Genomic DNA, 58,959 nt, shown 5'->3' with positions numbered 1-58,959 from the left:
AAGATTCGTCAAAATATGTAAATGAAATTGCTGTGAAACCTAAACAATAGGCTAAAAAACGGAAAATACTTTGAAATCTTGGATGACTGGAAAATAAACGTAAAGTAAGGACTGCAAGTGGCATGAACTTTTTTTTTAAAGGGACAATGGATAGAGCAGATATCCGGAAAACGGAACATTCCACCTTTCATTCCCTCAAGTAAACCCAAATTCCATTGCATTTTTATTTGGCCGCGTTTGTGAGCCTCAGTTCAGTTCATGCCTTTCAGTCACAAGGGGTGGACATCGGCGTCGACAGTCAAAATAAATAATTTTCATCGCCAAAGCATGATCACAAGGTGACTGATTTTTGGTGACTCTTTCTCATTTCTTCATGATCTTGACTTGTGCATGCTAACGCCAGAGGGGTGAACAATGTCGGCCATCACATCGTCCAATGTTTCTGATGCACAAATTGATCCTTTGTCTGTGGGGATGGTTAGTAGATAAACATTTCGTTAAGAAAGTTCGGCGAGGAGAATCAAAACAGGGAGTGTTCTCGTACTTGGAATCTGCGCTTTCCACTGCATCAGGTGTTCGCCCTTAAAAGTAACTTGCGACGGTAGGATTTGAACCCACCTAGCATTATGGGCCTTTCTTTGTTTGCACTGCCTTTTAAGCCCCTAGACAACACTCTCACCATTTATCAAAACAGTATGGAGATTTTTTTGGAGGGCTCTTGCTAAAGCCAAAAATAGTCATGAAAATATTAAATGTGACAGATATGCAAATAAACCTAGTGTAAGATATTAAACGGATAATGCATATTTTGATCGTCTCTAATTAGTAGCAATGGGATGGTCCATATTCCTTAACTCACGCACATTACTTGTAGTGATGTTGAGCTTACCTTTGCTTCGTCGACGATGAGTTCACTAATTCATTGCGAGGCGTAGGTTCTTATCCAATCACCACTTGCTTCCGAAACAACACGAGTACTGCATGAGAACAGCTCTTGTGTACTTTCTCCAAGTTGCATGATCTTCGGAGTAAATATGCCAGTCTTGGCTTTTCCAGGGGCCTCTTCGTTGACGATCCCCGGCCAACTGCAAATGGCTCTCTCTTCTCGAGGTAAATCGAAAGAGAACCGAGAGCTCTCCTTGAGCCAGCCTGGGTCCGGCCTTTTGGAAAAGGACAGACTTACGCCAGTTACACGTGTAGAGTTGCCTTCCTTCGTCGAGAGCCTAGCCTGGATGGCCATGTTTCACTTAGGTCGGGCAATGGAGTAATCTGAATAAGTTCAGCTGGAGTAAAGAAGTGCACCTTGAATTACCCGGCACTAATCTATCTAAGTAGCAGCTCTGTAGTGTAAACCCGACAACACCGACCTTTTGAAAGGCTGGCCATGTTTCCAAGCTATGCATAGTATGTACACAAAGAGGAGAGTGTCCGGAGGGGGAGAGGAGACCCAACTGTACTGAAGCTTTCCAGAGATGTAATTATGAGGAAATGGTGGTGAGGTAGATATACACTGATGGTAGAGGTTTGTGCTGAGAGAGATTGCTTCCTCTGTGATTGATTGATCTTGTCAGTCGCTAGATTTGTCGCGGGTGTGCCAGGATCCTAATACTGTGCAAGAAAGTCAGGAAGAATGAGAAAACAACAGGCATGCGTGCATGCGAACTTGCAAATAGTAGATCGTGAATTCCAAATGTCATCAAATTTCGCACTCTTTTCTCTTTGTTCAATTGACAATTCACTAATGAAGGACTGAAAGGAACTTCAATGACATGGAAACGACCACAATAAAGACTAAAGCTGCGAAAATGTTGGCTATCTTTTGATAGGGAAACTTTACTGAGAAACTCTTTTTTTACCTGATTTTGCAAATGGGCAATGCCTACTTTTGTGACGGGAAACAAAACAAATTAATTTAACGTTTCTTTATACATCTCAATATCTGCATTCATCAGTTATCATTGCCTTGCCAAAAGAAACCGGCTTCTTACAGCTTGATAGATGCACTAGGGGTTTAACGATGACACGTAGAGTGAGCTAAGAACGTACCAAAGTTATCGGAGAATACAGGAAGCAATTTGTCCCACCCAAGGTTTTAGGGCTGATTCTAGGGACCGTCGAGACGTTTGAAATCACCTTTAGGTTCTCGGCAATCCTTACTAGTGGAAACAATGAAGTCATTTCTTCGTTTTTCAGCCTCCTTCATTCTTGAATCCTGATTGTGAGGGAACATCAGATCCTAACGAGTTAGACGGCGTGGCGTCAAATGTATTTATTGTAAAAAAATAATGTGTGGACATTGTGGTCCATTTTTTACCTCATTTATGGAGGGTACTTTGGAGCTAAAACGCATTAAAATAGGACAATTAATTCTCATAAAACCAGTTAACCAGTATTGGTTAGATAGATCATATGCTAATTTGGATTTAAGTCCTCCAAAATTCCATTACGAAGGTTTCTGAAAGTCATAGCTTTTCCTGTTTTATTTTACTACATTTGTATGGTATTTCATTATACAAAAGGAAGGCCCTCTGCGACGGTCGCTTTCTCCATGCAGCCCATAACACTTGCACAGGATGCTGATTGTTTAGTAACCTAGTTTTCATATTGCCTTATTGGTTAGTTATGATTTGTTGGGAGTCAAACTCGCTCAGTGAACTCGTATTTGTCATAGTATGTTGCATCTCTTATAAGTGTTTGTTTGTAATTCATTACTGAAGCCTCGATCCAGTGCCTGGCCCTGTGGCAACACTTTATGGTATCAACCTCGGACAAATGATGGTTCTAGTACTCCTTAGTAATGTATGTCATGAGGGCACCAATATTGGGGTATATGAGGTAAAGTTCCAAACATTCAACAAAATTGCCGTTGATGCATTATTGGACAATTTTGGCCTGATAGGCTGAGAAAGATCTTTTCTCCTATGTTGGGTGGATTCCTGACAACGAAGGTTGAAATTTCATACGAAGAATTCCTCCTAATCTTCCAACGACGTTGAATCTATCTGACAGTGTTTCACCTCAGAGACAACGAGAAAGCCGAAAATTTTATCAAACTTTACTTGTGCATTGCCGAAACCCATCATTCGGATCCTATTTGGCTCTAACTCGATGGGCCTGGGTTTTGGCATTTTTATTGGCGGAAAATTGTACGTATTCATGAACCCTTGGAATATGGGCGGGGACGCTGGGATCGAGGATAAATAGTTCTCCATAAAGTAAAAGTTATGCTTTCTCAAACCACACAGTATGAATGCGCTTGCACTTTTGTGGTAATCAACTCATTCATTCTGGGCACTGTTATCTGTTGCACTTTGCGATGCCATAACTTTTAATCCAATCCTTCAATCGAGTTGAAAATTGACATATGTAATTGTGGCAACACCGGACCGGTCTCACTTGAAGAAAAATGCAATCTACCGAGCGTCTCAAATTGGAGGTGTTTGTTCTCATCCAAAGCGTCCCAGTCCAGATTCAAGGGGTTCATAACTTCCTTCACTCCACTATTTTTGAGACAAAGTGGGCGTGATGTTGTGAACTTTGCCCTAATAAATTCGCTCCTGATGTGACGTTTCTTGAAAATTAAGCCAAAAAATTGTCATGTGCTACGCATCAGATGTGAATTTGGGGCAAGGACAAGAAAACTCTTAAGAGTGTGCCCAAGGAAAGATTAAGCCACCATACATAAGTTACAGATGGAGCTTAGGTTGTTTTCATATTGTCCGTGTACCCTAACGCTTATAAAAGTCGCCAGCCCTAGGGAAATCTTCGGGACGACCTTCATTAAAAATGTATCAAAATATTCCCTAAATGTCTGCTTAATAATTCATGGCGTGATGACCCTCAGAGTAGGATATTACTTAATGGTCTCGCCCAATCGTGGTTGAAACAACTCGAAATTTTTATTTGTGGTCATCTGTATTTGTCGGTGGAACTTTCAAGACACTTTTTTCATTTTAGATTAATAACAAGCTTCTATTTGCAAGCTACATCTTAATACGTGAGTGTTTGAGTCTACGGACAATCGGTGACATTGTTATAAAGTATGGACTCTATCAATATCAGTCTTCAAATTTAATTCACAAACGAGTACTAACACAAAAGTCACGTTATTGTGTGTGTGCGACGAACGGTATATCACAATTATGAGTCATTTTACAGAAATCATTATCAATGGGTTTGATGCGGTGATAGGTATCAGACGTGGTCTTGCAAGGAAAATGTTGGACTTGCCACCAGGATCGGATCCACTTATTGGTGATCCATTTGGAACCGGCAAGAACTGGACAACCTCCGTGAAAAGTTAGAAAATCGACTCTGCCATTGTAGTCGTTGTTGTACCTGAAAGATCATGGGTTATTCACACTGCTATTCTTTTTATGCAAAGAGGACACCAATAGCCTTACCAAAATGCCAAGTTGCCTCTCTTGGGCCAAATTGTCACCTTGGCGTTTGGGAAAACCGTGGCTCCACCAGCTCTGACGTCAGACAAATATCCCATTGCCGTCCCAATTCTATCTCCACCGAATGCTTTGAGGTTATCAAACCTCTCCTTGGAGATGCCAAACTCCCCTGAACTGTCTGTATGGTGATTATAAACCCCTCCAATCCCATAATTGGCCACCTAGAAACAAACACACATTCAGTCATCATACTCGCACGGTATATCGGGTATGTGTAGGTAATGATTATGAACACCCACCTGATACATTTCCCCTCCTTCCTCGGCCAAGACGTGGAACCGAGTGGCGATTTGAAGTCGACGACTCACTTTCAAGGCCATTGCAGAGCTATCGGTGCCATTCAGCTTAGTGGTGTTATGTCGATCATCCAACCAAGCTTGGGAACTGGTTCGCTTCACACTCACACCATCGTGCTCTCCTTTCTTGGTCAAGTGCATAGAGCGTATCAAACGACGGTTCACATTGCTTCGATAGTCCTCCATTTCTTTGTCGTACATGAAGTCATGGAACACCGCGATATATGGAAGCAGGGACTTCTGCTCCAATTTGAATGGACCCAATCTGAGATAGGGATCTTTGTAATGCAGATAATGACAGGTCAAGTTCTGAAGCTGGGCCGGGCTCTTCTTCTCCTCACCTCGACACAGAGCATTGAATTTTTCCCACAGATTTTGGTCCAAACCGTCAGCTTTGTCTCCGGGTTGATAGCGCTTATTCTTGATCTTCTTGTATTTCTTCTTCTTTCGGAGCTTCTCGTCGAAAGGAACGAGAAAAGTGCGCCATGAGCGATTGCGGGGCCCTTTCTTCTCTAGTACAACGTCGTGCTTATTTTGCATTGTTCTGAGCATTCCCTGGAAGTTTTGGATGATTTGTTCGGATGCATTGGATCTTTTGGCCATCCAGATTGCTGCATCTATCCATTCGGTGGCTCGATCGTAGAAACCCCGATTGAATGAAAGCTTGCCCAAGAGTTCCAAATCGAATGCGGAGAGTTGCTTTTGTCCCTCGATCATCTCACCGGTTTGGGGATCACGGATCCGTCCCAAAGCAAACTCTTTCATATCCAAGTCGTAGGTCTCTTGGAGTAGAAAAATTCCATTGGTGGCTCCTTCCAGGTCCGAGACTTTGGGGACGTGTTCAATGAGCTCTTCAATCTCCTTGGTTTGATTTATGAATGATTCACTAAAGAGTCCATCTCTCAATTTGGGCCACTCGATTCCGGTACGTTTCAATAACACGTAGGCATTGATGGGATTGCTCACATATTCAGCCGCATCTTCTTCGCTCTCTGTGCTGTTGTGCTCATGGTTGTTGATGAGCTGGTCCATGGCATGGATTTGTCGATCCAATCGTGCGACATACGCCTCAATACTATGTCGCATTTGCTCCTCTTGCTTAAATAGATTGGCTAAAGCCTCGTTCGAGGTGAATAAGTCTCTTTCTGGAGTTTCGGCAATTCTTTCGGAATACTCGGTTGAAACCAGAGCCGGTAGACACATGATTGTGGTCCAAATGAGCCATGGAATTAACTCAGGCCCAAGTCTCATGGCCATTGTTCCAGAAGTCTGATCCAGGATCTGGAAAAAAATGGAGTAGAACATTTTAGATTTCAGTCCAACAATTGACAATGGCTTTTCGGGATTTCTGTTTTATTATTGATTCATTTTTGGGACAGGGAATCTGCCAGTTTGAGTATATCTTCGTATTCTTTATCCATGGCGTCATTGAAGAGGATCTGTTTCAATTTCGGCCACTCCAAGCTGGTTCGCTTGATGAGCATGTAGGTATTGATTGGATTGCTAACATATTCATGAGCATCTTCCTCCGTGAAATTGTAGTCTTTGTAGTATGTGTCAATGAAGTTGTCCAAGAACTTAATCTGTCTTTCGACAGCCTTGGCGTGAACCTTCATTTTAGCGTCGAGGAGCTGTTGGTCGGTTTGTCGAGGAATTTCATTTTCCGAAAGCCCCAAAACGGATGCAATGGCCACAATGCTCAGGATGCACAGCAGCTTCACTATCACGACGTTTGTCCGGGAGTTCATCTCATGAATCTGAAAATATGACAAGAATCAGACCTTAGAAGCCATTTTCGGTAATAATGTTCCAAAGCATATCTACTATTTAGCACTTGATGATCAATCAACATGACATTTTGGTTTGGTTTCATTGTTCTACCCGTGCTCATACAAAAGCTGCCCCATTGTCTAACCACCTCTGAAGCACAGGATAACGAGCTTCCGACTCACTAAGTGGACACGTCAACTTTTGAAATTGGTCGTTGGAATAGATCCACTTATTCGTGATCCATTTGGATCCTACCAACACAGGACAGCCTCCGTGAATGGTGAGCTCATCCCGTTTTCCTGTGGTGTGAAGATTGATCCAAAAGATGGCACTACCCTTCTCGGGTTTGGCCGAAACACCTAATAGCGGAAACACCGTATGACCTCCGGCCTCGACATCCGTCAAGTAGGCCATGAAAGTGGCCAAGCGATCGCCCACGGCGTTATTGTGTTTAAATTGAGTCTTCTCCCTGTGTGGGTTAATTTGGCCGTCAAAAAATCCCAAACCGTCCAAGTGGATTTGATACTGCCCGCCCAGGCCGTAGTTGGCAATTTGAAACGACTCTCCGGAGAACGGTCTCTCAGTTTCCAAGCCAGTTGCATATTTGATTCTTCGGGCCACATTGGCCCCTGGGACGTCCAAATCCACGGCATATTTCATGGGCTCAAATGGCAGGGGCGGAGGACTAAGATCGTTGTTTTGGGGGATGGTTGACGCTGAGGCCTCGGTAATATTGAATGTGAACCACCGCTCGGCTAACCATGCCTGTTTACTGGTTCGAGTTTGGACCCGTGCTTGAGTATCAGCCAAACCCGTGACGGACCGAGCGAGATTAGGTTTGGCATAGTCCTTGTAATGGTCCATTTCCGCGTCGTGCATGAAGTTGTGGAACATGGAAACAAATGGCGTCTCATTGAGGACCTCCACTTTGAATGGGCCCAGACGGAAGTACGGGTCCTGATGGTGAATGAAGGCGCATCTTAAACGGCGGTCATGTTCAGGGGTTCGCCATTCTCTCACCCCGTTGCTGCACATGTCAAAGGACATGGCTTTTTTCACTTGGGAGGGAATTTCTGCATGAAATAGCTTTTGTTGAAGGATTTTCTCTCGAATGTAATTGACGTTTTGCTTCACTTTTTTGTATTTCTTCTTCTTCTTGAGCTTCTTATCGAAAGGAACGGGGAAGCATCGGTGAGTAGCTCCGAATTGTCCGCGTTGATCGAGGAGCTTGTCGTGATAGATTGTGCCCTCTCTGACTTTCTGGGCCAAGATTTTACTGAATACCACGTCCGTCGAGTTCCGTTGTTTTTGTTCCGCAATTTGGAACCACCTGATTCCATTGTCCCACCAGCCCGAATTCGTGGCTCCAATGCCAATTTCCATCATATCACGGGGGTTCAATCTGAAATCACTCTGGTATTTTTGACCATCATATGTAATGAAACCATCGGCCAGATCTGAGGAGTTCAACTGATAAGTCTCTTGTAGCAGACTGAGACTGATCACAATCTCCTCAAAGTTGGAGGCTGTGGGGAAAACCTTCGAGTTGTTGGACAGTTTGGTTTGGAGCTCCATCAGAGTTTGGTCAGCGAGCAAGTTTGCCATGTCATGGTCCAAGAAATGTGGCCCCAATCGTTTCACCATGCCAAAAGAATTGAGCGGATTAGCGACAAATGCTTCTTTGTCGGGAACATCTTTCAAAGGTCCCTCGGGATAAGCCAGGTCCACGTATTTGCGAATGGCCTTGGCATGGTTCTCCAATGCTTCGACATACGTCACAATGTCTCTTGAGAATTGGATTTCGATCTCGAAGAGCCTCTCAGTGTCAGAAATCGAAGAGAACAAATCGGCATTGTCTCCAAAAACACTGGACTGGATTGCGACGATTATTATAAGCAAATGCCAAAGATTCTTCCCATGAAAACGATTCTTTAAGTTATCTCTCTGCAAATGCATGGCTGACTCACAAAGCACTAAAACCATAGGATTGAATGATTGCCGGAATTTATGCCTAGTACAAAATTTCCCGGTTTCACCTGATCAAACCGCGACGGTGTACTTACGCACAGTACAGTGCGTGTGTCTCCTTGTTTCTTCTTTCCTCATTGGCAGCCACGTCTTCCTTACCTATAGAGATACGTGAATGAACGAACTTGAGTAGTATAATAGAAAATAGTACATCTTTGTATCAAGCTTTAATGGAAGAACCGCTTGGGCTTTATTTGATCTTGAAACTTTGAGGGCTAGATAGAGAGTCGAATGAGATTGGTTAAGATGAATTAACGGAAATGTCACGGTATTTTATGCGTCCAAGCTATTTAAGGGTGGGGAATTTCCTAATTAGATCCTTAAATACCAGCAGGGCATTAGTCGTTCCTCAATAAAAGGAATGAATTACATTTACAGTTACTTTGGTCAAAAATAGCAATTCGTTACACAACTGTTAGTCGACAAACAAAAATGTAATGGCGTTACTCGTTACAATTACTTTTACTCAAATTTTAGATTACCAATTTGATTTTGTGATTTTTGCCCCATCAAGACCATTCTTCCGTAAAAAAATGTGTTTTTGACTCAATGAGTCCTAATATGGATCATCTGAAGATTTCGTGTCAACATTTTTTATTAATGAACCTTGGCATTTAATCGTGGCATAATTGTTCAAAATGTATTGCAGCATAATGCTTTGAGGAGTCAACATGGGGACCCTGGATGGGATAATGATTGTTGAAGGTTTGAAACACTGACGCATGATGGAAAACCAGTATTAGACATTGTGAAGTCGGTAAAGCTTCCTTGTAAGAAGTCTATGCCTTAAGTCGTGGAAATGAGGAGGCTCTAGAAATTTGATGCATCTTAGTCAAGATAAGGAGAGATTTTCCTTTCTTGACGATAGTATTGAATCAGCTCTTCAGTCCAACGGAATTTGATTGAGAAGATGTAAACATTAAAGTAGCAAGTACAATATGAGATATAAAAACCAAGGACACCCTCAGAGTAGTTAAGAGCAAGATTTTTAACTCTAACTTTCCTTGATCGTAATATGCTAGATGGAATTAGCAATAAATGGCAATTTCTGTCGAGCCTTAAGGTCCCTCAGTAGTCACGAGATTAACAAAGATTTAAAGGCCATTCTGGAAGCTTAAAAAGGAACGAGTAACGAGTAATTATTTTAGTTTTTTGGGTCGTTACAATTACACAAATTTAGAATGTAGTGCAATTACAGTTCTTTTTTCCAAAAAAAGAATGAGTTACTGTAATTTCGTTACTTGAAATTTCGTTACGAATGCCGTGTTAAATACAAGGGTCTGTTCACTAAGTGATGCCAAAAAAATCTGAAGTAAAACTCATCCCCGTTATTTGAAACCCTAGTCGAGGATTTATACCCATTTCAGAAATTTGAGTATAAGTTTTGCCACAATGAAGATCAAGAATGGCGAGTAAAGGTTCGGGCTCGTATACCAGGAAATTGGTATATGAATTACGTTGCGCTCCAAACCGATCTTTTTTCTTTATAAATGTACTTTTGTCCCAAATTTTGGTAATGATTTCGTTTGATGCAAGTAAGATTGTAATTTTATAAAAATGCCTAAGATTTTATAGAAGTAAGAAGTACAGAGACTTTGATTATATATGATGATGGACAAAAATGGTCCGCTCAACAAAAGTACTTGCTTTCATGAAATCATATCTTTTAAATATTTTCACCATTTCACTTGGTAAAATCAAAGAGAGGAAGACATTAAGGTAGGTAGGGAAAGGTTGATGATTAAACTCTTGATTCTTGTATGTTGGAGTATGAAGTGGTCTCGATTGAATGGCCAAACTGAGAATAAAACAGGATGGGAATAGGTCGTACGAGAAACGTTCCATCCTACTAGGGAGGTTTCAGAGACAGAAAATTTTTAGGCGAAGCGTTCCAATTACTCTTTTCATTTGGCGGAAGTGGCTCTCCCTACTCTATTTAGGCGCGGGCAAACAAAAATAGAATCGAGAAAAGAAGTTCTAATGTGCCAAAATTTATTAAGGCCTAATTCGATGACCAAAACGATTTTTATCCATTGTGACCGAATGAATACATCACAAACTTTTCTGAGAGACCCTTAATATTTTGTAACATCAACTTGAACTAAGAAAAGGATAGTTATTTGTCGCTTTGTTAAAAACTCGTTTAATTATTGAAGGTGAAATCAGGAATCAAAATTCAAATCAAAATCAAAGAGGACGTAAGTTATCGGATGGAAATATCAAATCAATAATTAAATTTGGAACCACTTCCTTTTTTCATTGACAATCGACCTTTAGGATTAATCAACGGTACTACCAACTTACGTGTAGCAACTAGAGATGTGATGGATCAATCATTTTAGAACTAGGCTGGACTAAGAGACATGTCGGTCGACCATTGTGGCTGAGGCTGAACTGGATTGACAGTTTTCGAATCACGAGTTGGGCTGGGCTAAAAAAATCAGGTTTCAGGCTGAACTGGGTTTGTTGATGATAAAAATTTTAATCAAAGGCGATCAATTAACGTCACTTTGCAACCGTTACTAAAGCTCGTCTGCGATATGTCGCTAAAACTATCGATTACTGTGAAATCTACGTATGTGCAGTGATTTCGGTACATTTGTTGTTATTGTACTGCTTAGCTCCATGCATTATACATACGCAGCGCTAGTTTTACCATGCTCATTTTGCTCCTTGTCGCCAATGACTAAAAATAGATCATAAGATGAATTTGAACTTACATAAGAAACTCGTTTTTTCTTTGATCAGTATACGTGACTAATCTTTCTGTAATGCAAGAACTGAAGACGTATTCGCAGGCCACCAACGTTTAATTTAAGTAATCCACCAGGTATATTTTAAATCATCATATCCTTCTTTTTAGTGCAAAATAACTCTTTTTTCATGTGCGATTAAAAATACAATTAAGTCAATCAACAATACCTTTGGTACACTTATGTTTGAGGACATTTGATCAAGAGGCTGAAGAAGACCTTATATTTTTCATTTACCATCTTCCTGAATTTTTTCTTAATTCACGATTTTCCGACTTTTGTCTTACGCATGGAAACGAAAAAAGTAAAGTCGAAAAAAATCCTGAAAATACCTTTGGAACCTACCTCATGTCCCACCTCTTCAACTTTATTTTTCTCCTTCAACATTGATGCTCGAGTTCACAAACAAATCGATATCATCTCATTTAACGATAGGACGATTAAATTTAAACAGTTTGGGCCAATCCAGGTGGCGCGTTGTCATACAGATTTGCCAAATTAATACAATAGGAAATGGTTCTAACACTACAGAGTGTCTCAAAAGAACTTAGGTCTAGAACGCCATTGAAAAACATCTGCGGGGCCTAAATAACTCGAGGTGTAAAAGCAGCTTTTACTCTTCTTCACTCATTCGATGATGATGATGATTTGGCCGACGATTTGCGGCTACTCTTCTTTTCTTGGCGTTCTACAGGCGCATATTTCTTCGAGGTTGTCTCAGACTTTTCGGAAGCTTCCAAAATCGGCGTTTCATCCGTCCCTTTAGTAGATTTCGAGCTCCACTCTTTATTGGACTCAGTCTCACGTTTTGATCTTCGATGCTTCCTCTTGTCTTTTGAATGTGGCCTCGATCCATTCTCATAGGCAGCCTCCTTTCCGTTCTGACGCTTGGGCGAGGAAATTCGACTCGACGTCAAGGAGGGCGTGTAAGAGGGCATCACGATTTGAGACTTGAGATTTTTTTGCTTGTTTCGATCGTACGAGTTCAGGGATACTACCTCGGAGGCGATCTGGTTCATGCTGGCTCGCCTCATGACCTCGAGGCCTTCATTAGGGTCGGTTCGTTGCTCATGGTGGGACGTGTGAGGTCGAATATGGGTGCTTTCTTTTCCGCCCAATTTTCGATGATACATGCGGTGAAGGCGTTGTCGTTTCTTCTCTAATTTGGTGGGTGGGAGGTTCAAGGACTCGAGATCGGATTTGGTGCTACTAGTGGATCCCTCTACCGTGGAACCCGAGCTAGAATGGCTCCTGGAATTGGATCAGAAAGTGTGAAACATGGGTAGAATTTAACTCGCCTCGATTAATTCAGGAGTTCATTATTCTCTCCAATTCCATCTGCAATGCGTCAAGACAGGCGAAGGCAATATGGCAACAGCTTACTGTACCGGTACCTTTGACCATTGGCTACATCATGATATATATTGCTGGGTACTGGAAATTGGGAACCACTTACCCCGGTTGCGAATGGAGTTTCCATTCCAGTTTGGTGTGTTTGAAACCTGACTTTTTGCGAATGTTGCGATACTTCCAGCCTTCTTCCCAAACGCGAAGGCGAATCCCCTTGGGCATTGGACGATAATTCAACTGATATTGAGATGCCATGGCCAAAGCTTGATGCTGATGGTTGTGCCGATCTTGTCTCATTATCTTCTCCTTCAAGGAAAGTTGTCGCAACTTTTCCAAAATTGCCTGATCCGAGCATAAATCACTGGACTCGGTCTGGTTCTCGGTCTTCATAGTGATGTGAAAATTTGAATTTGTATCACGCCAATGAGAGCGACAGATGTTTAGTTGGTTGGCACACTCGTGAGTCTGTTCCCATTCTGACAGGTCGTCGTCGTCGTCGCAAGGAAAACGGATCCAGCAGCCTTTTTTATTCGCCAAGGACACGCTCAGAGAGATGTTTGCTTGGAGGGCAGGCTTTGGTAATTGCTCGGAGGATAGCAGGTGCAAATGGTCCCTTAGGCGAGGTTTTCAGTGGCTTAAAGGTACCTTTTGTTCCGGGTAAGTGCAAACCTCAGTCACACAATGGATGGTGTTTTGAAAGAACCCAGTGGCAACCAGCAATCTCTACCGAGAAGTATGCAGGTAGGTTCAGCACATTCAGAGGATTTCCAATTCCACCCAGAGTGGAGCTGAAGGGCCATCCAAGGGAAGATGATGATGCATTGATTAGACAGTTCTGCGTACATGACGAGGAGAAAGAATCAGTTGCGCTGTTATGGCACTTTTTCTCTTCCGCCTTGCCTACGCAGAAATAAATCCTTGGATAAGATTGGCTCTCAAGGGAGCACAAGATCGCCTTGCTGAAATCTGTCTCCATTCTAGTTTCTACCACTGCCAACCAAGAACTTTGCATTGACTTCTCTTCCTTTACGTGCACAATCCCAATGAAACCTGCGCTTATAATTGTTCTGACTTTCATCAAGTTTCCAGTGGATTGCCCAAAAATGAAGAAGTTAGGGATACAAACTTGGGAAAAATCTTAATAAATTTTCTGTGTCCAATGATTGAAATTTCATGCGAACCAAAACTTGGACACTCTTAAATCTTACATTTTGTATTTACTGTACACGCCATTATGAAATTACTTCTTTTCTCCTCCGGCGCAGACAGACGTTTCTTTGGGCCAAAACGTCCATTAGAATGTGTGAACAGCTTTCAAACGTGTGGTTGGATGAATTGGACGTTTAAGTCCAGAGATAGGATAACTAAGCTACGAGATCTCGCACTCTGCATTTGGTGATACAAGTCGATAGATGTTTTCAAGTTGACATCATCAATGTTAGAACATATCGCCTTCTACCTCTTTTGTTATGAATTAGGCTATTATTTATTTAGGTAGCCACACCAAGCTCAATACAATTTCTGATGAGATTGATCCCATTTTGATATGACTTTTCTTGAGTTTCATCCGAAATCTGTCACCACCCTTTTGAACGTTTTTGTACAGAGCATCGAGATTGACTTTGAGCTTCAAAGTAACCAACTCATTGTAGAGGTAGTATGCTCATGGGTTTTCGGTTGGAGGCAAGCCTGGAGAGTTGCTAAACCATATGACTATCATCTAAAACGAAGAAAAGTTCCAATCCTCCTTGCTACAGGCCAACAGCTATGGCTTTGACATGTAAAGTCATTTGCATACCAAGCCTAGACATCAAACAAGGTCTAATATTATTTTAATAGTATTCTGGTGTAAATAGAATCTTAGTCATATAAAACTGATGACTGATCTTGGTTGATATGTCAGGCGGCTACTTTTCATTAGTTTGATCAATCTGTTAAATTGAATCCTTACGTATATAACCCTTACATATGTGCTAAGCTAGGCAATGGTGTCCACATCAGAAGTTAGTCAGAAAAAGGTATAGCAAAATTGCTGGATGTCTTTGACTTGTTTGCCTGTGTTCAGGCTGTTGCATTGTTTGTCTCTTTGAACCGTTTATGTGTTACTTTATTTTAGCAATCAACCTCATCTTTATCAGATATTAGTGCAGCATTAGGAGAGTCACACACATATGAATAGTTGCTATGTTTAACCGATTACGGAAAACCCTTTTATTCTATTCCATAGAATGGAAAACCCTAGAACTTGAGACACGTATTCCAATCTATGTTCTTAAACCACGGTGAAACATATCAAAACTATTGAATTATCAAGTACGGCAAAAGTATCCTCAAAATAAAGGTTATTGTTATAATATTATTGCATCATAACATTGGTTCTTGAACAAATGGTTTATTTAGTAAAAAAAGTTTGTATTCAAGGGCTAGACAGATCTGCCCATTCCAATTCGTCGATGGATCATACATCAAATCAAGTGAAGATCAAGCACATTTTTCAATATTTCATCCGGTACTCCTGGATCTAAAGCTCCAATGGCATTAAATGAACCTCAGGAAAAGGAAATTAAATTTCTTCATTAAATTAGCTTACCTTTGCATCTGCAGTTCCAATTTTATGATCTCACTGTGTATAATCTAGTCTTTGACATTAACAACTTGTTTTGAAGGCTAGATCAAAAAGCAAAGTTTGCCCTAGATGAGGGCGTCAAATCTGTCGTTACAAAAGCAATGAAATTTGTTTGAAAACAGAACAATCAGAGCTAGAGGAATTCATTGATTCTGAAATTGGTTAGCCTAGCGTGTTAATTTGTTTTTGGCCACGCTGTTCATTCGAGGCAGGTGTTGTTTGTTGTTTTCCGAAGAAGCAGACCATAGATGAAGCAGACAAACCCTAGAGCATAGATAACTTCATATATAGATCGATCAAGGGCGCTGCGATCGCATGTTTTCGTCTCAGCTGTCGCTGGTGGAAAAAATGTTTCATTCGTAGTCAAGCTACTTAGGACAACTGTGGTGCAAATTTGAATCGTTGACGGCTCGTCCAAATTCAGAGTAGAAACCCCTAATAAGACTCGTTGTCAAGCAATTGCTCTCGTCCAGCACGCTTCATAAAACGGGTTTGAGTGAGTTGCCTGACCACATTTTTAAGAACGAAATTTTGAAGAGGTTAAAATGGGGCTCAAGTTAAAGTTTTCATCCATGTGGTGGAAACACTTAATTGAAACGCATGGAACAAGCCTGGGTTCAGGCTGACATCCAGAGGTGTCGGAATTACCTTGTTTACGTATAGGCGCAATCATGTCGCCCACATTCAAGCACATTGTTGGGAGATTAAAACGAAATTCCAAATGCCTCATCATTGCGTTGCAATTTCGGATACATTTTGTTACACTTTCGAGATTTTCGAGATGCGATGCTAAACAAGGGCAATCAATAGAGTACATGATTTGCTCTACTAATGTCCAAATCTTTTTTTGACATGTTACGTGTATTATGCCCTAAAAAGCATGTTTTTTATTATTCTACCACTCTTTCTACCTGTATATTTGTAAGATTCAAAAGAAATTAAGACTAAAGAGGAATAACAAACGTTTCATGATAATAATTCAACTTGCCTGAAGCGAGATTTACCGAAATATTTTGTGCCATTTCCACCAGCGTCAGCTGACCTGAAAACATGCTCATGCGGTACAGCTCCTGTTGAACTTAAGCATTCTAGTTATGGTTTTCTATGCCCTAGAGATAGACAGACAGACAGACGACAACTTGACTAACTTCAATTCACTGTCGGTGTCGTCACAGATCGTCGAAGTACAACAAGCAAGTAAGTAGGCAGTTGTTGAAGGCGACCAGCCTTTAGCCCTTGCTTCCTCCCTTCTTTCGTGGGCTTGGGACATTGACCACCACCCCTTCTAACCCATCAACCTAACCTAAGCCACCAACAAAGCCCCTTGTTTCCCGGTGTTTGTTCGTTCATTTCTCCTCATTTGGCTCGTCATTTCCATCTCCCCACTGCTCATTTTTTAGCTGCAATCATTCCGCTGCGATATCGATTACAATCTCCATCATGGACGCGGTCGATGGACCCACGAACGTATCCACTATAGCCATGGCCTCCGCTCGGTCGTCTGACGTGCCACCCAATACCCATGGGGATCACGGCTCGAATGGATTTATGGTCAAAAGCCCGTCGTCGGACCCGTCCTTGGACTCGCCGAGTGTGTCATCGCCCACGGAAAGCGCTTCCAATCCTACCACCACGCCCGAGAATGAGGAGGACCATCATGAGAAGAGAGGACCCGAGGATGAGGAGGAAGAAGAGGATGCGACGGATGCGAAGGGCACCAACATCCTTGGTTATCTTCAACATCTGACCCAGGAGAAGGTGCAAGAGGTGGCCATGGACTTCACGACCCTCACCCTCAAAGATAGCCCGCAATACGATATCTCCGAGGGCAAACGCTTGGCTATTGTTTTCAATCAAGAGCGCTTCTTATATGATCTGTCAGATCGGCGAGGCACCGAGCAAGATTGTCAGAGCATTTTGCAAACCTTTGATAAGTTGGGATTCGACGTACAGATCTACGACGATCTCAAGTTGTTCCAAATCGAGCGGGTCATCCAGAAGCTCCAAGCTCCGGATCAACCCGAGTTGGCTTGTTTGGTCATCTTCATCCTCACCCACGGAGAGGACAATGGCGTGCTCCATTCCCATGATAAACCCTATCGATTGGACAAGTCCATCATCAATGAGCTCTTGCCCAGCAATTGCCCGGCCCTCAAGAGCAAGCCCAAATTGATCTTCGTCCAAGCCTGCCAAGGCAAGCAAACCGATCCGGGGGTAGAGGTCCGGGTTCGATCCCGACACACGTCCACGGACGGATCTAGCTCAAGCAATTACCGCATTCCACACCACTCAGATCTGTTGATATTCCAAGCGGCCTACCATGGACATTACTCGTTTCGGAGCAAAAGCGGAAGCTGGTTCATTCAAGCTCTCTGCCACGCCCTGGATCAGAGCTCGGATATGGATAACATTCATTCGATTCTCATTAAGGTGAAACGATTCGTGTCTCTCTACAAGGAATCGAATGTACCTGGTCACGACGAACTGGATCGGAAACGACAAATCCCTCTCGTCCAAGACACGCTAATCCGGGAGCTCTACCTCAAACAGCGAGGGCCCAACAGGGACTACCAACTAAACGGTTAGGCAATTCTACTCGGACACTCTTGATTAACATCACAAGTAGTAATGGTAGGGTTTTGTTTTTTCGAGAAAACTTAAAATCAAATACTGAACTGCAGGGAGGAGAAAGATGTTTGAAGAAAAAAATGATTGCCACTGAGCCCAAAAGCGAATGAGTTTACGTGTGCAAATGCCTAACCCTGTCTGTCTTGCAGGTTGCTTGCCAACTCATCCAACATCACTTGCCGTCCCTGGCGAGCCCGTGGGCATCGTGGTAGCCATTGGCGACTCCTCACCGTCCAATGTGGCCTCAACTCCTAAAAAAACGAAGAAAAGTCCAAAAGACAAAAATTGTCAGTTAAGTTAAGTTTTGCTCAATGTCTTTCGCGCCTGACAACGAACGAACGAACATCGAATGTTAGTTACCCATGAAAAGTTACCCAGAATATTCTTCCGATTGTGATTAGACGTCTCAAGGTCTCTTGACACCTGCTTGTGATTCTCACGTTACTTAAGGTCATGTCCCTATGAAATGAGCATTCTCTACATTGCTTCATCTTATCCAGGCCTGGCACTCAAGTCTGCCTTGCTTACGCTTTTCTAGCATTGCATTATTAAGAATTCAGATAATCTTTTTACACGAATGAATCCATGACCGATACCATATATAACATTCTCAATACAACGGGGCCAACCAAGGTGCTCGTTCCCACTATAAAATATGAAATACAAGTGCAAGGCCTAAACGCCACTTAAGATTACAAGGATTATGTACTTTTATTAGTAGCACCCACACTGATTAATAAAGAGTTGCGGTTAAGTTATTGAAGTTTTTGCGCACAATACGCAATGGCATTTTTCAAAACCATTTTTTCACCCTGCCGGAGAATGACACACGACTTTAGAGTGGCGGGCAAATCCACGTTCTGTAAAGCTTTTTCGTCCTCTTCGAGGCTAGTCGGATAGCTCTTCAGCAACAAGTCACATCTCGTTTTCATGTATTGGAACACTTTGTTATCGAGGTCGGGATCTGCCTCGGGATTCAAAAGGTCCCTGATTTTGTCCTCGTGGGACCAGAGGTCAATTTCATCCTGGCTTTGAAGGCACATGACCCTTAAGAAGGCCAGCAGGAGTTGATCGAAAGGCTGGTCTGCGTCTTTTCCGATCACAAATTGTCCCTGGGGCGAGATCACGAGTCGGGACAACATATCGTACTTGTCTTGGGCCAAGGGATCGTTCTTGCTGATTCCCAAGCGGATTTGGAGGGAGTTGAATCGATTGTCCGGAAACACGAACCCATTGTGAACCAACAGGTCGTGATTGTTGCGCTCTCCGTAGAAAATGCGGAAAGGCTCGCCCGATTTGAAGTTTCGAAACGCCATGCACTTCACGACATCCCCTTCAGTATCGAAATCGGTCGAGATGGTCCCATTCTCGTGATTGGCCATGTCCCAAAACGGAACCAACGCATTGACCACCTTTTGCGGATCTTCGCCGGATGGAATCTGAACAGAAAGGATTTTTAAACTATTCGTCACGTCACTCTACAAAACCTTTTCTACGGGTGGCTTCACACTCACTTGGTTTTGCCGGGTCATGACCGTGGACACCGCCCAGCGGTATTCATCAAAAGTGAAGTAATCCTTGAGCATGGTGGATTGGAACTTCTTGTAGAAGTAGGCGTACTGTCGAGCTACAAACTTGTACTGCTTCAAGGCGTCCAGATAGGCGGGCGAGCCTTTCAGGGCGTTGAACTCTTCCTCGGTATAATAAAGTACCGTGTGATAGCTGGGCGGCAGGGTGTTGATGTAGGGCTCCCAGAACGAGGCGGGTGAGGTCTTTTCCAACAACAGATGCAGGGCCAAAGTGACATTGTTCATGGTCTGAAGCATGGCGTCCTTCTCAATGAGTCGACCCATCTCGGATTGGCGAGCCGTGTCCACGGACATGATCACTTTCCTGGGGATGGCGATGACCAGCTCGCTCTGGGCGATATCGCGGGTGGCTCGCAGGCCCAGGGCCCGGATCTTGAGGTGTTCCTCCCACAACTGCTTGGGCGTGACGGCATCGTGTCCGAAATTCGAGGCCAATTCGAAGAGCTTATCCACCAATTGATTCAGTTCGTGGCGTTTGTTGGGCGCAATGGGCCGAATGAGCGAACCCAAGATGTCCAAAGGGTCGGAGGGCGGGCCCCCGGTGGCCGCCTTCTTCGTGTGCTTCTGCCCTCGTTTCCCCATATTCAAAGTGTCTGAGCTACAAGAAAATTCCAAACTAAAAGGCGAGAGATGAGAAGTGAGTCCAGGAAGGATGGGGTCAATGTAAATCGAGCAAAATATCCGGTCCGTCCGGTGGTGGACTTTCTTCTGGGATCCTGGCTCGCAAGGGTAAACGGCAAGTTTTCGTCCAGAATAGTTCGTTCCGTTATGGTCCCAGGGAGGAATCGGGGCGGGCGTGTGAGCTTGTGAGGCTACCAACGAAGAGCTTAGTTCATATGAACGAGACACATGTGCGTGTTTCTCTATGTCTGACTACTGTCTTTGAACGACTTGGATTCTCTCTCTTTTTTCTCGTACTTTTGGCCCTGTGTTATTAGGCTTGCCTTCAACAGGGTGCCGGTGGCGCCGCTGGGCTATTCAGCCTGGGGATCATCACGGAGGCCAGGGGCCAAGGGGCCATAGGGCCCCCAGGATCTCCATGGAGATGGGGCTAGCTAGCTCAGATACTATGCATGGCGTTGGGTTGGGGTTCAATTTATTCAATTCGGACCAGGGCCTAGAGGGTGGGGGGGTTAGCATTTTTAATAGGTTCGATAATCGAATTTGGGCGGTCGCGGCGTCCGCATGCTGTTGATGGCGACATCGGTCCGATCGGTGCGATGCAGACCGAACAAGAGCTTGGACTCGATGGTATTCAGGGCGGACTCGGTCAAGACCAACGTGCTGTGGTAGAACATGGAATGCACGTTCAAGCCGTACACGGGCATCAGATTGAAATGATTGATCTTCTCCGTCGCGGCCGTGATATTGGCCGGCATGATATCGTCCGTGTCCACAAACAACGTGGACAAGGACCAACTGCAAGTGGGAGTAAGCATTCATTAGTCAGCTTCGGCCACGCCCACCCAAAGGGCTGGGTGGCCCATGCACATGAAACCCGACCAGATCCCGACCGACCGACCGATTATCGATGGCAGGCCCGCAGGACCCTGATCTAGCTGACCTACCCTTGATTCTCGATGAAGTCCTCGATATATTCGGGGTCGGGACTGGGGATGTGGAGATCGCGTACGATGTGCACGTCATCCTGGGCGAATTTGACGGAGAGCGCGTGAATCAAGCCGTTCAAGCGGTTCATGTAGGGCAACATGTAGAAATGGGAGCGGGGATTCTGCGCCCCGTGACACCGACCCCCGTCCACCCACAACGGCGAGCGGATGGTCCGATGGCGAGCCCGACCCGTGCCTTTCTGCGGCCACGGCCGACCAATGCCCGGCGGCATTTGCTTGGGATTGCGCTCGTGGGTGTACCACACGTCCTTGTACCAGAGTTGCCATTCCACATTGTGGAAGAGGTTGTCCAATCGGGGACGAGCCGCCCAAATCTCGGGATGTAAGGCCAACAAGCGGTCCGTGCGCGGTTCAGACGCATCCAGGGTCTCGAGCCAAGCATAGCGGGTCACGCCGGCGAGCGACTCAGGCGGGTACTGGCGGAAGATGGTCTCACGCGAAGGTGGCACCGGGGGTCGGATGCGGGAGGATTCGTTGTCCAGGTCCTCGTCGTGGAACACGAAACGGCGAGACGGCCGCTCGGAACTGGCGGCCGTGCCTGGTTCGGCGGGGATCTGATCCAAATCCGAGACTACCGTCTCGTTGGACGCGGCGGCATCCGGCGCTTTGAAAGAGGCGTAGCGAGGGACTGCCAGTAGTCTGAGGACATTCCTTGGGGTCTGACACGCCCGCCGACATATTTGGAACATGATGATTATCTGAGTGAGTGAGTGGCTCTCCTCTTCCTTCAGGAGTGATTCCCGTCTTGTTTATGTCAGTCAGTCAGTCAGTCAGTCATGCTTTCATGTACGTGATACTCAAGGAAACAGACAAACCCTTATTTGTAACGTCACACGGCCCAACGAAAACGGGTAGAGGCATGGTAGATTGCTAAATAAACTGCTCTTGCCTGGCCTTGAACGTAATTTCTATTCCGGACATTATGTGACCCGGGACACTAATTATAAATAAGATTTTAATACAATTAGCCAAAAACAACACAAACGCATTATAATTCAATAAAAAGAAGTTGGCCCAATCGGCCTTGTATTTGGTAGAGCCTGAGTGACAAAGCGCCTTCTGACGTGCAGAACGTAAAATATATTTCGTGTAGCGTAAGGGGGCTATAAAACCAACTTTCAAACAAATCTAACCAAGCTGAATAGAAACAAACAAATAATTTCCGGTAACAATAAAAGTTGATCTTTCAGAGGAGACATCACTTTACTGGTAAGAAAGACGGAGGACAACTAATGTGATCGCTTGAAGAGCCCATACTTTGAAATGCTCATGCAGACATGAGCCTGTTGCAATGCAAAATAGACACGTAAAAGACAACGTACAACCAATTTTTCAAATTTTCCTTGAGCTTGTTTCCGTGGTTAAACCTGGGTTAAAAAGCAAGTACTTTTATAATTGCTCTTTTTAGTGTAAAGTATTGGGGCTATTGTTGCATTTTCAGGAAAAGCTTGAGCTTTTGCCAACTAAGGCAAGCAGCAACAATGTGTCAATGGGAGAGCTCCTGTATTGGGACAAAATGAGAAAATTGCAACTATACAGTATTCAAAGGAGTTATGAAAGGGAGCTTTTAGTACAAATATTTAAAAGTTTTCATGATATTAATCCTTAACCAGGTTTTAGGGTCAATTGTAGTGACTGTAAAGGATTGATATGTTTTTTAGCCCGCCACAATCCAGGCTTATCAAAGCAATGAAGCATCTTTTTCTATCACAGGTTTCTTCAATGTTCCGATAAGAAACATTGCAATGTTTCTTAGCTGTTTGACCCTTTGTTCCTGACCATTTAAAAGCATTCCTATTTTTTTAGATATGCCACTTTAAACCATGCAAAAGCAAGTCATGAATGATTATTATTTTGATTCTGCAACGCAATTTAGGACAATATGAAAATAATTTAACTATTGCAAAAGCTCAGATGATGTGGCTCTAGTTTTCAAACGTACAGTGCTTAAAATACCATATCAAATCTCTAAAGAATCACCCATACCCGAGCACATCTTGACATTTTCAGTCACACATGCATTTAACTTCATTGCTTTATGTGATTATGGCTCACATTAAAAACTTAAATGCAAGGAGATGTGTTTGAAGCTAAAATTTTCAAAGACCTTGTCAAAAGAAGTTAGAGCAACATTAACACGTACTTAGTTATCACCTCAATGTAAATAACATTAGGATCTATCATACCATTACTGAGTTAAATGGGATTAATTGCGCCTTTAAATCTCAACTAAAATGCTCAGACAGATAATATGTAATCTACCATAAACTAAACAAAATACATTATTCTTTTCCTTCTAGTGGACGTTCAAAATGACTCAAAAGGGGTTGTAATATTATTTAAAACATTTCTGAAATAAATGTTTTTGAGAATATAGTTCAGAAATAGTCATGAGTTCATCTTACAATTTACCTCTTGTAACCATGTGAAACGACATTTTAGCTTTAATTTGGAGGAATGTGAGGGCACTTATTGTTGAAAAAGTGAATATTTTACCTAGTCGCAATTCATAATAAATGCTCACGAAACCACGTCGGGGTATCTCATTGGATCTAGAATATAAGTTGGACATTTTCGAACTAGAAAACTAGAATCGATCAAATAGTATAACCATCTAATCATTTAGATCCCATTGACGATTGTTAGACCGTATCGTAATTTCTAATCAAATGTGTGCTCCTCATTTCCATTGACGGGTTTAAAAAAGTATTTACCTTTGTTTCATCCATGTAGGTTTTCAATCTGAGCTAAAAATGATTTTTTAAGTTTTTTAGTTGCAACTTGACAAGGCATTTTAACCCACGTGCTTTGCTTTCGTAATCCAGCACTGAGGACGAAATACAAACCCAAATACGAAGGATTTAGTTTTCAAGCAAAAAGACATAAACTCCATCTCTCGTGATAGCGCAAAAAGAGAAAAAAAGCACGATTTGCTCAATTTATACTTTATCATTAATGTTCAAATTACATCAATGACTTGGGGCAAATGACCAAGTCCTGATAGACGGACTTCAACGTGGTGCAACCGGACAAGGCCATGGCAGAATCGAGCTCGCCTTTGATGAGCCGCAAGGTTTGTTCCACTCCGGATTGACCGCTATGAGCCAAACCCCAGATCACGGGTCGTCCCAAGAACACCATTTTCGCGCCCAAGGCCAAAGCTTTGAGCACATCCGTGCCCTGAGTGACGCCTCCGTCCAAATACAACTCACATCGATCACCCACAGCCTCCTTAATCGAGCTCAACACATCGATGGTGGCCAAGACTCCGTCCAATTGACGGGCTCCGTGATTGGAGACGATGATGGCTGAAGCGCCATATTGAATCCCCGTGAGCGCGTCATCGGCTCGTAAAATGCCCTTGAGTATGATGGGCAATTGCGAAAAGGATTTCAGCCAAGCTACGTCTTGCCAAGACAGACTTTGATCGAACAGCGAGGCCACATAATTATTGATGCCGGAGCCGCCGCCGCTTTGTCCGGCCTTGGTTTCCAAATCCCCTAAGCCGACAAAATTTGCCATCCGAAGATGAGACGGCAATTCAAACTGGTTGCGAACATCGGCCAAGCGGCGCCCAAAGTAAGGCGCGTCCACGGTCAAAACCAAGGCCTTGAAACCCGCCTTTTCGGCCCGCAAGACCAACTTCTTAGTCACCTATAAGAAACCCGAACGTAAGTAGGAAAAATGTCCTCACAACACTAAGTGCTGCTCTAAGTACTTCTCGGTCTTTGTAGATGTAGAGCTGGAACCATTTGGTGGCTTGAGGAGCCGCTTGTGCCACCTCTTCGATTGAACTCGTGGACAATGTGCTCATGATAAAAATGGTCCCCAGCTCTTGGGCGGCTCTCGCTGAGGCGCACTCCCCATCGGGATGAGCCATTCTTTGCATGGCGGTAGGCGCGATTCCGATGGGAAACTCCACTCGTTTGCCCATGATCCGAGTGGAAAGATCTCTTTTCGATACGTCCACTAACATCTTCGGGGAAATGCGATACCTACCTCGGTTCAGAATGGACGTGAGAGACATTTCAATTCAATGGGTCATTTGGATTCCCGAACCTTTGATAAGCTCGTCGATTGTCCTTGAGCGTTTGCATGTGATCCGCACCACTTCGATAGTAATCCAAGGCGTTTCGCGGCAGGATTTGGTAGGCATGATCCTCGAAGTCCGCCAAGCACGTCATTGAAGGCTTCGAGGGCTTAGACTCCATGTTGATGGTGACGAGCACCTCTTACCGAATGATCGAATTATACGCCATCCTTCGCTCTTATCTCTCCAAGCATCTCTCTGGTACCTATTATGCATACTCCAAACTGGTTCTGGTCGATTCATACGAGGCCATCAATGGGGTTGTTAAGATTAAGATGCGTGATGCTACACAATGTATGAGGAGGTATTCAGGATTGTTTTATTTTGGCTTGAATGTTTGCAGTTCAGTTCAGTTCAAAAATCTTCACACATCCTTGACTATTGGCGCCAATGATGTTGTCCGAGCCGTTTCGCCAACATAAGGCCGAGACAAACTCGTTGGATTCGTCCACAAATTGGTCGTTTCGACCGAATAAAGTCCGGGCGGCATCAAACTTGAACGAGAACAGAGGCTTCGAGAGGCCCTTGTAGAAGAGGAAGAACGAGTTGTTCTCCGATCCGCAGGCAAAGTAATCCTCGTTACTGGTGAGGCCGACAAAGTTCTTTTCGTTGATGTGACCTTGATATGATTGGATGCAGTTGTTCGAGTCCACATTCCACAGTTTCATTTGACTGTCCGTAGAAGCACTCAGAAGTTCATTGGCACTCAAGAATCGGACGTACGAGACGGCCTTGCGGTGGCCATGAAATATCACAAGAGGAGATTTGAGGTTTCGAAGGTCGTAGTAATTGACACAGTGATCGGCCGAGCCAAAGGCCAAGTGAAAACAACTGGTGGGATTGAATTTGACTGAACACACGTTGGCTTTGGCCTCTAAGCTGGCAATGGAATGGTTCACCGAGGTTGACCACAGTTTCACTCGAGCATCGTCCGACGCCGAAGCAAACAGTTTCGTGTCCACGGCGTTGAAGTCCACACTCCAGCAGCGTTTCTCGTGTTCCATGTAGGCCTTGATTTTTTGGGTAGTCCGAGCGTCCCAAAGAATCACGGTCCCATCGTAGTCCGAGGACAGAAGCTGGTTCTTGTGGAACGAGTTCCAAGAGACGCAACTGATCTTGGAATGGCTGACCATCTCGGTCCGCGGGTAATGAATGTCCACCATGTCGCGAATGACGTCATTGTAGTCGTACACCTTGATTCGCTTGGTCACGCCCGCAATGGCAAAGAATTCAGCGTCCTTGTCGAACTCGATGGAGGACACGATGCTGGCGTTGCTATATATATCGCTCGTGTAATTCAGGTTGGCCATCACCCGAATCCCCGAGTACTTGGTGAACTTGGATAACGAGGTAGAGAACTGGTCCAAACCGACTGGTGAGGTGGAGCGGCGAGCATCGGCCAAGGGTTCACGGGACTTACAACGACGCGTCTCGAAGTAACAATCCACGAGGTTGGGATAGTGCTGGTGCATGCTCAACAATTGAGCCGAGGAGGGTGATTCACGCCGGATCGAGGAGTCCGTCCACGCCTGGGGATCCACGCCCAACGACTGGGCTTGGGCTAGCGTGCTCTCCAAATCTTGGGCCACCATGTCCAAATCTCGCTGGGCTTTGGTGAGGGCTTCGTGCTTCTCTTTCTTCAACAACTCGAGAAACTCTTTGAGCAGGATCACCTTGGACGTGACCTCGCGCTCAGCCACGGCCTTGCCTTGTTGACCCAGCCACGTCTGGAGCTCCTCAATGTCCTTGCCCGACAAATTGGCGTGGTTCAAGTAATCCACGCATTGAGGTAGCCCGTGCACGGGCAGCAAGGCCAAGGACGAGGACGAAGGCGAGCCGGTGGTGGGCGTAGATCCCGCTCCATTGGCCGCTCGGTTCTGGGCGGCGGTGGTGAGCAAGGTGGCCAAGCCGCTCTTTTGCCAATTGAGCACCTGCTCGGCCAAGGCGTTCAAGGCGAAATTGGGCGTGACCTCCGTGGCGGAATTGATGACTTGAAAGCATTTGGGACACTTTGACGACGTGTGCTCGAGGGTCTCGATCAGACAGTCCTGGCAGAAGCTGTGGCCGCATTTCGTCACCACGGCCTCTTTGAACACTTCGAAGCAAATGGGGCAGAGGTAATTGCCCGGACTGGCTCCGCTACTCATCAAAAGCTTGCGGGCTGAGGCCGCAGCCTCGTTGGGCGCCACCGAGGCATCTTCCCGGCCTCGTCGCTTCTGACCTCGAGCCGGCTTGTCGTCCGCCATTGGACCGTATCTACGTCTAATAGACCTCCCTCTTTCTCAGTTACACACACACACTAACTCCACCATCCAAAATCCAAAGGTATGCGATTGGATCGTATTAACCCGATGGACCGCCTCTCGTGCGGGCATGCGGGCAACAACACTGACCAGCCACCCCGGAGCAGCGAATACCTAGTCCAGCATGGAGGGCCCTCCGAGGGTAGACATTCACGTTCTCGCTGGACAAGGAATAGAGGCGAGTGGCTGGGGTTGTACGTGGCCAGGAGGAGGTCGGGAGTCTAAGGCGATGCATGGAGGGCCATTACCTGTCATGGAACGCGGCGAAAGTTGACCTGGTTTTGAGACCAATCCCACCAACAGGAGGGCCACTACCCCACTACCCCACTAGCGCTACTAGCTCTAGAGTCTTTTTTCTCGTACCAGATCGGACGAGGGGCGCGAAAAAACAATAAAATCACGCAACTTCAACTATGCAGCCTCCAATTTGTAGCCTCGTTGTCACTTTTTTAAAGTCTTTGTGTCTACTTACAATATCGACACCTCTCCAACTGGCCCCGTCGAATCCGAATACGTTAGATTAGATTCACTAAAGTATTAGTCGTTTATACATCTGACTTGAAAACGCCACGCACGACCCTCAGTATTTTCGCCAAAATTAATTTGAGTTCAAAATGCCGCAACATTTAATTAACCATTGCCTTCTAGGAAAGTGGACTATGAATGCCTTTCCAATCATACAGGCTGCTCTTGGTCAGAGCAACTCTGGGCCAATTTTCGATTTATAGAAATGAAAGAGGAAACCTGGATCTCCTCAATCAAAAGAAAAATATCTTGAGCTCATTTATTTGTAGACTGTTTTTTTTTTTCAAAGGACCACTATCAAAAGCTGATGTAGGTGATCGAGAGCAGGTCAAAAATAAAAATTTCATATTGTAACTACTGTGCATGCCTTTGATCTCATCTCTTGAGCATGATTTTGGTCCCAAATATGACAAAATTCATCAAAATCATTAGAGTTTTTACAGAGTTTTCGAATAAAGTAAATGGTTTTGGAAATACATAATTTTCATCCCCATCCGTGTCCGTGTCCGCATTCAGTCCATGACTTAATAAAAATATGCTAAAAATGTGCTGGGACGCCTGAGAGTAAATATGGAAATTGCGAAATCAAGGAAGAAAATTTCGTATTCCTCGTGGGCACTTTTACAAACCATTTAAAGTATTTTGTCCCTTGGTTGAATGCAAGTTCTGTTTGCTTTGTTTGCCAACTTACCAATGGATCTCGTACGGAAATTACCAATGGATCTGGTGGGCAAGTTCCCTGTCAACGCATAAAATCCGACAGTTTGAGGTTGCGTGATTTTATTGTTATCTTGCGGTGATAAACAGATCTGGTACGAGAAAAAAACTCTAGAATCCAAGCACCCAAACAAATCTGGAATCCCCCGACCAGGGTTCCAGTTATTCAATTATGAATGGGGATTATGGTGTGCCATCCAAGAAATGGTGGTTGAAAGTGATCCATATAGGTATCGGGATGTGAAGGGAGATTATTGTTAGCATTAGCGCCGGCGTTTCAAGAGAACAAACAAGACCAAAAATGTGATGGAACACTTGGTATTCTCATGGTGCGATAGGCTTAGAAAAGATGGGTTTGGTCACCTAGTCAACAAAGGCTTCAATTGATGACAATAATCGACGCAACTCTAGGAGCTCAACGGACAAAACCTTTGATAAATCACTCTTTACAGCCTAGCTTTTGGGATCTGTTTTTGGGTCAAGAGGATAATCAACACCAAATTGGTAGGATTATTACGAACATAGATGACAGGTTTCTCACTTGGATTGCCATCTCATATCTCTCACCTCTATGGTTGTCTCACCCTTGACAAGACCGTTTGGATTGATAAAATGTGACACTATTATTGTAATTAAATGCATCAAAAAGTCTTGAACATTTGGAAGGGGAATACGCTTCCAATATACTATGGCTACTAACCTTCGAAGGTCCAGTCCATGCTAGATTTCACAAGCTAAAACTTTTGACTTTTTGACTTGCTTAACAAAATAGCAAGTTCTCCTCATCGGCACGCCATAAATAACTGATTACAATTCAGATAAATGCCAATCCATTTATTTGACTAACCCAGTGACCAGGCTGTGTCCGTTTTGGAAAGGCTAACCTTTGAATACACAAGATGGACCATTTTTGTATGACTGACATGATAAGAATGCCATGTGCGTATCAAGAAAACATTCAAACTTCCTGCTTCAAGGATGACTGATTTCAAGGATGCTGTGGCTCTCAGAGAAAACATTAGGATATATTCGATCAACGCCCTCGCTAAACTTTTTCAAAACAACTATTCTTGCAGCAACAAGGGTCCAAAATATTCATTTTCATAGCGATCGGGAGCTTTTTGCGATCCGGAGACTAATCGGAAATGTACATCAATCATGGCTAAGCCAAGGTAAACACGTGAATGTCACATCTTGGATGATTGAGGTGTAGTTGCCCTCCCTTTGGCTCATGGTCATACCAAGGCAATCCTAATCCTAGTTTGGCTAACATTGCATGTAAGCCAAAACTTCACACAGAGCCCAAAACCATTGAAGAGCTAAAACTGCTTTGGGGAGCAAATCTGTTATCAGAAATGAATAGAAGAAGGCCAATGCCTAATCCCTCTTGAAACCATGAGCTGTTTCAGTGTTGGAATATTGATTTCAATGAACATTGAACATTTTCAGTTTGCTCATGATCACGCTTTCGAACTAAGTCAACAAGTGGGAATACGATTTTGTAAAAGACAAGCTCCAAGGGATAAACAGTTCATTTAGCCAAACCAGCTAGCTTAGACGAATTGAATGTGAGAAAAAGATACGTTATTTTCAATGGTTATTTTGGGATATTTTGTTATTAACATATAAATTAGTCGCCGGTGAGCTCAGAATTTACATGAGGACCTTTCATACACCTTCCTGTGTCTACAAATGCATGCCATCCATCTCGTTCACGTTCAATAAATATAGGCATAATGATAAAACATATGTACACCAAAAAATAGAGTACAAAGGTCAAATTATCTATATGTTTGCCAATGTTTGCATTTGTTATGGCGCCATCTAATGGTGAGATTTGAAGAAAACAATACTGTTCCACGATGGATTGTCGTTATAAACTGAGTATCATTCGGTTTGATGAGCCAGATCCTGACAATTGTAGGCATTTTCCCTCAGACCTGGTGATAACTCATCAGATTGAAAAATATCTTAAACTTGTAGCTTATTACCGTCTTTCAATGCGATATGCTCTCGCCCACCATCTCTTTGTATTTTCATGTCATTGCATCACAGGCAGGGTTAACCAAATTCGATGGCGAAGTAGTATTGAATAGCATCTCTCACCATAACAACGCCAGGAAGCCTGACTCCAATGAATATTGGTTCAATCCCCTCGTCCATTGTTGATGATATCGGGAATGATTCTTTGCCTTGCATCCACCTTCATCTTGTAAATATGGCAAAGTCAGCGGCCAGCATCTGGGAAATACGGCATAGTAAATTAGCCGATTATAAAGGTTATCATGAAATGCCTAGCTGTGGCTTATTGTGCTGGCAGAGTTATCAAAATGTAGAGTCTCCTTTGTTTATCAAAAGGCAATTACAACCTAGTTGTGATAAATCAAATACAATACTTATCGACTGTTTCCTTTTCCTCAACCATGAGCTCGGAGTATGTTATGATATCATGGAAAGCAACTTGGACCACGCACAATGCCCTATACGTCCGCCCCTAAGTGGTACGACTATAATGCCACACTTCGTGGGATGGAAAAAACGCACTCACCAATAAGCCGATAAAAGTGTGTGCTGTTCCATTAGCAAATCAGTGATCAACGGATTTCTCCAGGATGAAGATCAAGCATATCATGAGAGTGGCCTTGATTCGTCTAATGGTGCTCAGTAGCATTGTCAATCAAGTTGTAGTTGGGAAGTTAACCAGCCTTGGGGAGCGATTGCCTTTGATTCACGTGGAACATATTCGGTTTTGTGTTTGGGTCCAGCATCATTATGCCGAAGATATCGCTCATCTCCTGTGGGATTCCATTCCCAGGATCATCTCCGACCGGCAAATGCCATCAAGGTGTGCCATTGGACTGATCAATGCCAAAAATGACAAGGCCCTCCAAATCTCCAAGAGACTCATTTTTGATCCATCAAAGACCTTGATCTTTTTGACGCGTGACCTGGAACAAGTTCCTTCTTTCGTGTTCGAGAGGAATATTCACTCGATATTTATCAAAGCACAAAATCAATCCTCCTTTACGTTTGCTTCGCCATTGCATCGTGACCTGGCTCCCTACAATCCAGCACGCATCAAGTCCCTAAAGATGACCCGATTCGTGAACAAGAAAATAAAGGCCGTCACTTTTGACTTGCCACCTCAGTCCATGCTGAACTTTGACACTGGGGTCCATCGAGGGTTCGAGTATCGGATAGCTGCGGGTGTAAGCAGCGCGGTTGGCCTCTCTTTGGAAGTGTATGCACCTGAAGATGGAGCATGGTGGGGACACGAAACCCCTCCCGGTAGCGGAAATTATACCGGTCTCTTGGGCGAGTTTGTGACAGGATCCGCCGATATAGGCTGGGCCAATCTGTTCTATGATCATCAACGGACGCGGTATATGTCCTTCACCGATTGGTACTTGAGCGATCAAGCGTGCTTTCTGGTGCCTAAACCGAAACCCTATCCCAAAATTCTGGCACTTGTTTGGCCTTTTGACCGATTCACATGGCTTTGTACCATCTTTTCCGTGGTGATCATTTCCATCGTGGTTTTTGTGTGCCTTAAATCGAATTCAGTTTGTGAAGCCTCGGCGAGGAATTCCAGCTGGGGGATGCTTATTCTGTCGATTGTTTTTAAACAATCAGATTTAACCGTGGCCAGGATTCAACACTTGGGCATTCGATTGCTCACGATGACCTTGATTGTGGGGATGTTGCTATTGGGTACCAGTTATGGTGCTGGTTTGATCTCGTTTCTTTCTATCAATGTTCATCCGGAATTTCCTCGCACTCTTGATGCCTTGAACAACTACATAACCACGCGGAATTTGGAGGTTTCGTTTTGTTGTGATAGCATGATTGATGCCATTCGAGACCGACAGGATTCTAACGTTATCAAGCAAAAGGGGAAGAAAGAATACAATTATTCCGATCCCTACCGAAATGTTAGCAAAGGGACGCACGTGATTCCCCAAAGTAGACAAATGTTGAACTTTGGAATCCGAACAGGACTCTCAAATAAGTAAGATGACCCTCCATTCTTTCGCTTTATTTCGCACTTGACATTGTTTAAAAAAGATTCCCTTCAATCCTAAAATTGTCACGCACCCCGAAGGTAAGGCAACTTGTGCGACACCATAACTAAAAGGCTTCAATCTTTCATATTCGCCATTTCCCAAAAGGTTCATGAATAGTGATTGATGTAACTTTAGTTGGGACTCCGCCGTGGATATCGACGACGGCAGCTTTTTAAATGCCACCAGCTTGACTTACAGTATCTTCCGGTCCAATACTTGATATTCTAAGTATAGGGATATAATTTGAAAATTGAAAATCGTTTTGAAGCCGGCCAAACAGGACATCAAACTGAATTTAGAAATCTGAACTAAACATTGAGAAAATTTATATAAAACTTGATTCAATGACTACGGTGGATGTATTTGGTATTCAAGAGGGATTAAAAAGTGAGTTTGAAATTGATATTCTTTTCTTACTGGTGATATTAAAGATACTTAAGAAATTAGCTAGGCAATTGTTTGAAAAAGTACGTGGCTGATCACTCTAGATTCCCTGAAATAGCTCGTTTTAGTTTTGACCTTGTAAAGTTGACTAGCCATCTTTTGAACTTTTGAAGTGACCATTCAGCCTCTTCACGGAGGGTCCTTTTTTTCACAATGTATCACCTACCACTGATTGACTGTGGACCATCTCTTTTGTCTGTCCTTTACGTGGCGTCATAATCTCATCAATTTTCGGATTTTTCCTTTACTTATATGTGAAGCAATTGAAGATCGCTCAATTCCCGTAAACGACATCACTCACAGCAGTAATGTAAAGGAAAGGCTTTTTTTGGTTTGGTTTGGTTTTTCACGGGCTTATCTAACCGTTATAGGGAATGTAATCCCCAGTACTATTAAAATGAAAGGTTATAATTCGTCTATTTATTTACATGGTGGGACTTTTAATAAGTTTAAATCTAGAGATAGCAGCACGATCACGATACCGTTTTGGACAATCAATCCTGTCCGAAGGTTTATAGTTGTCATTCGAACAAGTATAATGGGTCACTTACATGTAAATGGGTCAAAATTATATTCAATCAAATTCATCTGAAGTGTGACCGCCGTTTATTGTTCAAACCTAACCATTCATTACACTACTATTAACCTATTACAAGTATCATGGCGCAATTTTTGTCAAAACTGTCCACTCAATGGGCACTGAGCGTATATAAACTTGGCTGACTTTTAAACACTTTTGGACATTTTTGGCCACTTTTGAACGCTTTCGTTCAAAGGCCTGATCTGTCTGATTCCTGAAATTATCCACACCAATCACAATGTGATTTCTATACGAGTCGACGGTGCTGCCACATGCTGTGCATGCTATACATGCTTCACCAGTTTGGGCTTTATTTAGTTAAGCAAGTTTGCAAAAGGCCAAAAATATTTTACTAAGATCATTTCTCAACACCTGTACAATGTGTCTCAAAATTGAGTTCCTCCTCTTTTCTTTGTTCTAAAACTGTCAGGATAGGTCCCATGCGTTAAGCTATTATTTACTTAGGTAGTCACATTAACATGAATACAGTTTCTGTTGCAATTGGTCACTCAATCATAAAATCGATGACTGATCTAGGTTGATATGTAAGGTGGCTACTTTTCATTAGTTTGTTCAAAGGTGTTAAATTGAGTTCTTTGCAAAAGAGCTGATATTGAAGACGTGTATATTCAAGAGAGGAGCACAATTTCTGGACACACTGTATGCTGATACTGTACATTTTCAAAAAACATCCATGAGCTTTGTCCCAACCCAGAGGTTTAGGCTCAATAAAAGTGACTACAGTTGACTCTAAACCCTGGGTTGGGACAAAGCTCAAGACAGTTATTGAAAACTTACATTATCATTTACCTTTCGCACTTTATTTTTGCTATGAATTGATGCCCATCAATCAATTAATGCTCAAGTCATGAATCTATCCTCTCAATGCTGCTTATTTTTCTTCTTTAACATAGATTGGGTCAAACGAATGTCTTCATTTTGGACGAATGTTTTCTCTCGTTACCCATTGCCCTTGGATTGAAGAAAAGAAGTCCCATCAAGCCAATGTTGGACTTTAAGCTGAAACAACTAAGCGAGGCCGGACTCCTGCGAAAATGGATCCAAGATGAAATCAGTTCGTTTGGAAAGCTGGACAAACGATCTGTGAATGGAGCCAGAGCGTTGGAATCATTAACTTTGTTCGATATGCAGGGACCTTTCATTGTCTACGGATTTGCCATCGGGATTTCCGGGGTCATTTTTCTTTTTGAAATCGTATTCAAACATAGAGTAAAATCTTGACTTCGCAGATGAAGTTGGCTAGTGTCACTATTTTGGATGGATCAATTTTCGAATGTTTTATGCAATTGAACACGTCTCTTGAACTTATCGTTTTTTTCAACAACATATGAATTATATTATCATCGTCTAAGTAAGTTCAAGCTAAGGGATTTGCTGGAGTATGGTCGGTGGTCTGAGTCAGAATGATTGAAGGCTGCAGACATATGCTGCAAATAGGCATGATGTACAGTAGGCTAGTACAGAACCGGTAAATTGTGTTTTCTTCACAAACGCGTGATGTATGTAGGGCTTAAATTCAGTGTACTCGACGGGAAATCATAGTCAATTCATTTTGGTCAAGGATACAAAAGCACTTTCATGTAGCTCATTCAAACTTTCAGCGTGGCGTTGATTAAGTTACAAACACATTTGATGTAATAAACGCTCTCTGTGGAATGATAAACCAACTTGTAAGTGGACTTATGTTCATATGTAGAATGTTCAACTGTTTCTGTGCATAACAACTGGACGCATTGGAATTCGCCCATCCCCTCTGATATTTCCCTATGCAATTCGTACCCATATAAAATCAAGGGAATGGCCTGGCGGAAGGAAGTTGTTTTGGGTTTTTGCCTCAAGTTTGCTGGCCATGCATGCTTGCTATGTACGTATGTAGCGAGAACCCACCCAGTCGGCTGGACAAAACCTACAATGCTGTTTGTACCACGGGGCTAGTACACTGAATATGGGGTGGCTGACTTGTTCCCCACTGTGTGGTGTTAGTGCCAATCAATGTGCATCGGCTCAGGGGTCAAATGGATCTCTCTTCTTTAGAACGTGGAGCACGGCCAATCCGAGAGAACCGTCTTGATGGAGCGATAAGCAATAATGGTGTCATAAAGTCATAAATAAGTGCTCGTGAAGAGCTTCGATTTCTTCATGGTTGTGCCAGCTCAAACTGAGTAATTATGACTCCCCCTCTCTGGTCAGTCTCTAAAATGGAAATCACTCTGGAGTCTGTCTATTTGGAGGCTGAACTTGATGCTGGACGAATGAGTTGTTATCTAAAACCAACAATGTTGTGTTTGATGTAATCCTTTGGACGAATGATTTGAATGATTCTAATTCATTGTTTTCTTAAAGGAGGAATATGAGCAGTAAACTTTTAAAAGAAAAACATTTAAATGCACGGTAATGTACTCCATACACAAGGAATAACATTTGTGCCAAAATTGTTCAAATGATCCAATGTCACGTTAGGTCTCGCAATAGCAATCTTTTTTAGATAAACGTCTCACAACAAGAATGGAACTATTATCAATTCCCCCCCGGGTCCTTGTTGATCCAAAACTGAGCACCGACACAGCATGTTAATGGATTCAGGTAAATCAAAATATCTTTCAAAGGTACCCATGTTTAAGAACTTTGAAAAACTGATGCTCTCCATCCGCGCAGCTTGTCCTCATTTAAATGAAGCGGGATGCACTGCATGCATTCGTCGAATAGTACATTAGCACACAGGACTTGAGGCATAAGCCACCAAGTGAAAACTCTTCTCTTCCAAGTTCCTGAGTTACAAGACGAGACCAAGTGAGTCTTTTCCTCGCCCCATTCACTGAGCAGAGTTCCAAATCAATCCCGAGCTCTGTGTTCGTGGTAATCCTCTCATGTTGGGGGACCATAATCCTTCAGACATGTTTTTCGCACGTCGAGGGATCAAAACACGAAGCCACAAATTTGGAAACATCCGAGCACAGCCAATAGTTCAAACATTGGCGATTGTTCAAAACAGGGGCACAAAATGCTCCTTCCTCAATTGACCATTAAAGAACATCAATTTAAAAACACCACGAAACTTTGCATGTCTTTGTCCGATTTCAAATATCTTGATCGGGGTCAAGGAGCGCGGCTATCATGTTGGCTCCTCCTTCTTCGAGAGAGGCGGAGAGAGCTAACGGTGAATTGAGGCGTAGAGAACCGGCGACAAGATTAACGATTCTTAGCGAGAACGAAATGTGTCGGGATCGAGGGAATCGAAGAGCTCTTCACTGCATTATCCAATGCGGGAATTTGATTTCGAGCGTGTTTTTCTCCTCTTACCACGCAAGCTCTTCTCCAACGAGATGAAAGCAGGCAAGTGTGACACAACAAAGAGGATGGGTTCTTGAATCCGCAGTTGCGACTTACATGATTGTCGAGTGGCAGTTCAAAATCGGAGGTTTCATCCATTTTGAAGCAAGTTTTGTAACCTTTTTGTTTGTTTTCTTTGTGGATAGAGAGAACGAAAGAAAGAAGGAACGATCGGTTGAGTGAGGTTTGTTCCACTAAATTCTCGTTCACTTGGCGAAACAAAGAAGTCGTGCAGGTTTGGGGTTTAAAGGGGGGAACAATCATCATCATCATCGATTGTTTGTTTTCCTTCTCGGATTTCACCAAGGTGTTGAGTCCAAGCCACCGGGCACAAGCCAACAACGGCTAATCATCTTCTCACACATTGCTCATCGAGTACCTTCCAGGAGGCAGAAGGTAGTACGCGATCCCCCGTGATTTGGGGGGGGTGAGATGCTCTCTTCGGACAGTTCCTCAGTGAATTATGTGTCACCGTGTCAGGCGGCCGTGGCATCCATTTTTACGGCACAGCAAGTGGCCTTGGCTCAAGCTGCATCTTCGGCACAATATCATGGGCCCGAAATAAACATTGTACCTCATCACCACCATCATCATCATCATCACAACAACAACCATTCTCCTTGCAACTCACAGGTAGGGAAACATTTCTGGTGCTTTCTTATGTTTGTGCGACATTGTGATGATGGAACAAGTAACAGTCGAAGGGATTATAACACGTTGGTTATCTGCTACAACTGTTAGTTTGAACTCTAGCTGAGGTTAATTGATTGTTGGTAGATTAGTTGATGAGGCAATTGTTTATTGGCAAACTGATCACCGCTTTGGTATCAATAATAGCCTGTGGATCTTTTCATTTAAAGCGGACTAATGAGGTGGGTATTTTTAAAGATATATTACTATAAATATTACTATAAAGCCAAACAATTTCACAGGCCATGCTCAAATTTGGCAGGAATTTTGTCCCTGGTAAAATCTGGGTCGAATTAAAAGTTCTTTAATGAAGAACAGTAATTTAACCGTTTTTAGAATATGCAAATCAGACGACTTCCGTGAATCTAGTTCAAGGCCAAACAATCCATATGTCAGTTATCAATTAAAATTTTTTTAAACCCAAAGGAAATTTAAAAAAGTAAGTTTAATTTTTTTGTTGTTTTGAGATGTTTGATGAAGCCGCATTTTTGACATGAAATCTCAAGTTTAGGGTTCAAAGGGCAATCAGACAAATGTTCAAAATGTGATCTTTGTTGGAACAAAATTAATAGCCCACAGTTTAGCTACGTTTGCAAAATGACCCTTATTGCACCATCTCCTCATAGTCTCAATCTCTCTTCAAGAGCTTAAGTTATTAAGGCAATTGCGGACGCCAAAATTCATGCAAATTCAAGGTTTGAAAATAAACTCCCTGAATAGCATTTCAACACTGAAAAACCTGCAAACATATGAAAAAGAAAGCGGGACGTCATTAGCCGAACTAGTCGGCGGGATTCTTTAGGACTTGAAGGTGCTCTCCAACCCACTTTAAGCCTCTAAGTCGTCAAGTCACTATAATTGACCCTAAACCCGGATTGGAATCACGCTGCAGGATGCTTTACAACATCAGATACCTTTGTACCTGATTTGAACCTTTCTTGACTCATCCAAAATGAAAGTTTTTCGATCCCACTATATGTTCTTGTTCTCTTTTATAGTATCACAAAGCTGGCGGAAGGTATTTTTGAAAGAAGAACCTGTATACAAAAGGGAAAAGGGCTTAAAAACTACAAGCGGGTTGTGAATTTATTTTCAGGTTCAGACTGGAGAAGGCATCAGCCCCAGCTCGTCTTTTAACCGGACAGATAATCTCACCTCTTCGCCCACCAACAACAACGAACAAAGTAAGGGACTCAAGTTGACATCGCAACATGGCTTCAAACAAACCAAAACAATGCTCTCTCAAACCTTTTTTCAAACTGGACGGAGTCTCTTGGGGTCGATTTGCTTTATGTTTTTTTCAAGAAGAAACCGTATCTTTGAGTTATGAGGTATTATAAATCTTTGCCAATTCATCTTTGTCTTCTCTTCAACTGATCAATCTGTCACGCTCTCTGAAGCAGTAGAAATTGCATTCCAAATACTTGTTCAAAGCGACGCAAACCAAAGCACGATCTTCTACAACAAGAAGACTAGATGGGGCTTTTCATAGTACTGTCCAAACAGTGCGCAGTAGAAGTGTTATTTAGTCCATTCAACAACTTGACATCTGACACTGAACAGACAGTGATTTGCACGTGAGATCGTCCACCACACTCTAGCAGAGGAACAGCCAAGGTACGAGCGTAGCTAACATAGTTTTCATACCTTAATTACCCGCTATTGGATTTGTTACCCTACACGTTCACGAATCTGTTCGTTCTTTACTTGGCCAAATTGCCTCTTTAGACAAACCGCAGAACATCCTAATGTGCTCGACAAGTCTGGCCATAAGCGATTACAATCGGAGGATCACAATGAATTCCTCCACTTCCTTCATCACTTTATTGTCTTCTTATTCCGATTGCTCAGATTCCGTCCAATACTCTTCGCCAGCATTCTTATCCTCCGGACCTCAAAACCTCAGTTCAAGCACTTCGCCACTTCAAGGAGACTCGTCTGGAGTTGAAAATTCGACCCCACTGGAACCCACTCGATGTGCTCATCATCCCGGATCAATCGAGTCACCCCCTCAACTGATGCCACGATCTATGTCGTCCAACATGCCAGATCTTGTGCCTCAACATTTGGGATCCCTCATCGGATCGTCGACCAGAGGCTCTCCGCTTGGATCGGACATGATTTTCCGTGAACTAGGCGGTCGCAAAGGGACCCTTGAAACTGACGGAGATTCGCGGACTGATTCGCCGTTACAAGATTTGTCTCAAGACAAAGGATCCTCGTACGATACGAAGGTATCGAGAGTCAATGTCGGTGGTGCTCGAGAAACTGGCCGCCAAGACGATGATGACGACGACGATGACGAGGAGGATTGTGAAAGTGAAGCTAGTGAAGAGGACCAAAAAGATTACTCCAAGAAAGTCATCAAGGAAAAACCAAAGCACACAAGTAAGGGGAAACATCTTCGAAAACGCATGTAATGAGTAAAGGTTTGGAAACTATACTTTGAATCTAATTGGATTAATTGCATTGAGTTGTTGCTTTGGTTCGATCGAATTCATAAACCCTGTATAAGAGGATGTACTTTAATAATAGACAAACAAAGCCAGAGAGTACAAATTGAAATTAAATGTACATACTTTACAGGTTTTACAGATTGGTCGTCGATTTGATTGGACATATTTTTCATGAATAAAAAGAGAATTTTCGCAATCAATATGAACAACAATCTACATAGTTGTGAGTGGTGAAACAGAGCCTATGTTTTTTGTTATTGAACGCTAAAAGCTTTGAATATATGACCTTTTGCGAACTTGACTTCAGCCTAAAAATTTGTGAGAAGCAGCTACGGAATTAAATCAATAGTGGTCTAAATTTCATCACTGAATAAGCAGCGCTCAGAAAAGAAATTTTTGCTAAAAACTATTCTCAAACGCAAAGATATGAGCCTGTTTAAATGCAAAAAGGACATCAAAAGACGACATCAAACTAATTTTGCATAAGTTTGAAACAACTACCAAAGGTTTCAATACATTTCATTATTTCAAAATCTTTGAAATCAAAAGTCCTCAAAACTAATGCCCTAAACCATCCAGGTTTAAAGATCAAATTTGGTTCCTTTAGTAGTTTTATCTCACCTATCTCTGAGGGTGAAAAGACCCAGGCTGAAATGCAGAGTTTTTTGGATTTGCTCGTTTGTGTATACAATATTGGGGTTGTTGTTGCATTATAAGGAAAAGCAGGAGCATTGTAAGAATTAGAGAACCACTACTTTATTGGGACAAACCAAGAAGATGCAGTATTTAAAGGAGGTGCAAAAGGTATCTTTTACGGGAAATCGTCAAAAGTATCCATGAGATTTTTCCGCAACCAAGTTTTAGAGTCAATGGTAGTGAATGCAAAGGTTTACACTATTGAGCCCTCCAAAAAATCCGGACTAATCGAAACAATGATGTACTCCTATTTTACGGGTCCTTCAATGTGCCATCCATCCCCTGTCCTCAGGTGCAATTTTCTTTAATCATAATTTTATGTTACCACAAAAACAATTTTCGCTCAAAAATTATTCAAAAGTGTTTTGAAATTTATTTTAGATTAAAAAAAAAACGTTTTACAACAAATCTTTCTATACTGTGCAATTAGATATTGAGCTTTTCCTCCTTTTTTTACTTCTGCGCATAACGAAAGAAAATAAATAAGGAAATGTTTTAAGGAAATGTTTTTATGTTTTAGACGTCAATACCAAACCACCCTACAGCTACGTGGCGATGATTGCCATGGCCATTGAGGAGAGCAGAGATGGCAAGCTCAAATTGAGTCGCATCTACGATTTCATCAAGAAGAAGTTTCCCTATTATCGCAACTTGAAAGGCAAAGGATGGCAGAACTCCATACGTCACAACCTCAGTCTCAATGAATGCTTTATCAAACTACCCAGTGAAGGGGGTCAAGAACGAAAGGGCAACTTTTGGACCTTGGGTGGGTATTATAGGCATAATTTGGCCTTTAAGATGCATCACATGTTTTACTGTGGATGTAATTCTCCTTGCCATAAATCGCGTTTAATCTCTATCCTAACAGATCCTCAGTACACCGACATGTTTGAGAAAGGTAACTTTAGGCGGCGGAAACGAATGAGAAGGCACGCCTACAAGTCAGCATACACACCTTCCAAGCCTTGGTCTCTGGACAGTGGCTCCTCCCATGGGTGGCTCTATCGCACGCCTGCTTATAATTACTCATCTTATATGTCAAAGTAAGGCCAGCATCAAGCTCATTGTAGGTACATTCAATATATCTTTACAGTCCTGTACAACAGAAATATCGGCAGTCGTCACCCAATTTCAAACCACATTTTTTGATATTGGACTAGGTTTGGTCTTCTCATTTCATATCTTGAAACAAAGAGAAGTTAAGATTGATGACAGCAAAAACTAATGGATCGTGAAGCACGTGTTTACCCTCATCAGTTGCATCTGCCATTATCTGATTGTGAAGACATGGTCATTTAACTTTCATTCCCCCTTCTTTTCTCGGAGCCTTCTCCTCTATCGTCACGTCAAGATATTGCGTGACTTTGGTAGGTTCTCCAAATTAATAGTTGCTAAATAAACTTTTGTGGTAAGGGGATGGATGGAGTGTTAGCTAGGCTATCTCTGCCAGATATCTTACTTATCGATTATTTTGACTGGCCATGGTGAATGGATGGAAGAATAAGCTGGCAATGAACTCTGATCCCCATTAATCAAATTGGCGATATTCGTTGCGGTCATATCTTGGCCTTAATTTAGCATAAACTGGATTCTTCGAGCTCTTCCCCCTCCTCCCTTGGGCTTTGCCTCTCTTTCAAATTGAACGGAGGTGTTTGTACCAAGCGCTCAGTTGTTAGTAAATATAAATTTTGAACATGGCAGAACCAAAATTGGGCTACTTGGACCTCAAGATTTAGCCTTAGGATTTGAATATAGTGTGTCTGTTAGAAGTGCACAGAGGCGTTAAAAAAGCATTTTTGTCCCGATGCTCAATGCTGAGTGTACCTGGCTCGTCAATGCATTGTCCGTCGTGCATCCATCCTCCAGACAAAACAAAGTGATCTTAAGCGAGTTCCAAACTTCACTACCCTTCTCTTTTGTTAGAAGCCCAAAAACTCTGAGATTTGGTTTCACGCGAGGGATTGAATTCAACACAAGGCCGCTCGTGTTTCCTAGTTGGAAATGAAGACGTTCGTAGTACATTCGTAGAACACAATTGGAGTAAACCCAAGGAATCTGGGATTCGGGGCTCATATCTCGGCCGCAAAACGATGACAAAGCACTGCCAAGTGCAGGAGGCCACTCACGCAGTCTTAGGTGCTGCTACCCACATAGCAAACGTCGTGTTGCATGTACGAGTAGGTTCAGTTTGTAATGGGACAAGGAAGCTTCTTTCTCTTTCACACGTTTGCTCCTGTTTCAATCCCCCATTCTCGGTGATGTGGGCTTTAGTCAGGGGGAATAAAATAGCAAGTCGGACTGCAAACACAGCTTCGCTTGCCACTCAGAAGGAGAATCAGGGATTGAGCATATTGCTTCGAACAGTAGCGGTGGCAATTACGAGGGGTATTCCAGACGAAAAGCCATCGCCCCTCTTTTTTTGGGAGAAATTGTCATCTAAAGAAGATTGTTGGTTCAATTTATCAAAGTGCAAATTCAAGAATTTTTTTCGTGCAATGGACATCGTCAAAGAATATTGAGATTGAAAACCATAATGAATAATAAAAATATGGCATTTCGTTAGATCTTGATGAATATGAGTACGTTTTTCTTTGGTGCTGGGGGCGAGTCCTCTGATTTTTTGACTTTTTGCCGGACTCGCCGAGTCTGGACTCGAATGCGGCAAAAAACTCGAGTCCTCTGCCGGATTCGAGTCTTTTACTACGGTCAGTTCTAGCAAAAAAATCGTCTTACGGAATTCTAGGAAAAAATTATTAATTTTTCTTGACCAGTCCGGCCAATTTCTCCAAAATCGAGTAAAAGACTCGATCCGGACTCGCCCCAGCACTTCTATTCATTAACTAGATTGTGTTGAGGTAGATAGGTGAAAGCTCTGCATTTACATTACCCATTGTTTATTCAATCTCAATGACTTCTTTTGTGATTTCCTTTGTTAATGGTTAAATGATTGTTTGATTTTGACGAAAAATGTGGCCAAGCCCCGAATCCTTTGCATTTTGCTTCGTGTAGTGCTCGCATTTGCGTTCCAAGACGGTAACGAAATGCACACATCAGATTCTGTACTGTGGCTGAGCAGTAGTTCAGATGTGAGTGTGCGTGTGTGAGAAATGGACGACAGCTGGAAATTTAGCATGAAATTCTTCACGACTATTCCGACGATTAATATCCGCCATCAGATGAGGGCTGCTTGATGTGAGGAGAATCTCCCTTGGGCACACTCGGGCAGTAATATCCACGGCCACGTACAACGATGCCTTAGATTTAGGAGCGCTTCAGATCCTGCACTCCCTTGATATTTCTTACAATCTTTTAAGGGTCGTTGCAGGGCATCTTCAACAGAGGGGAATAGTTGAAAGCAGAGTGTCCTATGACTTCCAGCTTTTCCATCGTCATTTTTGGGGGCAAATATTATGGTTGCGTTGTCCTGCATTCGTTTCATGGCAATAAAGCGACCTAAACATAAACTCCCTTGTAAACTCATTTGTGCCCCGGTGGGGGAAAACTCTCAGGGCAAAACATTCCGTGGGACAATTAAGAATATTGCACCCAATGAATTTGTGTGCGATTTCGGAGACCTGAAAGTTTTTTCCCACAATATGCCCTGGAAAATGCCCTGTTCCTGTTCCAACTTTTGCTTACATCCACATACCTATATTGCAACTCTTGTTTATGATCGGTTAGTTAACATATATAAAAGTATGTATAAGTTCAAGCATATAGCATAATCATTTGAAATAGAAATGACTTAAAAACAGATGTTAAAATCTTGATGATATTGCTTAGTCGACTAGATTCGGATTCAGTGCACATGTACACAAATTAATAGATCAGGAGCACATATTTCAGATACAATTTGAGAGACGCTACCGATAAAAATAGTGGTTATTACAGAAAAGACGGCGGTCCAGATTGAACAAGATCCCTTGTCAGTTCCTATGGTTCAAAATGTACAATTTCAGATCTACATGTGCACACTAAGGCTTCAACCTATATTCCAGCACTCCATGGTCTCAACTTTCGAGTTCGATGAAGCCCTATTCGGCTGATCCTTATGCATACAACAGCTTTTGTATGTCCGCGGCTGCCGGAGTGCTTGGCCATTCCACGGCCAGCTCCTCATCTACGCCTCATCCAGTTTACCCTTCAGCCATCAGTAGTTCTCCACTAGATGGTCTAAGTGGGAATTTAGGAATATCAACCTCAAGTGGGTCAATGTCAGGCAATTCCTCCTCGGTGACGGCGATTGCGGCCGTGGCTGCGGCGGCTGCCTCTTGCTCTGCACGGGCGGCCTTTGCTCAAAACCCTTACTCTCAGTATTCGCAATTGGGTAAAGACAAATATGAATGATATTATACTATATGCACGCAGAGTAAAACACGTGTTGATTCAAATTCAGGAACCACCGTTGGACCGCCCTTCAACGCCTCCAACGAGCGTGTCCAATCATCCCCATTCAGTGCCACTTCTGGACGGCGATTCGTGTCGTCATCGCCCTCCGAACTTGGGAACACCCCTCAGAGTCTGGTCCATGACAATCTATCTTCACCATACTATGCTCATCATCCTCATCAAAACCATCAACAGCCAACTCATTCTTGGAGTCTTGGTCTTCCAGAACAATCACCCATTTCGGATCCAGTTCCTCTTCTCCAAGCTGCCTCATCCAACCACGATCCTAGTTTCAAAATGGAATAATAAACCTGAAGTTTCTTTCTGACCATAGCCCCCCTTCAACGAAACAGATCGCTTCTTTTTGTTTCCCTTGGCTCAAAAGTAAACCTCGAGGGAGGCGATCGGTGGCCCTGTTTCTTCTCTCTCCGCTCGATTGGCGCCGGGATATTCGTTTGAGTGTGGAATAGAACACTGAGACGCCAAAGGAGAAGCACAAGCAATAGCACAAGCAAAAGCATAGGCGGATGCGGATGCCAATCGCTACCAAGCACACTTTGGCCAGGGATACTTTCAAATTCATTTGTATTCTTCAACATAAACCTGAGGGCTTGACGCATACGGCACCTGGGGGCTACTGATGCAATATTCCTAATCGATGTCGAACCGCAAAGTCTATGGATGAAGGTATCGTGGCCCATTCGAATTGAATCGGTCTAGAATACCTAACCTCATGCACCCGTTTTCGTTGTTGATGGTGTTGTTGTGGTAGTAGTAGTAGTAGTAGTAGTAGTAGTAGTAGTAGTAGTAGTCGCCCTTGTTACCCTAAGGAGGAGAGACGGCTTGATCTTTATCCGTGAGCGGGAGATCAAGCTCGGGGAAATGTGTCACCAACAGTTCTTCAACTGAGGGAGTGAAATGTCAAAAAGCAATTATCCCAATTCCCCAAGAGCTTCTTCTTCTGCTTCAACACTACCACTTCATCTCTTCCATCTACATCATCTACCACTTGGCTTGGTACTGTGGGCGATCCCAAAATGGGCCATGCTACTCGCTTCCTGCCTCCCTGAAACACGAACACTTCCCAAACTTGGGATTGGGAAGCATGACACCCCGTAAAAGCACAGCCAACTCTAAATTGAGCATGAGTCGAAAGCATCGTGCAGCCCTAATTTCCCAAAATGTCGTCGTCGTCGTCGTCTTTTGAGTGGCGTGGCTTTTAGCTTCGAGTGTTCACACCCTGACGCGCCGAGATTAATCGGTTTTCAAGGACCACTTGACATTTGAGGACAGAGTCGGCAATAAATTGGCCAAGTGTTTCACACCTAGGATCATGATTCATCGGCTTCAAAACTATCGACATGCAGCCATAACTCTTCGAAAACGAGAACTTCGGCCATTGAGTCTGGTTTTGGCGTTTGGAAGGCAGTTCATTGATTGCCAGAACGTAAGATGTAACTCACCAAAGGAGAAAATCTGTCGACGTAAATTTGTGACCTAGCAATACTTGTCCAATGAAGTAAGTAGAGTTTCCATTTTTTAACAGAATAGATACTGAGATGAATCCTGCAAAGAAACATAAGCATGCTTAAGGAAAACTCCTTACCTGCGTTCCTTGCTTTTTTATCCAAAACTCCTTAATTGTACTTGCGGGAATTTCAAGACCTAAGGTCCAATTCCATTGCTTTTTGAAAACAATAATTTCGCCTTTTTTATACGGACATTCAAAATGCGCATAGCTCAACCTCCCATCCCCCGAGGACCTATACTTCACGGGGCTCGTTGATTGTCAATTTTTTCTTTGCAATAGAACACAAATACAGAAACAACGATTGGAGGCGGATCGAGTCAGACGACCAACCTATTTAGGAACCCTGACTTGTAAGCCGTTTTAGACTAAAGTATCGACGTTCATCCACGAGTCCGTATAAGTCTCTCGAATGATCTCTCTCTATCAAAAGAAGATATAAGCGATCCAATAAGGTGGAACGACCAAAATGATGACCGCCAAATCAATATTTTTACTGGGCCTCTTTTACTTCCCTTCCACTATTCAGAGAGATGTTCTGGCCAGGTCAGCCTTTTCATGTACCCTTTCCATGAGAAGGGGCAAATTGGAGAGCTTAAACTAAAAAAAAAATAACTCCTCATTTTCAAGTAGGATTGTCGTAAAGAAGAAAGAAGTAGGTTGTAGAAATAACAAAGTAACAAAGAAGATAATCACGGGTAGCTCTCTCGCTCAGCCCGTTATGTTATGAAGAGATATATTCAGAGTTACCATCAATTTGTACCTCTCCCACGGAAAGGTTTGCCCATTTAAGTTGTTAGAGTAGACACTCTTACTATGAATTGATATACTGGAATCCACTTAAACAGGCACCTCGGCAACGTCAAAAACCTACCCTATTAACTGATCCGCCCAATTAAATTACTCCTCTTGAAAATGGGACAATGGGATGATGTACAAATATGTATGAAGTTAATTAAGAGTGCATATGAACTTCATTTTCTATAAATGCATTTCAAGTGTAAACGACTCGATTTTTTTCCTTCATAAAGACCCTGTCTAGTGTTGGTTGCTTTTAGGTTTCCCTTGGGATGCTCAGGCTTTGCCAACAAGTCCTTTTCACTTCCTCTTGTCGTCCCCTTAGCTCCTCTCGCCATTTCTGCCCTACTTGGCCATCTTAAAACTAGTCACGTTCTCCTCAGTGGACATTCAGATGGGCGATGGCAACAACAACCGTCAATTTTTATCTGGGTCATGTTGATCAACACAATTTTCCGTCATTTTTGGTCGGAAATTGCAAATCAGTGCCTTGTATGTAAAATTTGGTTGGACTCCAATACTTCCCTTTTAACCTGACTGCCTGCTGTATTAACCGATCAATTTAAATACCATGTAGTGTCAATCCATTCCCCTCCAAACAAGCATTTACAGGGTGCGTAGCATGCTGCGTTACACTTTCAATAAGAATCGAACTATTGATCCACCTTATAGAATACCCAACCAATTGCATGAAACTCGGGATTTGGATGCTTCGCACCTTGCTTAAGCGGGCAGCCTGAATAATCAATAATCGGTGCGCTGAATTGAATTCCACTGTACCACAAAGAAGACTAATTGGACTTGATTAGCCAGGGATCAAACCAAGGGTAACGTAATAGAAAACGGCCGCTCTACCAATATCCTGACCTCAAGATCTGTTCAATAGTTCATTGACTAGTTTCAAGCAACAGTTTACTAAATGTATTGCTAATCTCTTATTTAGAAAAAAAGGATCTCGGAATGTCGATGTCGCCAGGGCTGTATGCAAGGCCATATGGGCCTAAATTGCGTAGTCAAGCGGGTTGATGTCAAGGCTCTCAAAACGGGCGCAAAGCTCAAAGCTCGTGGATGCCCTTTTAAGGCGTGCAATGTCAGAATCCTTTCGCGCCTTTGCTGAACACTGAAGTGTCCAATACTAAGCATTCTTATCAAGTGAAAAATAACTTTATGGCAGCTTAAAAGCTCTTGGGTGGTCTGCAATATGTCACATTCTTTTGAAATCCTTCAAGCGAACTTTGCCTGGGTGCTTTTCAAACAAGATAAAAGTTATAGAATTATAATTGCAGTAGCCCGTGATCAATTGCTCAGCATTCGTCCAGATTTCCAATAATCATTGTTAAGGCCTCAAGCCAAACATTATTATGAGTTCCACAATACATTGGAATATGTAAAGCAAGTTGGAATTTCTCATTTTGACTTTATTAGCACCACCGTTCACTGTAGTGGCCTTAAAAGCAATGATGGTCTCATACTTGACACTTAATGCAAAGGCAAAGCTGCCAATTATTAGTGCAATCTCGCCTTTGTATGGGCTTTAAGCAAGCATTCGAATAATATGATAATCCCTGAGACTCCAATGGCAAATCCATAGACAATGAAAGGTCCTTGTAAGTCGAATAAAGTCAAGGATTCCAAAACTCTGGCCTCGGTCCCAAACTGTGTGTCGAGCTTTCCGAAGGAATTGATTTCGTCTGTGATCCACTTTTGGACAAGTCCACCTTCTTGAAGTTGCCGTAGTTTGTAATCCAGCATGGGTTTAATAGGACTTCCTTTCCTTAATCCAAGGGCAATCGGCAATGAGAGAAAACATTCATCCAATATGAAGACATTCGTTTGTCCCAATCTAAAGCAAAGAAAATGACTGTTTAGAACCACCCGTGATTGCTCCCTGTCCCACTTGTTAATTGATGATGTCACGAAAAGGGCTTGAAATTAATTGAAGGCAATAGAGCTAAATCATTCGAGCATTTTTGGTAGAGCTCAGAAACAAACTAATGATTAAGGTCTAAAATTTCAAAATTTTGCTTCAATCTTTTCTCCATTCGTGCGATCGAAAACCGCTTTTCAGAAGCTCATGTTAGTCAACAAAAGCTATGTTCATGTGGTTTCTGAAGCGTTATCTTGGACTCCCTTTGAACTGCACTCATACAATAGCAAGAACGTTCAATCTCACACGAAACATAAATAGAATTCAAGTTGACTTTCCGTTTTCCATACATAAACACTAGACCTTCGTAATTTGTTATTTTTCTTGTGAAACACTGTCCAAAAATGTACTAATAGATGAATGAAACCAAGTCATTGAAATAAGATTTCATAATCCAATTTGATTGCAACGATCGCTTAAATGCGAAAAACGGAAGAAAAACTAAAGGTGGCAACTTACTGATTGGAGAGTCCAGCTCGAATCCCGAAGTTCAACATTTGCTTACTCTGGGGAACCACGTGGGTTCCTTTGCTAACATTACGATAAGGATCGGAATAATCGTAGTCTCTCTTCATTCTGCTCGACACGACGTCTGAATCCTTGCGGTCTCGAATGGCATCCATCATGTTCGAACAACAAAATGAGACATCCAAATTTCGATCTGTTATGTAGTTGTTCAGTCTTTCAATTGTACGGGGTGGATCTGGATGGACGTTGATGGTCAGAAACGAGATCAAAGCTGCTGCGTAGCTTGTTCCCAATAGGAGCATCCCCAAAATCAAGGTCAATGCCATCAGCCGAATGCCCAAATGTTGAATCCTGGTGAAGGTTAAATCCGATTGCTTGAAAACCACCGCCAAAATTAGCATAGCCCAATTCGAATTCTTCAATGATGCTTCAAGGTAGAATTGGGATTGCAGGAACAATAGAAGTAACACGGAGAACACCACAAGAGATATGATTGTACAAAGCCATGTGAATTGGTCAAAAGGCCAGACAAGGGCGAGGATTTTGGGATAGGGATTCGGGTTTGGAACAAGAAAGCAAGCCTGGTCGCTCAAATACCAATCGGTGAAGGTCATAAATTTGGTTCTATGGGCACTGTAAAATAAGTTGGCCCAACCCATTTCGGCATATCCTGACACAAACTCGCCCAAGAGACCCGTGTAATTACCGCTGCCTGGTGGGCTCTCATTACCCCACCATTCTCCATCTCGAGGAACAAAAACTTCCAAGGAAAGGCCAACCGCATTGGTGACACCCGCAGCGATCAAGTACTCGAACCCTCGGTGTATCCCGGTGTCAAAGTCCAGAATGGATTGAGGCGGCAAATTCAAAGTAACAGCCTTCATTTTCCTGTCTTTGAACCTGGTCATCTTCAAGGATTTCATTTTGGCGGGGTCAAAATGAGCGAGGTTGGGGTGTAAAGGAGAATCAAACATAAAGGCAGAGAAATTTTTCGATTCCACGAATATCGAATGAATGTTTCTCTCAAAGAAGAAAGATGGAAGATTTTCCAAATCACTTGTCACAAAGATTAAGGTCTTCAATGGATCAAAAATGAGCTCTTTAGACTTCTGAAGGGCATCGCCATCATTGGCATTGATCAATCCGATGTTGCAACGCGACGACATACTCGTATTAGTTATGATCCTTGGGACGGAATCCAGTAGCATATAACTGTAGTCTTCTGATGAATGGCTTTGGACCCAAACGCAAAATTGATTATGATTCACATTTATGACTGGCAGTCGTTCCCCAATGACTGTGAGTTTTCCTTCGGAGACTTGAACCCCAAGGTAAGAAATTCCCAGCAAATAAGTCAAGACGATATTTAGATCGTAGTTGATGTCCATTGTTACGAACCAGACTGGTAACTGAGCCTTTGGGAGACTAACATGCTTCCTTATTGGTTCGCATTTTTGTTTCAACATGCTTCGGATTTAGCCATATGGTAAAGGTTGCTCACGAGATTAGAAGAACCAATGTTTTAGCCTGTGGGGAAGTTAACAGATATTTTGGTTAAAAAATGGGACACTGTTAAGACTTGTTAGAACCCTAGATTATCTACAGATGATATGTCAAATCGAGGTGTTTTGAATGTACAGTATAAAAGTTTATCCTTCTTTACCGATGAAAAAGTTGCATGACAAACATTTTATCCAGACGTTATGGTACGATTATTCACCGTATGTAATTCTTGGTTACCTCTATTTGTGAGTCAAAAGAGTCATCTTTGGAAATATCGCATGAATAACGTAAGTTGAAGGGCTCATGCAATCGATTTCGTTCTAGATATCAATCAGAAACCTTTCGGACACATAAAGGACAAAGAATGGCAGGGTATTAAAAATATTTCGTGATAGGATAGACTTAAAAATCATTAGGACTGTTCAATATTAGGTTTACAAAATGGTAGAAGGTTTCAAAAGAACTGCCAATATACAGAATTACTGTGTACAGATTATTATTTAAAGACATCGAGATTGAAAAAGTTGAGAGTCCAGGTAGGTGTAGTAAAATGTATTGAAAATCCTAAGAAACACTAATCCATTCTTTTAGCTCGGGAAAAATATGATGGTTTTAAAGTGTTCTTTGCTCTTCTTTTGGAAATGCTCGCATGGTCACGTTGAAGGCCATTTTTAAGCTTGTTGCAGCATTTACATAGAAGGCTCTAAGCGAGAAGATTCTGACAACCAACTTACAAATATAACCTAGCAGTAGGAGATGATTTTGAAGGTTTAGATGTTTCCGTTTATTTCTTACCGCCATCGGCAAGAGCGCTATTCGGACGTTTAGGCAAGCGCTGGTACGAGCAAACAAACTTGCCTGCCAATGCCAGTGATGCAAGATTGGCGTTTCAAACTGGTTTTAAAGAAGCTGACCTTTCCTCATATAGCAATGTGAAAGAAGGGTGAGCTTCTCAAAAACATGTTTGAAGCTTCAAACTTGCATCGCTGCCACTGGTACCAGCAAACAAAGGAACCTGTCAGTGCTTGCCTAAACGTCCCCATGGGTCGTTTTGGCTGCTCACGGCTACTGGGGCTAGTTTGGGCACAAACGCACTTTCGCATTGATTACTACTCACAGTGGTAAAAACACCCTTTAAATTTTTGATGGAAATTCCCAAGCACATCTTGGCATTTTTCTCACTCAGAAAATCATTTGGAACAATTTTGATTTTCTTGCATTATGAAATTCTAGCCCACATAACAAACTTACATACCTAAAACATTATAAAAACTAAAATTTTCAAAAACCTACTCAATGTAAATTAGGAGCACACTTAGTTAGCTCTTGAATGTAATTTACGATATCATCCATTTCAACGCTTCTTAGTTACATGGAATTTAGTGGTCCAAATTTCATCTTTTTTAGTTTTAGCCCTCACTTGAATTCTGAAGACAATACATACAACAAACAATGTTACAGATTTTGTCGTTTCTTGCAGACTTTGTTGAAACTGATTGAAAATAGCTTCTTTAAGGCTTCATTGATATTTGTGAAATTTTCAGCGACCACTCAACTAAATGTACCTTGGACTCTTTTAAAAATGAATTTTCAAAAATCTACTCTTTTGAGGGTTTTAGATATTGTTATACAAGGTTTTAAGTTGATTTGAAATTATGCAAGAAATGGAAAAGTAATCTTTCATTTTTGCGATAATGAAAATCCATATTATATCTTTGGGAAATTGAATTAGCATATAACCGGGGCATTTTTGGGCTAAAAACGATGAAATTTGGACCACTAAATCCGATGTAACTAAGTAGCGGTGAAATAGATGATATCGTAAATTACATTCAAGAGCTAACTAAGTGTGCTTCTTCTAATTGACATTGAGTAGGTTTTTGAAAATTTTAGTTTTCGTTATGTTTTTAGTGTGGACTAGAATTCCATAAAACAATACAAACTTAAAGTTGTTCCCTATGACTTTTTGAGGTAGAAAAATGCCGATTTGTGTTTGGGAATTGCTCTGGAAACTTGATAGGGCATTTTGAGCACCGTGCACTACCATGGTCTAAATCACGGATGTTATAGTTTACATAGGCGTCAAGGCACATATTTCATTCAAAAAATTCTCAAATGCTTGCTTGGCCAATTCGTATGTTTCAAGTGCTTTAATCTGGTTCAATTGAGCTGATTACTACGTTGAGTACGTAGAATCAGGCAACTAATTGTTATCTTTTAGTGAATGTGTGCCTAAGTGTCTATGTTTCGATTCAAATCTTGTTGGCGAACTTAAAAAAAAATGGAGAATATTCTCCGGCGCTTCACTCGGCAAATCACTGGAAGGTCTAAACTCTCCTACTGGGATCGACTTCAGCATCTACGCCTGTCCAGTGTGCAAAGGAGACACGAGCGGTATGCCATATTACATACTTTTAAATAAATCCATGAGCTGGCCCATAGCACGGACATTAATTTCGTCCAACGAGACAATGAACGTGTTACTTGTATCCAATCTCATCGGAACTACAACAAGAATGCGATTGCTAAATCAATCACGAGCTACTCATTTCTTGAGAGAGGCCCAAGGAAGGCTCTACAACAAACTGCCCTCCTCCCTTCGAGTCATCTATGTTGAAAAAAAGTCATCTCCCCAAATTCAAAGAGGACCTGGATAACTTCCTCCAAAGCATGCCAAACCAACCTTTAATACCCGGGTATCATCGATCAGCAAATTCAAACTCGATTACTGATCAGATTCATTTTCGAGTGATTGTGTAAATGTATCTGTGCCTTGAATCCATTCAAGACATCTGTACGTGTACGGTAAATAAATTATTATTATTATTATTATAAATCTATAACATTTGTAATTGAGACCTTAGTAGTGGTAAAAAGTGAAGAAGAGGAAATGTGTTTCCGCCCAAATTTTCTCAGTAGCTGCCAGCAAGCCAAACAACCCACCATGGTACTCTTTTTGCCGTTTGAAGGTAGGAACCCTCACAACTTTCTCTTATTGAGTCTCCTCGAAAATAAATTATTTGCTAAAAATTCATTTGCCTGCATTGGTGTGAGCACCGCGATATTGTATTTTTTATTTTTACCGTGATCAAACAAAAGAACGTATGACAATAAATAAATCAAATTTTTGAGGTCTAGCAACACTGCTGGAAGGCTTTCCTTATTCAATTGGTTCCATCTTATGACCATCCAAGTTACTTATCAAGTTTGATCCTTTGGGTACTTCTCGGATCCGATTGTAAAGTTTCCACGCTCCGGGTATGAAATAGGGCTCGTCATCTTGAGTGATGTCCTTGTCTCCACCAAAGAAAAGACTGAGAATGCTGGCCAGAACGAACGTAAGACAAAATCCTATGATGGGATAAATGTTATATGATAGTTGGAAGATGGCGAGAAAAGAATTATGTTCAGCCTCATATTGGCCTTGGGTCAAAGCGTTCGAAGTTTGGTTTGAATCAAATGAGTCCAAATCCAATCCAAACATGGAGCAATTGGTGAGATGCAGTTCTAACTTAGGGGCAGGCACACTGTAGACCACAGACCCGATACTGAGGATGATATTTATAATCTGACTAATTACGAGGCCAATGCACGATCCCTTTAGGTTGAGGAAAGGCAAAGTCACACTCATCAGAAAGAAGGCGAACATCGGTCCCATGCATGCGCCAAAGAGGGTTCCTCCCAAACTAATCAGGGATCCTACATTCCGGCACAGAAACGCCAGACCCGTGGCTATTAAGCCAAACCCAATCGACAAAGCCTTGGTAATTCTGGTTTCTTGGGCGTCAGTGATCTTTTGAAACATCTCAAAGCCTTTAATTTCTTCCCACGTGACCGCCGCCAAAGCATGCAAGGCTGAGTCAAGCGTACTCAGGGCTCCCGAGAATAGACAAGAGATGAAGATCCCTGGAATTCCGTAATAAGTGGCAAACTCTTGGAGAACAAATAATGGGATCACAGCGTCGCGCTTCGAGACCACATTGGCCAGAACTGGGTCACACTCGAGGTAGTAGGAGTACAGAACTAGGCCCACCGTACTCACAAGGGTGACCATGGTCACCTGTCCCACATAGTTTAGGTAGAGTGCCAATTTCCCCTTGGCTAACGATTCCAGGCAAATGCAACGGTGTACCAAGTACTGAGAGCACACGTATGGCGATCCCCATAAGATGATTGTACCAATGAGGACGTTAAAGAATGTGTGTCTTTCGAAAGGGTCCAAGCTGAAGTTAAAGAATTCGATGCGACCGCTTTTTTCAGCTGTGTCCCAAACATTGGAGAATCCGCCCGTTCTTTCCAGGCCTCGGATCAGAATGGCGAGGATTCCACCGAACATGATAAATATTTGAAACACATCGGTCCACACGATTGCCTTCATGCCCCCCAGGGTGGTATAGAGGGTGGAGCTAATGCCTAAAACGAGGATGCACACCCACCAAGACAAGGAGCTCACAGAGCTGAGGGCGATTGTAGGGGCGTATACAACCAAGGCGGTATAAAGAACGGTCTGGAAACAAAGGGTAAATGGGAATTAGATATCTTCAATTATGGAAGATGAAAAGAGAGAAGAAATATGTAAGTAAACATTTGTAAATGCAAGGATATCCGCTTTTTTCAATGATAAACGGCATGACGCATTAAATGCTTTTTAAACTTCCAATCCTGAAGAGTGAGGAAATGTGAGCACAGGTACGTCTGAATAGGACCATAAAACATTTGTTCTAGTCAGGTGCTCTGTCATAGCTCTGTTGTTATGACTCCCTTCTGTTCCTTCATTCGTTCCGATTTTCAGGCAATAGCCTTGGAGCAAATAATTTACTGGCCAAAAGACTCTTCACACTAACAAACACTTCTTTGATTTTTACACGACGAAAAAAATCAATTTCAAATCCAGACTTGTTCATGTAACATTTGTGAATCAAAATGAGGGAGAAACGATTCCTCTCTTGTGCCCACAAATACCTCCAAAAAAGGCAGTTCTATCATCAGACAGATGTTGCTTGCTCCATGGACCTCTAGAGAAACGGAGTTCGATCACCAATGTGTTCTATTTTTTGTCGACCAAAAGCACACCGATTCATTTATAGAGGATGCCAATATCATTAATGCTTCACAGATAACAACGGTATTCTTTAAAACATGCAAACAATTGATAAAAACAGAGTTTAAGCTACCTTTGGATCACATTCGTTAGTTTTGGCCTCACTTTATAGGATAGCTCTTAAATACATCAAGTCAACAATATTTGAAATTTGTAATAATTAAAATAATGAGAAAACGCCGATGATTTTCTAATTTCATTAGCCATACTAAAAGGAACACCTGCGCTTAGCAAATCATAACTTTTATTTCGACGTCTTGCCTAAAATGCATACATAAGAATACAAGAGAGTAATTCAAGGCCTAATATAATTTTATCTAGTTGGAGGACTACATCATTAAGGTTTAAAATCGACCCCTGACTAGCCGTGTCCAGGTTTCCTTGCAGTATTTGAGCATGAGTTGTTTTAACAATATTAGCGGGTGAATCTCTGGTCGTTACAGGGCTAAATCAGAATTAATTAGGGCTTGAACCGGTACTGAAAAAAAGTAACGCGTTACCATTACCGTTACTTTTGCAGAAAAAAGATGGATCTAAAACTGCAAAAAGCGTTTTAAGCGATGTTTTTAACGTTTAGTAAATATGACGTGAAACAAATGACGAATGCTCGTATTCAAGGGTTTGAGGATTAAGGATTGTTTGATTTTAATCTGTTTTCACTTTTACTAAACATCTTGATAATTATTTTTTTATCTTTCTGTTCATGGTTTGAAAAAAGATAAACGAAGGCAAGCATTCCACTGGCTTGGCGAGAGGAAAATCAGGTTCACATTTTGAAACTAACTTACTGGCTTCCATCATGCAACTAGTAATGTCATACATTACAGAAAATGTCACAGCCTCCTGTGACTATTCATTTCATCCCATCAGTAACAAATCAGTCATTGCCTTTTAGACGGAGCTTTAGCAAATCTGGGAGGAAACCTTTATACAGTTTTCTTGTGTCTCTCGATATCACAGTGACGGTAACGGCTGAGCTAAAAAACGGTTCCTTCACCACAACTGGTAACGTTACTCAAGCCCTGGTATTAATGATGGCTGCGTAAATGGAGCTATAATATATCTTCATTGGAACAACAATCAGAGGTGGCTAGTGTGTGTGCTGCCTTTCGACTTCGTAACAAACAAGCAGACCATCATTGCATTCATATTTAATATGACCTTTTCAAAGAGAGCCAAGTACTTCTTCAGGTAAAAACATTTCAAGCATTCAACCAGTATACAGTGAGATCAGCTCACCATTGCGGTGAAATTTGGAACTGTTGAGTCCGTTCCAGAAGAGTATACCTAGCTCCCAGCTCCAAATCAAACACAGCTTAGTAAGTGTTTGTGCGTTAATGGCTAGTTATAGGGCTGAAGTTGCTTTTCAGGCATCATTAACTGCAATCACGGCAACCTTGTTGAGAGCATTGTTTTGGAACGGAATCAAAGGTTCAAAATTCCACCGCGATGATGGTGCGCTGATCTCCATGTCGTGTTCTTCAAATACAGGGCACTTGAAGAAACTTTAACATATCTTATAGGGTTCAAATAATTTGAATTTAATCATTAAGTTAAAAACAAAATTATGTTTACAAAATTATGGAACAAAAATAGCTAAAAGTAAAGAATAAAGGGACAAGGTGTATGAATGTGCTTTATTTCCAAGTTACGCTTGGCAGTTCCCCCTATAATTTTTGAACAATCTGAACTTAACCTGTTTCAATAGTTCAAATTCCACCTCAACCAAGCCAAGTCTATCCACTAATGAATACATGCATAGTATTAATTAATTAATTCAATATATAAAACTGGTTTCAAAAAAATCTGTTTTGGGTTTCGAAATAAATATGCCAGAAAAATGAGATCTGTAAGTGTCAAAGAAAAAAAATGCTTGTAGATAACTAGATTGAGAAGACGTACGTAGACTAACACTTACAATGCCATACCAAACAATTGCGTTAACTGTACCTACGAGCACGGACTAAAGCCGATTCAGGGAAAACCCGTTCACAGCCCGCAATTTACCCTCTTGAGTGCTATTGGATCAAGTTAGCCCTCTAGATCAAGTACTCCTGGTATGGGGACGTTTAGGCAAGCTCTGGCAGGTTCGTTTGTTTGCTGGTATCGTGTCAGGGATGCAAGTTTGGGGCTTCAAACACGTTTTTTAGAAGCTGAGCCTTCTTTCGCATTGCAATATGAGGAAAGGTCAGCTCCGT

The 58,959-nt window shown here is 42.4% G+C and overlaps 12 protein-coding genes across 19 annotated transcripts in view; 3 read left to right on the top strand and 9 right to left on the bottom strand.

Annotated features, from left to right (window-relative positions):
* LOC131892587 (gamma-aminobutyric acid receptor subunit alpha-2-like) overlaps positions 1-1,214 on the bottom strand; it is a 16,650-nt gene extending 15,436 nt beyond the window's left edge. The window contains exon 1 of the mRNA XM_059242397.1: positions 890-1,214. The gene's annotated coding sequence lies outside the window, so the exon portion shown is untranslated. The remainder of the gene's footprint in view (positions 1-889) is intronic.
* A 2,844-nt stretch (positions 1,215-4,058) lies between these two features.
* LOC131891559 (prolyl 4-hydroxylase subunit alpha-2-like) lies at positions 4,059-11,178 on the bottom strand. Of its 5 annotated transcripts, none has more exons than XM_059241182.1 (5): positions 10,859-11,017; positions 8,563-8,653; positions 4,700-6,513; positions 4,404-4,621; positions 4,059-4,338 (listed from the first exon to the last, which is right to left on the bottom strand). In XM_059241182.1, the coding sequence occupies exons 3-5, from the start codon at positions 6,059-6,061 to the stop codon at positions 4,107-4,109; spliced, it is 1,812 nt and encodes a 603-aa protein (XP_059097165.1). In that variant the 5' UTR covers positions 6,062-6,513; positions 8,563-8,653; positions 10,859-11,017; the 3' UTR covers positions 4,059-4,106. The 5 variants fall into 5 exon arrangements, with proteins under 5 accessions (XP_059097165.1, XP_059097158.1, XP_059097173.1 ...); XM_059241175.1 differs by having other exon boundaries at positions 8,590-8,653; XM_059241190.1 differs by lacking the exon at positions 8,563-8,653.
* Positions 11,179-11,345: 167 nt separating this feature from the next.
* On the bottom strand, positions 11,346-13,487 carry LOC131891628 (uncharacterized). Its single transcript, XM_059241258.1, has 2 exons — positions 12,764-13,487; positions 11,346-12,558 (listed from the first exon to the last, which is right to left on the bottom strand). The coding sequence occupies exons 1-2, from the start codon at positions 13,045-13,047 to the stop codon at positions 11,931-11,933; spliced, it is 912 nt and encodes a 303-aa protein (XP_059097241.1). The 5' UTR covers positions 13,048-13,487; the 3' UTR covers positions 11,346-11,930.
* Positions 13,488-16,347: 2,860 nt separating this feature from the next.
* LOC131891600 (caspase-1-like) lies at positions 16,348-18,665 on the top strand. 3 transcript variants are annotated; one of them, XM_059241220.1, is made up of 3 exons: positions 16,348-16,480; positions 16,684-17,864; positions 18,061-18,665. In XM_059241220.1, exons 2-3 carry the CDS (start codon positions 16,724-16,726, stop codon positions 18,210-18,212), a joined length of 1,293 nt encoding a protein of 430 aa, XP_059097203.1. In that variant the 5' UTR covers positions 16,348-16,480; positions 16,684-16,723; the 3' UTR covers positions 18,213-18,665. The 3 variants fall into 3 exon arrangements, with proteins under 3 accessions (XP_059097203.1, XP_059097219.1, XP_059097210.1); XM_059241236.1 differs by having other exon boundaries at positions 16,684-17,914; positions 18,061-18,198; XM_059241227.1 differs by lacking the exon at positions 16,348-16,480 and having other exon boundaries at positions 16,506-17,864.
* On the bottom strand, positions 18,598-20,421 carry LOC131891590 (actin-histidine N-methyltransferase-like). The gene is made up of 2 exons (XM_059241208.1): positions 19,426-20,421; positions 18,598-19,350 (listed from the first exon to the last, which is right to left on the bottom strand). Exons 1-2 carry the CDS (start codon positions 20,080-20,082, stop codon positions 18,667-18,669), a joined length of 1,341 nt encoding a protein of 446 aa, XP_059097191.1. The 5' UTR covers positions 20,083-20,421; the 3' UTR covers positions 18,598-18,666.
* A 158-nt stretch (positions 20,422-20,579) lies between these two features.
* On the bottom strand, positions 20,580-21,913 carry LOC131891620 (large ribosomal subunit protein uL4m-like). Its single transcript, XM_059241246.1, has 2 exons — positions 21,069-21,913; positions 20,580-20,919 (listed from the first exon to the last, which is right to left on the bottom strand). Exons 1-2 carry the CDS (start codon positions 21,818-21,820, stop codon positions 20,643-20,645), a joined length of 1,029 nt encoding a protein of 342 aa, XP_059097229.1. The 5' UTR covers positions 21,821-21,913; the 3' UTR covers positions 20,580-20,642.
* Positions 21,914-24,055: 2,142 nt separating this feature from the next.
* On the bottom strand, positions 24,056-25,436 carry LOC131892825 (2-Hydroxyacid oxidase 1-like). The gene is made up of 3 exons (XM_059242679.1): positions 25,191-25,436; positions 24,850-25,126; positions 24,056-24,785 (listed from the first exon to the last, which is right to left on the bottom strand). The coding sequence occupies exons 1-3, from the start codon at positions 25,340-25,342 to the stop codon at positions 24,096-24,098; spliced, it is 1,119 nt and encodes a 372-aa protein (XP_059098662.1). The 5' UTR covers positions 25,343-25,436; the 3' UTR covers positions 24,056-24,095.
* Positions 25,437-25,516: 80 nt separating this feature from the next.
* Positions 25,517-28,107, bottom strand: LOC131892824 (E3 ubiquitin-protein ligase COP1-like). The gene has a single exon (XM_059242678.1). The coding sequence runs from the start codon at positions 27,465-27,467 to the stop codon at positions 25,566-25,568; it is 1,902 nt and encodes a 633-aa protein (XP_059098661.1). The 5' UTR covers positions 27,468-28,107; the 3' UTR covers positions 25,517-25,565.
* Positions 28,108-31,346: 3,239 nt separating this feature from the next.
* LOC131893275 (glutamate receptor ionotropic, NMDA 1-like) lies at positions 31,347-35,376 on the top strand. Its single transcript, XM_059243257.1, has 2 exons — positions 31,347-32,775; positions 34,769-35,376. Exons 1-2 carry the CDS (start codon positions 31,379-31,381, stop codon positions 35,094-35,096), a joined length of 1,725 nt encoding a protein of 574 aa, XP_059099240.1. The 5' UTR covers positions 31,347-31,378; the 3' UTR covers positions 35,097-35,376.
* Positions 35,377-39,055: 3,679 nt separating this feature from the next.
* LOC131876951 (forkhead box protein D1-like) lies at positions 39,056-46,928 on the top strand. 2 transcript variants are annotated; one of them, XM_059222497.1, is made up of 6 exons: positions 39,056-39,079; positions 39,747-40,283; positions 41,568-41,813; positions 41,916-42,090; positions 45,046-45,374; positions 45,444-46,928. In XM_059222497.1, the coding sequence occupies exons 2-6, from the start codon at positions 39,914-39,916 to the stop codon at positions 45,740-45,742; spliced, it is 1,419 nt and encodes a 472-aa protein (XP_059078480.1). In that variant the 5' UTR covers positions 39,056-39,079; positions 39,747-39,913; the 3' UTR covers positions 45,743-46,928. The 2 variants fall into 2 exon arrangements, with proteins under 2 accessions (XP_059078480.1, XP_059078479.1); XM_059222496.1 differs by lacking the exon at positions 39,056-39,079 and having other exon boundaries at positions 39,110-40,283.
* A 2,268-nt stretch (positions 46,929-49,196) lies between these two features.
* LOC131893154 (uncharacterized) lies at positions 49,197-51,750 on the bottom strand. The gene is made up of 2 exons (XM_059243104.1): positions 50,149-51,750; positions 49,197-49,605 (listed from the first exon to the last, which is right to left on the bottom strand). The coding sequence occupies exons 1-2, from the start codon at positions 51,621-51,623 to the stop codon at positions 49,269-49,271; spliced, it is 1,812 nt and encodes a 603-aa protein (XP_059099087.1). The 5' UTR covers positions 51,624-51,750; the 3' UTR covers positions 49,197-49,268.
* Positions 51,751-54,690: 2,940 nt separating this feature from the next.
* The window catches only part of LOC131893097 (sodium-coupled monocarboxylate transporter 2-like), an 8,289-nt gene continuing 4,020 nt past the window's right edge, over positions 54,691-58,959 (bottom strand). The window contains exon 2 of the mRNA XM_059243037.1: positions 54,691-56,167. Coding sequence (XP_059099020.1) covers positions 54,821-56,167 — 1,347 coding nt within the window. The 3' untranslated portion in view covers positions 54,691-54,820. The remainder of the gene's footprint in view (positions 56,168-58,959) is intronic.

This window comes from Tigriopus californicus, chromosome 2, assembly GCF_007210705.1.
Source record: "Tigriopus californicus strain San Diego chromosome 2, Tcal_SD_v2.1, whole genome shotgun sequence".
NCBI classification, from domain to species: domain Eukaryota; kingdom Metazoa; phylum Arthropoda; class Copepoda; order Harpacticoida; family Harpacticidae; genus Tigriopus; species Tigriopus californicus.
Note: the sequence above shows the minus strand (reverse complement) of the source record. Positions and strands in the feature narration are given on the sequence as shown.

What these genes read in the sequence shown, in the direction of transcription:
- LOC131893275 (XM_059243257.1), top strand. Translation starts at nt 31,379, where the DNA reads ATGAAGATCAAGCATATCATGAGAGTGGCCTTGATTCGTCTAATGGTG. An exon ending in CGAACAGGACTCTCAAATAA is followed by an intron (nt 32,776 to 34,768) that starts GTAAGATGACCC and finishes TCTTTAACATAG; the next exon opens with ATTGGGTCAAACGAATGTCT.
- LOC131891559 (XM_059241170.1), bottom strand. Translation starts at nt 8,509, where the DNA reads ATGGTTTTAGTGCTTTGTGAGTCAGCCATGCATTTGCAGAGAGATAAC.
- LOC131876951 (XM_059222496.1), top strand. Translation starts at nt 39,644, where the DNA reads ATGTGCTCGACAAGTCTGGCCATAAGCGATTACAATCGGAGGATCACA. An exon ending in TACTCATCTTATATGTCAAA is followed by an intron (nt 42,091 to 45,045) that starts GTAAGGCCAGCA and finishes CCTATATTCCAG; the next exon opens with CACTCCATGGTCTCAACTTT. An exon ending in CTCTCAGTATTCGCAATTGG is followed by an intron (nt 45,375 to 45,443) that starts GTAAAGACAAAT and finishes ATTCAAATTCAG; the next exon opens with GAACCACCGTTGGACCGCCC.
- LOC131891628 (XM_059241258.1), bottom strand. Translation starts at nt 13,047, where the DNA reads ATGAAGACCGAGAACCAGACCGAGTCCAGTGATTTATGCTCGGATCAG. An exon ending in AAACTCCATTCGCAACCGGG is followed by an intron (nt 12,559 to 12,763) that starts GTAAGTGGTTCC and finishes ATCCAATTCCAG; the next exon opens with GAGCCATTCTAGCTCGGGTT.
- LOC131892824 (XM_059242678.1), bottom strand. Translation starts at nt 27,467, where the DNA reads ATGGCGGACGACAAGCCGGCTCGAGGTCAGAAGCGACGAGGCCGGGAA.
- LOC131893154 (XM_059243104.1), bottom strand. Translation starts at nt 51,623, where the DNA reads ATGTTGAAACAAAAATGCGAACCAATAAGGAAGCATGTTAGTCTCCCA. An exon ending in CGAGCTGGACTCTCCAATCA is followed by an intron (nt 49,606 to 50,148) that starts GTAAGTTGCCAC and finishes TCTTTGCTTTAG; the next exon opens with ATTGGGACAAACGAATGTCT.
- LOC131891620 (XM_059241246.1), bottom strand. Translation starts at nt 21,820, where the DNA reads ATGTTCCAAATATGTCGGCGGGCGTGTCAGACCCCAAGGAATGTCCTC. An exon ending in GACTTCATCGAGAATCAAGG is followed by an intron (nt 20,920 to 21,068) that starts GTAGGTCAGCTA and finishes TCCCACTTGCAG; the next exon opens with TTGGTCCTTGTCCACGTTGT.
- LOC131891600 (XM_059241220.1), top strand. Translation starts at nt 16,724, where the DNA reads ATGGACGCGGTCGATGGACCCACGAACGTATCCACTATAGCCATGGCC. An exon ending in CAGGGACTACCAACTAAACG is followed by an intron (nt 17,865 to 18,060) that starts GTTAGGCAATTC and finishes TCTGTCTTGCAG; the next exon opens with GTTGCTTGCCAACTCATCCA.
- LOC131891590 (XM_059241208.1), bottom strand. Translation starts at nt 20,082, where the DNA reads ATGGGGAAACGAGGGCAGAAGCACACGAAGAAGGCGGCCACCGGGGGC. An exon ending in TCATGACCCGGCAAAACCAA is followed by an intron (nt 19,351 to 19,425) that starts GTGAGTGTGAAG and finishes CTTTCTGTTCAG; the next exon opens with ATTCCATCCGGCGAAGATCC.
- LOC131892825 (XM_059242679.1), bottom strand. Translation starts at nt 25,342, where the DNA reads ATGGAGTCTAAGCCCTCGAAGCCTTCAATGACGTGCTTGGCGGACTTC. An exon ending in AATCGACGAGCTTATCAAAG is followed by an intron (nt 25,127 to 25,190) that starts GTTCGGGAATCC and finishes GAACCGAGGTAG; the next exon opens with GTATCGCATTTCCCCGAAGA. An exon ending in ACATCTACAAAGACCGAGAA is followed by an intron (nt 24,786 to 24,849) that starts GTACTTAGAGCA and finishes GGTTTCTTATAG; the next exon opens with GTGACTAAGAAGTTGGTCTT.